Source organism: Lygodium microphyllum, chromosome 5 (assembly GCF_053477565.2).
Source record: "Lygodium microphyllum isolate KBCC chromosome 5, Lygodium_microphyllum_v1.1.10, whole genome shotgun sequence".
Classification (NCBI taxonomy): Eukaryota; Viridiplantae; Streptophyta; class Polypodiopsida; order Schizaeales; family Lygodiaceae; genus Lygodium; species Lygodium microphyllum.
This window is the reverse complement of record NC_141139.1, coordinates 18956481-19017428: the sequence shown is the minus strand read 5'-3', so window position 1 is coordinate 19017428 and position 60948 is coordinate 18956481. Positions and strand designations below refer to the sequence as shown.

Sequence of the window (60948 nt, the reverse complement as noted above, 5' to 3'; positions counted from 1 at the left end):
ATTTCCATGGTAAATACATAGTAAATTATAGCAAGACGTTCTCTAATCATCCATCATCTAAAACACTCACAAACAATCTAGTGAAAGACCACCATTGACTAGCTAGTCACCAACTAACTAGTCTCTATGCAACCTCTTTGTGCACATAAATGAAAATTCAAAAATTTCAAAGTTTTCTCAAAGATTTAACAATAAATTTTCAGCAAACCATGTCCCACAATTAATTCAAACAAACAAGTGATTAATCTTAATGAATCTTAATGAAGTCTCTATTGTATCTCAATGATGTTCAAGGCCCAAGGATGAATTTCGTCTTCCACTACCTTTGTCATCCATAAACTCTTAATTGTCGTGGAAGCTTCATGTGTAATAAGATGAGGTTCCAAGTGTTGTCATGGAAGCTTTATGAGTGATAAGATGAGGTTCCAAGTGTCAATGTACCTCCTAGCTATCATTGTTGGGTAAACATCACCAAATTCAAGGGGTCAAATAGGTCCCCCCATAGGATGTTACATCAAGCTTAATTATGGATTTTGTTTGTAGGAGAATATGATTGGCAAACAACATACACCATGCATGTGTTGGAATGGAATATCCAAATCTCATCGATCAATATACCTTGCTGCCATAGATCAATATATCATGCTACCATAAATCTGGTAGTCTATTTAGCAAGCATTGTCATCATAGCATTCCACTACGTGTCAAAACCTTGTTCATTGGGTTGTGAATGAAGGGTTGTCTACTCATTGAATGCTAGGCAAGGGCACCCACTAAAAGCCTTTATTAGCATGGTCTGAGCACACTAAGACTATCATGTCTCTAGTTTTGTTAAGGGACTCTTCGCATATGACAATGTGCATTCCCTACACAAGCTAATGTCCTCGACATTCATGTTGTGTTGTAAATACAAAATTAAAATGCCCTGTTTAATTGCTTTGCATGGTAACACCTTTGTCACAATCAAAAGCATGCATTTCACGATCGAAATGAAAGCTTTTGGTGAGCGGCAATGCAAAAATCCTTATTTAAGAAAGCTCAAGGGGCCGATGCCATGTTGTCTATTTACAGGTAGATTGGTTGTTCATTGGAAAAAGGTGACTAAAAAAGCTACTTCAAAACTGACAATACCAAACAAGGTAACTACAGGAGCCCATAGACATAAAACCAAAAATCTTTGGAGTATGCCCAGGGGGCCCCTTTTGTTGCAAACGAGATTTTATGTTATGATAGATTGGAGCCTTTGAAAACGTGAACCAGGTTTTACTTAAAATCTCTTTCACTAAAATTTTTGTCAGTTAAGACTCTTAAGTGTGCCAACTTATCGACCAAATTTCTTTCTAGCTTTTTGGATGTGGCATCGTGGTGAAATGGATGAATATGCATATTTTCTACCTTGTCTGCGTTAATGAGTAATCTCCGACGTTTGTAGTATTTTGACTTCTGTCCATCATTTTATATATGATCGTGAAAAAGAGGATCAATCTTAAGGTACATTCCCTGGTCTTGAGAACCTATACAAATTAATGGAACAGTGGTTTTTACAAACAATGTGTTTTCAAATCAAGAAATCGTAACTCAAATTGGTTGATCTTTTGAAGTGGTGGATGTCTCAGGTCAACTGTTCCAGGCCAAAGCTTGTAAGAGAGTCTGCTCCAATCTTCTATTCAGCCGTGACAAATAGCATATCATGCCAAGGACAAAAATATGTTGATTGCAGATACAGTATCTCCATTTACACTAGTATAATATCAACAACGAGAGCATGACAGCAAAACTCGAAACAGCAGCAGACAGCAGTGTGCACGAAGGGCTGACTTTCAGTTTCACTAGTAAAAGTTGTTGCACTTGTTCCTTGAGTGACGAATCCGACTGTATAACCTCCTTAATTTGAAAAATGAGTGTACATGGTGCCCAACATATGATTTGGCATTCACTCTAGCACTTAGCTTCTGCACCAAAGCCTCAAGTACCAACTTGATGTGCCAAGGGTCCTGGTGCAGGGCATCAAAGAGCAATGCAATTTGTATAAAGTTACAGTAAATAAAAATCACTCATCAGCTACTGTACAAAACCTATATCCATCATACCCAGCCTGAACAAACTGACCAAAGATCTGGAGGCTGCAACACCCAAAACTTTCAGGGTAGCCAAATAAAGTAGATCTCGGTCACAAACATGAAGCAGCATCTAGCTAATAAAGAATCTTCCTTTACCCCAGGTTTATTTTATTTGACATCTTCCCAGGTTTCAGTCCCAAAGAACTCTTCCATCATCTTCTTTGTGGACAGTAGCTTATCAACATCTGTTTGAGAGGAAAGAAGAGGAGGACTTTCCCAGACCTTCCTTTCAAGGGTGTCTAATCCAGAATGTGAGACCACAATGCCTTCCTTGACAGCCGCTGGACTGCCAAAATTCTGTTTATCAGATGTATAGCAGCTGATAGAGGTCAATTCAGGTTTACTCTCTTCATGATTCAAGCGCAGAAGTTTTGGATGGTTGGCTAGAAAGGTGGTTTCAGCACCATTAACCTGATTCCTTACATCATGGTTGCAATCTAAGGAATGTGAATGTGCCTCACATGACCTTAGTGACCCCTGCATGGAAGTAGCCCTTGGAGATGCTTTTGCAGGTATCTGTTCTACCTGATTCAAATTCACTTTGCACATAGGTCCACCGAGACCAGAATAACTTTCACAATTTTCTTCCCCCGACTCTTCTCCACAGTGACTCATTAGATCATCTTCATTGTCTTCGTTGTCTGCATCATCGACCTGTGATTCATTGGCTTCTTCATCAAACTCATACATACTTTCACTATCCTCATCATCACTGTCTAAAATCATCTCATCATCATCACTGTCAACATTCCTTGGATCAAACCTATTCTGGATGGCCCTTCTCCTAAGCACAAATACATTGAAATAGTAACTCACAAGGTCCCTTCTGCATCTTGAGGGAAAAACTTCAGGAAGCTTATACCAGAAAGATGATGGATTTTTTCTTACAACTTCCTGGAATATCAACTCCTCTTCATGTGTCCACTGGTCTGCAACTGTTTCCCCCATTTCATTGAAACCCCATGCATAAAAAGCATTTCCCAGTTCCCTGTTCAAAATTTCCCTCTTTTCTTTTATATGCAAGCGGACACACTCCATAGAATTCCGAACAACACATGAACATGAAACAGTTGAACTACCCCTGGGGATGTTATTCTCTGGAGATGTGCATACTTTGATACCCTGATTTGGCCAAACAGCTTCGTCCAACCTTGCAGGACTATCTGCTTCATGATTAGAAGAATTCAGCTCTCTCTCTCCAGGGAGGAGTGGAGGTACCTCAGCTTGATAATCTAGTCCAACCGGGACCCGTTTACGAGGTGTGTCAAATATGTTTTGACCCCTGAATTCAACCTCCTCAAACGCATTTGTTGCAGGACTCACTGAACCAGGCCCACTCTGTTCAGTTGCATAAGAATTGGAAGAGGTTTGAGCACACCACAAAGCATGTGTGCCCATTTTCCCAGTAATGTTAACTGTTGCCCTGACAACAACATTATCAGGGTATCAGCACAATATAGTTGACTTTTCTTCCTTACATACGCTTGCAAAATATGCAGAGAAATAAATCTGTTGACGAAGTAAACACATCAACTTTAGTTCTCATAGAAAAAGCATGGCTAACAAACAATCTATGAATCACTGTCACAGCCTACCGCAATCTGGTAATAGATTAGCCATTTACAACACACACACACCTAGGGAAAACCAGAAACAGACACTGGCCATTACAAAGGCCTTCCCATTCTTGGGGGAGAAAAAAAAGACCTTTCCATGTGACCCAAGATTCACACATACACTTAAAAATGTCTCAACTTCCATGTTCTGGATGGAATATGCAAGACAAATTAAATATAATTGGCCTAAGTGGTAGAAGAACCAGAATATTTAAAAAATCAATGCAATGTCATAAAAGAATCTAAAGACTAAGATACAGCCTCACAACATTTACATTTATTTACGATCCAAACATGTGTAACTCTTGCAAAATTGATGTTATATTCTGACTTTTCTTTCATAGGACTGCTGGTAGATCTAATGTTCCTAATACTGTAATAAGTAAGTTTGCTATTTGCGACCTTGCTTTGATGTTTTGCTTGATACGCTTGTAAGAGGTCTGATTGAAATGTGTCCATGCATATATCTTCGGATGCCATATCTAGATATCTATCCACTCCCCATCCTTTAAACCATTTTCGCATATCCAACACCCATCCTATTGAAAGCACTTTACTTTTCCAGGTTTTCTGTAGGCGTGTGTTAGTATCCCATGCTCGTTTGGGGAGCCTACTGTCATCCATTTGACGTACTCGGGTGGCATATCTCAGTTCTCAGATCATAGCATGTACCTCAATTGACTGACGGCCAGTTTCCAAAAGCACAAGTACATATGGTGTGGTGCTTTTGATGCCCAAATGTCTACGATCCACACCGAGCCTATGTCAGAGTGCTGCACTGTGGATGCTTGGACTGATCAGAAAGTGGAATGTAGAAGAAAGAGTGAGGGGGGAGGGAGAAACTCTCAAGATGAACGCTGATTACTGAATAATCAAGGCAGAACATATGAGAGAGAGAGAGAGAGTGTGTGTGTGTGTGTGTGTGTGTGTGAGTGTGTGTGTCTCACTTAGAGAACCTTGGGCCGTCCTGCTGTCCATAAACATGAATATAATAAAATAATCATGAAATTCTGTGCATGCATGAAAGTGTCAACCCTGCTGTCCACTGGTCGACTGCTCCCCTCTAGAATCTTGAATGGGTCATGAGATTGAGGGATCTGGATTTGCGATGAAGAACGGCCTATGTAAGAGCCTTGGTGAAAAAATCCACCAGATTGTCTTTAGTCTTGCAATACTCCATTGTAAATGGACTATTCAATATCTTCTCCCTCATATGATTATATTGAATCTCTATGTGCTTGGTCTGTGCATTAGCCATACAACTTTTGCTGTCACATAGGATGGTAGTAGCATGACTCTTAAAAACAGCCAAGCTCACCTAGCAATCTGCAAATGGTCCATGCAATAGCCATACAGCTTTGGTTATCACATAGGAATGGCATGGCTCTGAGAACAGCCAAGCTCACCTAGCAGTCTGCAAAGCCAAACTGCCCAAAAGGACCACCATGGGTTGCTTCTTCATGCTCTATGAAATAGCACACAACCCCAACATGAAACAGTAACCCCATTCTCAACCTTCAAGAGTTGACATCTCCTACCAATCAGAATCAGTCCATCCATGCAAGATGAATTCTGGATTGCCTATAATTCTCTAAAGAACAAAACTCTATTTGATGCGCTCTTGAGGAAACACAAAATCCTCATAGGTGCATGCCAGAGTTTTCCTAGGCTCACTCACAAACCCTACAAGAATGCCAACCAAAAATCATACATCTAGCTTCGTGTTAAGAAGCCAAATTAGTGAGCCCGCCAACCTCTAGCGATTAGAAGCATCCACAACCTCTGAATCTCCAAAAGCTGTCACGTTCCAATTATGATCCATCGAGGAAGAAATCGATCAATTGTTGTCATTCCAAAAGCTGCCGGTAACTCTTTAACATTACACTAATGAGAAAAGAAAATCCCCCTCTTAGTCTACCATCTCTCATTGCCAAAAAAGAAACATAATAGCCCCATGTTGGTCATCTCAAACTCATTATTGAGTGAATCCTTGGTCACAAGCACCATCTGTGTGTGATCTCGTCACAATGAAGTCGTCCACATATAGCATGAATGCTGCTATGTGGCCACCTAAGATGTGAACATATGGATTGAGATCGGAGTTTGATCTCTGATATCCCAACCTTTCCATGACAAAGGCATCAATCACCTTCCCCACCTAGAGAATCTCCTATTGCAACCGTTGCAGCTTGTTGTCAATTGATGTGATCTTTCGTGAATGCAAACTTTGGTCAAGAGTTTGCATTTGCACCTCCAAAGACACCCATTTCCTGGGTGATGTCGTATTGTATAGCTGCTCCAAATGCAGCCATAGATGATAGTAGTTTGGCACCCACCATATGCTTGACATAAGCAATGACTACCCATGTGCATGAGAGAAAAATGAAGGAGCAAACAAAAGCATAAGAGAAACATGAAGGAACAAATAAAAGCATTGAATTTATCCCTATGTGCCTAGGCCTTCTCCAGACTGGTTTCCTAATGAAGAAAGACAATTGGGATCATTGACCATCTAAAGGCCACTCTTTTCGGACTCTAGGATGACCTCCATCACAACCTTCCATATGCTGAAGTTGTTGCAATAGAGATCAATGGTCAATCTTCTCAAACTCTAGGATGGCATCCATCACAACCTTCCATACGCTGAAGTTGTCATCATCTAGCTTCTACTCCTAGGGAAATGCAAGCAAGATGAGGACCTTATGGTACATCACAGGCTGGAAATCCACATCCACTTTGCTAGACATCCTCCTCTACCTATAGAATGCAATACTTCACCAATACCCTCTGCACTCCTATTGACAATTTATTGAAGAAATCTCCATGTCCATGAGCCTCCTCCTAATGTAAGTAATGGCCTTTTTATTCATTTTAGCCCAATCCTCATCTGACAAAGCAACAAGTTTATGTTCTTCTAAAGGATCATCACAATTCTTTATAACGAGTATAGTATACCCTGCATACGATCTTTCCAAAGATCAAAACCATTTCCGTCAAATTTACGAATCTCAAAGAGATTCTTTGTGTTAGATGTAGATGCACTGCCAACCATTTTCAGCAATACACAACTACAATAACGGGCTGAATGCTTTCAGCCAATAGCAATGTGCACGAATCAAATCCAATACATTTGCATTAAGGATAGCTCCCACTTCAGTAGTACATCACCAAAATTCCCAAATGCAATGACCCAAATGTTGTATTTGCCACTGTTTCACTGCATAATGAGTATTCAGCAATACATGTACCAAGAGAAATTGCCCTTTTTTTTTATATTTGAAGCGTCCAAAACTATAAAGACTCCCACTTAGCAATGAATCTCCTGTAAATTTCATTGTCCAGTCTCAACACGACTCAAAAATACATCACCAATGTGAAAAGCCCCAAAATTTCTGCAGTGAATCTGCTCCAATTGCATAAATACATCATCTCAAGCATCAACTGCAGGCTAATGTTGCAGAAATTTCACGATTTCTGCAAAAGCCCCAAATTTCAGGGTCCAACAGGGCACAATTTCCAAGAAATTGGTTCATCCATGCAAAAATTTCACTTGCATTTGAGAATCCCCAAAAAATTTCTGAGGCATGTGCACTCAATGTCTGCAATTTATGGTCCAGAGATCACTGCAATATGGGTCAGGCACCAAATTTGGGAAAAGCCCCAAATTTTGAGACACAGACTTGCACAAATTTGCACTCTATGCTTATAGGTGTGAACACCTGGTAGAAGGGGGAAAAATAAAATGAAGAAAAATTAAAAGAAAATGTCGTTGACCTTCAGCCCGTCATTCGTGCAGCCCTGTGCATCCCGTTCGTCGTGTCGCATGCCTCTCACGCAATCTTGTCCAGTCCCATCGCACAGTTCTGCCAGTCACCAGTTGCCTGCACACGACCAGTCGCCTGGCCCGACTGTTGATGCCTGGCATGTTCGGCCTACACCCGATTGTTGACACTTGGCACGTTAGCTGCATCCGACCAGTCACCCGACCAATCAGTCGCATGATACCTACTCATCTACTCCTCAACAGCCTTACAACCTGATTGCTTGCTTGCGTGAGCCATTGGCTCTGATACTAGTTTGCTAAGCCGAAGCGGAAGCAAATCAAGAAAGAGAGCTTAGAGCAGGCACAGTAATCGAGGAGTTCAAGGGACTCAGAGCTGAATAGTGTTTGCTAGGGATAGAGAGTGAGTCGTCGAATGGGTGTGTACCAATGTGGTACACATAAAGAATGAAATAATATATTTATACTTAGGGTACGGTACAAATAGACCCGTTAGGATGGGTTCACATGTGTGAAGTAATATATACACGGGAGAGCGCGTAAAGGGCCTTTACACCCAACACCAACATCTAGTTGACAAGGCACCACATTGGCTAGGTTGACCCCACATGGCTGCCTAGAGAGCATGAATAACACACACATTGCAAATTAACAACACAGATTACAATTTGCATTGTCACATTGTCATGTGTCGATTACATCATTTTGATCATTGCTAGTTGAATCCCTCCTCGATTTCAATGTTTCATTTTACTATTACGCTTTCAATTGTTCTTGTTTATTTGCTTTAATTTTTATGCACAATTTTGATATGATATTAAAGTTGTCTAGGTTTCTACCTTGAAAAGTTATCTTCTATAGTGGCAAATCCGAAAACTAAAAATGCAAATGTTACCACTTTATCTTGAACAATGGATAGCCTATTAGCACCAAAACTGGCATCGCTTGCGGTATTTCTTTAACTTTTATTGCAAATGGATGGAAAACAAATGAGATCCTTTGACCCCTCGGAAAGGATGGTAAATAACCGGATTTAACACTAATTACAACAAGCATAAAATTCACATAAACTAAAAATGCAAATGTTACCACTTTATCTTAAACAATGGATAGCCTATTAACACCAAAACTGGCACCCCTTGCAGTATTTCTTTAACTTTTATTGCAAATGGATGGAAAACAATTGAGATCCTTTGACCTTCTTTGCTAATCCAAGTACCACTTGCTGTCAAAACTGACCAACAAGCCTCCAAACCAATTTGCCCCTTGGTTTGCTTAGGATTTGGCCTTTATCCTGCTCCTTGAAAAACAAATTCAGCCCCAAATCTGATATTGGCTAACTGGACTCTTGAATCTCCCTGAAATTCTTCAATTTCAACTGTTCGAATTCAAATCTTAGGCTCTCAATTCTAAGCACGCATCCCGAGGTGGCTGTCAAACCCTAACTTCTCTTATAAATTAGGGTTTACATTACAAATTTTCCAATATCTCCACCTGTAATGACGTAAACGGCTGGATTTTATTGAGATAACTTGAGAGATGGCTCAGGATATGAGAAAATGCTGTGCATAAAAAAATTTAAGAGTTTCATCACAAGAAAGGCCGAAAAACTGTTACTGCCCTACTCAAACAGCCATAGAAGCTGTCATCTACAACTTAGGACTGCTAGAAAGATTGTTGCCTCCTCCTCTATGTTGCCACTTGTGCCAAAAGGACCTTGGGCTGTTGTCACTTGCACCTAGAGGGCTCAAAACTGCTCTCACTTGTTGCAAGAAGAGTCTCTCATGGCTGCAAATCAAATCAGCAATATCTCCTTGTTCTCTAACAGCCTCCTCTCTCATAATGGTTGAAATAGACTTCCAACCAGCCCCTAGAAACGTTTTTCCACTTACATGGGCAAGTTTTGCCAAGTGGAACCCTTCTAATCCCATTTTTCAACACTATCCAATTTAATCAATTAATTTTCAAAAGATTAATTCTAAAAATTTATTTAATAATTATTCTAGTGCTCAAAAAAATCATTCCACCAACCAATAATTAAATTGGCTAGGCCAATTTGTCTTCCAAGTATCCCTTAGCAATTATTGACTCTTAGACTGACATTAGTTAATTAATTAACGCCTAGTTTCTAATGTCACCACTGACATTAATGGCCAATAAATTGGTCTAGGCCCAAATCTAACATTGGATACCACCTAGTATTTGTCATGGACATAACTTATTACAACTTTTGCCTTTGGCAACCAACCAATATCTTGGGATCCTGGGTTCCACACTATAAAATTATTAACTTGCACCTCACACGTTCAAGTCACATTACCACATTTGATTACATTTTAATTAAATGCTAAGCAAAGCAATTAAATTTCACATTCTCCTAACAAACATAGCACCTTGTACATATTGGCTAGGTTCAACATGGATATCTACCAAAAATGCCCATGTAGATCTCCAACTTGCATACATAACATGACACAAGTCATACTAGCATATAAAGAACATAAAGTAATGGAAATCAAGCTGTTCTCCCAACCATAAAGTTGAATGGACTCACTGCCAAGTCTAGGGCTAGTGATATATCAACCCAAACCCATATCCTATATCAAGCTCGGATATTAGCTTTATTGCTAGGAAGTGAGTTGAATGTCCATTCCTAATGTTTATTTCCACACTTGCATGGCTTTTATCATGTCATGCATGTAGGTTGCATAGTACAGGCGAGTTTCGAAAACGGAGAAACGGAAACATCAAAAAATGGAGATTCGATTAGGTTTGGAAACAAGGGGAAGAATTTTGGATTTTTGCATTAAATCCAAACATAGGTACTTTAATGTATCAATGCACACAACAACGCTTACTTAAATGTTACATAAAACTCCAAGCCTTCATGTCACATGAACTTGTCTTCATCTTCTCTTTGTCTCTTTTATACCTCTATCTCTTATATCAAATAAACTATGAAAAATGGAGGATTTCAAGCCTTCAAGTCGCTATTTAATATAGCTATAGGTTGTTAGCAAGAGTTGGGAGTTAGTAATACCTTCTTAGTTATGCAAATCTTTGTGTGACCACTTCCATCCTCTCACTAGATGACTTTATTGAAGAGAAATATGCATGTTAACACATGCAATAGAAGTAAAATTTAAAAGCTAGAATTAAGTCTAAGAACTAAAACACTTTGTGTATCAGCCAAAAATTGAAATATAAGTGGGTAGACTTTAAGGCCAAAAAAATGGTTGTTCTTGAAATGCACTTCGGAGTTTTGGAAACATTCTCGAATCAAGGATCCAAAACGATGTTTCAAGGTACTATGTTAGGTTGGATCCATGCGAGTATTGTTAAGCCTTGAACTAATTAGTCATAAGAACAACTATCTTAACATAATCCCAAATGAATTGACAATAAAATCCAGATAAAACCTAGTAAGATTTGTAGCTCTTCCAAGTTCCTCGGAGGTGACTACTCCATCGAATCCATCTTGATTTCTCTTTCGAAATAATATGGCCTAAATACTTGACCTCTACAATAAAGAATCCACAAAATCTTTGGCAAAGAGAAATGGGCTCTTTACAATCAACACACTTTACGCAAATGCTCCAAATGTTCTTTCTTAGCTTATGATAGATTAGGATAACATCAAGAATATCAATTGCACCAAAGTTGAGCCACTAAAATTAGGATTTGCACTAATTAATCATTACAATGCATTAGTCCCTATTATACTCTCTCAAAAACATCCCCAAAAAGCATTAATTACATAATACCAAAAATAAATGGCCAGTTGGTGGACAAATGCACCAATACAATCTATACAAAGAATTAGTTGTGAGCATTCACTCGTCCTAGATATATTCCACACTCTGACCTTTAGCCGCTAGCCTTCAACCCTCAAAACGGTTGTCCATGCCCCTACTGAGAAACCGCTTCTTCAGGTTACACACTTCATTTAGGGTTTCACATTGACAGCCCCAAAAAGGATTGGTGTTCATACTTTGGCCACTTTTTTCGAGACAGCTTATGCCTATAAATAAGCAATAAGTTCATTCATTCTTGACCACTTACTCTTCAGTCATTCTTCACCACCTTCTTTGGTCACCACCACTTCCCTTCTCTCACCAACCCCTTCCACTACCCTCACACCCCTTCACAAGGACATTACAGTTCGTGGCTCGTGGCTGCCTTTACCCTTCCTCTTCTACTTCAAGTGCCCTGTTCCATCATCACACCTTGCATTTGGGGCATCTTCCACCTGGCATCACCATCATCTGCTTGGCGTCAACACCCTTCTCCTTTAGGCTCTACCTTCACCTACGATTTTCAGTCTAGAGGTCTTATCCTTGCCTAGCATCATCATCTCCAACTAGGCGTCAGCATCCTAGCCTCAGGTGACAAATCTCCATCACCAAGTGTCAGTGATTTCATCATTCATCTATCATAGGGGCTGTTGGGACCTGCATCTTTGCAGCTTGGCTTCTCCTCCATCACCTAGCATCACTCATCTATCACAAAGGCTGTTGGGACCTGCGTTTTTTGCCGCTCGGCTCGTCCTCCATCATTTGGTGTCATCATTATTCACCTATTGTCAACATCTGGGCTGCTCTCCCTATGTTTCATAACTCTAACACTTTGGGATTTGCATTTTGCTGCCCAGGTCACTCCTCGACATCAAAGGACTGCGGTTCGCTCCCTCAACAGCTGGTGATCATCTTCCACATCTCCGATGGCATCAAAGGACTACGGTCTGCTCCCTCAACACCTATCTTTTACCTTCCAATGATTACTTCGATAGCCCATTGCCCAAAAAACTATGTTTCGCTCCTTTCACTACGTAGATTTCCCATAGGTGATGCCACCTAATTCTGACATGACAATGCAATTGTCTTTTGGGCTTCAGCTCCGTTGTATCAGCTTTTCTTCTCATAGTACGATTCACTGCATCATCATTGTATTCTTCTTGTTTCAGAGTTTCTCTTCTCTATCAGTGTTTGTCGTACACACTATGTCACTCCTCACAAACTCTCTACATTGTCGCTTATTTTGACACGGTATCACAACATACTTATTATTTTGACATGGTATCAAAGCATACATGTTATTTTTTTACATGGTATCAGAGCACAGGAGCTCAAAGAGCTAAAGACCTTGCTCATCACAGAAGGCAAAGACAAGTTGCGGATTTGACATCATTTACTGATTTTCCCCTTCATTTCCGTTGCATCACTAGGAGATGAAGATACCTCTCTCTTCCTCTCCCACCCAGCCACCTACCCTTTTACAGGTTGATACTCCAATGCTCCTCATCTAGCATCACTGAAACCCCCCACCAATGCTTGCCGACATGGACCTTTGCTCCCTACCTTGCGGGAGTACATTTGTCTATTCTCGGGCACTCGTTGTGCCATCTCTCCCTTTTGGGCCACAGAGTTTATTCTGCACCCGATTTTAGACTTTTATGCTCAAGGCAATAAGATGCATCTGACGTGCACTAAGCCCTTTCAAGCCACAGGAGGATCGACTCATACCATGGCCTCCTTGCAATCATCACAGTGCACTACGAAAGTTGCTTTTACTTCTTCTAAGGTTTCAAGAATGCCACCTCGACAACCCACGGGTCTGCACTCCGCTTTCTCGTGAGACAATGATTATTAGCTACCATCCTCTCGGTAGTCTACTCCTTCGAGAGAGAGTGATTCTTCGACACGTTCTATTACTTCAACTCCGCAATCCGCTCCATTGAGGGATAGTTATTGTTGCCCACCCTTGGCTCAACTTGAGCCTCCCTTTTCCCCACCCTTGACTACTCAGGTTCGAGAGGCTACCTCTAGAAGTTCTTCAATATCTTCGATACCCCACATACCTTCTTCTCAGTATGACCGACGGCACTTCCTTTGTCATCAAATGATTCAAAGTGTGATCCATGAGTTTTTAAATTTCCTCTCTCTCGTAGAGGGGATTCAAAGGGAGCTACACTCTCTTTGCCCCCAAAGGGGGCTTCTACTTCTTCAGCTTCATAGGGGGTCCCTACGTCTCCACCCTCTAGAGGGGACACCTCCTCATCCTGAAGTTCGTCACCTTTCATTTACTCTTTGAGGATGGCTATCTTCGAGTAGTCATTTCTCCTGTTGATACCTAGGATCTTTAGAGATTGCCTAGATCGAGGCCTTGGAGCTCCAGCCGCGACTTGGTGACGAGGCCTTCAAATTCCTTCCCGCATGGAGTTGCTGAGCTTGTGGCTTCTCTCCCAAAGGTCAAGTCAAGTTCTACACTTCATCCCGCCTATTATTCCTTACTACAGGTTACCTTTCAGGTGGAAATCTTGGATCTCGAGATCCTCCTCTTCTTCATCGTATCTCTCTTTGCTCCTCTTTCTTCGTCTCTTTTTGGGCCAGAGAGAGGGTATTGAGAAACCACTTCTTCAAGTTCCACTTGTTGGTGTTCACATTTTGACCACTTTTTTAGTAGGCGCCCACACAATGGTGCACTATCCTAGACAACTTATGCCTATAAATAGACTGTCACTTCATTCATTCTTGATCACTCTCTCTTTAGTCGTTCTTCACCACCTACTTCGGTCACCAACACCTCCCTTCTCTCACCAACTCCTTTCACTGCCCTCACACCCCTTCGAGAACATTGCAGTTCGTGGCTCATGCCTACCTTCACCCTTCCTCTTCTACTTCAGACGCCCTGTTCCATCATCATGCCTTGTGTTTGAGGCATCTTCCACCTAGCGTCACCATTATCTGCTTGGCGTCAACACCGTTCTCCTTCGAGCTCCACCTTCACTTGCAGTTTTTAGTCTAGAGGTCTTCTCCTTGCCTGTGTCATCATCTCCAGCTTGGCATCAACATCCTAGCCTCTGACAACAGTCTCCATCATTGAGCATCACTGGTTTCATCATTCATCTATCATAAGGGCTGTTGAGACTTGCATTTTTACAGCTTGGCTTCTCCTCCATCACCTGGCATCAATCCTCTGTTGAAGAGACTCTTGGGACCTGCGTTTTTGCAGCCTGACTCATCCTCCATCATTTGGTATCATCATTATCCACTTGGTGTCACCCTTTGGGCTGCTCTCCCTGCATTTGACAACTTTGACACTCTAGGATTTGCATTTTGCCACCCATGTCCCTCCCCGACATCAAAGGATTGCGGTTTGCTCCCTCGACAGTTGGTGATCATCTTCCACATCTTCGACAACATCAAAGGACTGCAGTTCGCTCCCTCAACAGCTATCTTTTACCTTCCAATGATTACTTCAATAGCCCACTACTCAGAGGACTGCATTTCACTCCCTTCACTATGTAGATTTCCCACAAGTGTTGCTACTTGATTCAAACAAGACAATACAGTTATCTTTTGAGGTTTAACTCCGCTATATCAACTTTTCTTCTCATAGTATGGTTTGGTGCATTATCACCGTGTTATTTTTGTCTTTGAGCTTCTCTTCTCTCTCAATGTTTGCTATACACACTTAGTGTCACTCCCCGCAAACCCTTTTGTCTCTTTGCACAGTCGCTTATTTTGACACGGTATCACAGCATACCTATTATTTTGAGATGGTATCAAATCATACCTGTTTGACAACTTTGACACTCTAGGATTTGCATTTTGCTACCCACGTCACTCCTTGGCATCAGAGGACTACAGTTTGCTCCCTCAACAGCTAGTGATCATCTTCCACATCTTTGATAGCATCAGAGGACTGCAATCCGCGCCCTCAATAGCTGTCTTTTACATTCTAGTGATTACTTCGATAACCCACCACTCAGAGGACTGCGTTTCGCTCCCTTCACTATGTAGATTTCCCACTAGTGCTGCCACTTGATTCAGACAAGACAATGCAGTTATCTTTTGAGGTTCAACTCCGCTATATTAACTTTTCTTCTCATAGTATGATTTGGTGCATTATCACCGTGTTATTTTTATTTTTGAGTTTCTCTTCTCTCGCAATGTTTGCCATACACACTTAGTGTCACTCCCCGTAAACCCTATTGTCTCTTTGCACAATCACTTATTTTGACATGGTATCGCAACATACCTATTATTTTGAAATGGTATCAAAGCATACCTATTATTTTTTACAACCCCATCCAAAGATATTACTAGTCATAGTTTAGCTACCACCATTATTTCTACCTACTACCGCCTAGTTGGAGGACACAGCCATTATTGGAAAGCTTTGCCACCTACTGCCCAATGTATCCCGCCCCGCAAAGACTCCGCATGTTGTTTCCATCATTATCTTCCACATCATCAAAGCTGCATTTTCAGCAACCTGCCATGCACTTTATTGCTGCCTATCATACCGACATTCAATTGACTATAGACGATTGTGTTGTGCTCCCTCTACTACCATCTACATCATCACACACACAGTGGACTGATGCTACGGCATTCCAAGATCCATCATCAATACAACACATCCTCAACGTTGTTCCCAGTATCTCCAGCATCACTCTCAGCTCACCTCACATACCATCAGAGCTAGGCATTCATAATAACACCTAAGCCTTGACAAAAAATCTTGGCATTGAAGAACAAGTGAGAATGCAAGAAAAAATTCTCTGTCGTCATCAGTAAAGCAATCCTCCTCACAGCCTCCCACTTTAACACCAAAGTTTGCCCCTGTGGAGGCTTTGAATCATCAGTACAAAACATCTCCATCCCAAACACAAGATTCTCTTAAGGTTATTGGAGGAATCTCCTACAAATCCCTGCATCTTCTCACTAGAGATGAATACATTTAATTCTTGAGAAGGACAAAAGAGAGAGAGGTACTCAAGGAATGGATATACCTCAAAACATGCCTAGCATTACTCCTATCCCTTCAACATACCACCTAGTGTCCATATATACAACTTGGAGGAAGGCACACAGCACTTGGACTACTACACTCATGAGGATATAGACCTCCTAGTCCAAACAAGACACACCAACACAAGGACCATGCTATATCCAATCTATCCAAACCCATCACAATTGGTGAACGATAAGCAAATATTAGATTCAATTGGTCAATCTTTATGAACTCCTCTTGAGACATAGGCTACGGAATTAAACACTCATGATAACCTGCTAATGCTTTCCTTAGCATTTGATTAATTTATTAATCAAATGTGCAATATGTAAAATGCATGTGTGATGTGCAAGCAAGTTATTTCATAGTAGTGAGCCAAGGACCCCAAAATATAAGCCAATACCAAACAAAAGTTGTAACAAGTTATATTTGTTAGGTTCTAGGTGGCTTTTGGTGTCAAATATTGGCCTAGAATAATTTAATTACCTATCGGTGTCCATAATGACACTAGAGACTTGGCATCAATGAACTAATTAATGTCAGTCTAAGGCTAATAAGTGCTCCGAGATACTTGGGAGAAAGATTGGGCTAGCCAGTTCTAGTTAGATTATTTTTCTAGGCATAGAAATAATCATTAGACTAATTTTCAGAATTCACATTCTAAAATTTTATTTAATGGGCTGGATAATGCTGAAAATTCAATTTAGAGGGCTGCCATTTGGCAAAAACTTGCCCATGCAAATTTGGAAAAGCTGAATTGGAGTTGAAAGGAGAAGGAAATCTCTTTTTTGCATTTTCGAGCTGTTGAGAAGAGAGGTGTTGGATTGTTGCTGTCTACTTTTGGGGTCATTTCCTTGCCATTGGAGACTGTTTTGGTGAAGGTGATTGCATATTCTTGACCAAGGGAAATTGTGATTGTGGCTGTTGCACTTTCTCCTAAAGATTATAGCCTCTGATGATCCCTTTTCTATTGGTGAATCCACTTGGGCTGGAAAACTTGGTCAGCAACTCAATTTCACCAAATTCTCACAACAAATCTCTAAATTTACTCTCTCTACAGCATTCTCTCTTTTTCTCCAACCTCCCAACTTTGCTCCAAAGTTTTATAGCAATCCAACCATTGGGGTAGAGATTTTGATGAATCTCTATTGTAAACCCTAATTTAGGGCAAATTTTAGGGTCTAACAACTACCTCAAAAAGCGTGCCCAAATTTAAGGCTTCAAACGTGAAGTGAGTGATGCGCTGCGGAGATGCAATGTCCGGCGATGAAATGTCAGGTAAAGAGCAAAACACATGAGCAACAGCAGCGAGTGAGAGCGAGAGATGCAAGATGTTATTGGGTACAATTGGAGTATGTACCACTTTAGGTTTTTAGATAGATATATATGAAAGTACAAGTGTGCTAAGGGTGCGTTCACACCCGTGCACATATAAAAGGCACGATGGCCCTTTATTCCCAACAACCTCCCACCTAAAGGCAACGTGCCTTAAGAGGAGAAAAGAATCAGCTAAGTCTAAGTATGTACAAAGCTGAAATACATATATCTATCCAACTCCCATCATCTGTCGGCAATGAGCAAACCGCTTTGCTGGAAGACCCTTCGTGAGAAGATCTGCATGATTATCATCTGTATGCACTTTGACAAGCCCAATGCTCTTGCTGTCAAGCACATCTCTGATGAAGTGATACTTCACCTGTATGTGCTTCGTCTTTGCATAAAAGACGGGATTCCGTGCTAGCATGATAGCACTCTGACTATCACAATGAAGAACGGGTAACTCTGTAATGCCAAGATCTCCCACCAGACGTGAAAGCCATAAAGCCTCCTTGCATGCCTCAGTAGCAGCCACATATTCTGCCTCTGTAGTAGACAATGCAACACACTTCTGTAGCCTGGAGATCCAAGAGACTGCTCCTCCTGTGAAGGTAAACACATACCCAGAAGTGGACTTTCTACAGTCCGCATGACCAGCATAGTTTGCATCCGTAAAGCCAACGACAGATGCTTTCTGCTTTCCAAAGCAGATGCACAAATCACTTGTGCCTTTGAGGTATCTCATAATACCTTTCACTGCTTTCCAATGCTTTTTGCCAGGGTTTGCCATATATCTGCTAACCACTCCCACTGCAAAGGCAATGTCAGGACGTGTAGCAACCATAGCATACATCAAGCTGCCAACAGCTGAAGCATATGGAATCTTGGCCATTTCAGCCTTCTCATCATCAGATGTAGGGCTGTCCTCTGCACTGAGTTTCACATATGGAGGCAATGGAACACCAATTGGTTTCCCCCCCTCCATATTGAAACGTTGCAAAACCTTAGAGACATACTCCTGTTGAGATAGAAAGAGTAATCCTTTGGACCTATCTCTGAGTATTCGCATGCCAAGAATGTGATTTGCATCACCAAGATCCTTCATGTCAAAGCTGCCATGAAGACTTTGCTTCAACGAATCCAAGGCATGAGTATCCCTGCCAGCAATCAGCATGTCATCAACATACAGAACCAAGATAATTAGGCTGCCATCTGCGGCCTTCTTGGTGTACAAGCAGTGATCCACTTGACTTCTTTGAAAACCTTGAGACTGCATAAATGTATCAAACTTATGATACCATTCTCTTGGTGCTTGCTTCAGCCCATACAAACTCCGTTTGAGCTTACATACCATCTTCTCTTTGCCTTTAGCCACAAACCCTTCAGGCTGCTGCATATATATGTCTTCATGCAGATCACCATGTAAAAATGCAGTCTTTACATCCATCTGTATGAGCTCCATATCTTCAGCTGCAACCAAGCCCAAAATGGTTCTCAATGTAGTCATTTTGACTACAGGAGAGAAGATCTCATCAAAATCAACTCCATGTTCCTGCTTGTACCCCTTAGCAACCAATCTGGCTTTGTACTTTGGCGAGGAACCAGAAGTGACCTTCATCTTATAAACCCATTTGCATGGAAGTGTTTTCTGCCCTTTAGGCAACTGCACCAAGTCCCAAGTGTCGTTTTTCTCAAGAGATTCCATCTCTGACAGCATGGCTTTATACCATTTCTTGCTGTCCTGTCTGTCCATTGCTTCCTTGAAGCATGACGGCTCACCACAGTCAGTGATCATGACATAATCAGCCACATTATTTGCACCAGGAACAAATCTGTCGGGCTGTCTAGTAGCCCTAGACGATCTCCTAACCCAATGATCATTGTTTGCTGGCTGTTCAGCCTGCATATTATCATTTACAGCTTGCTGTCCTGGCATTTCAGCCTGCAAATCAACATTAACAGCTTGCTGTCCTGGCTGTTCCTGCACATTTAGTGGCTCATCATTATGGGCAATGGCTGGCTGATCATTTCCAGCATCATTTTCTGCATTTGCAGGTTCATTTACAGCAGGTATTTGCTGCTGTACAGCGGGCACATTTTGCTGTCCAAAAGGTACTTCTTCCCGGAATACAACCCTACGAACCTCCTCAGTCTTTTCGGGCTGTTTATGCATGCGACCTTCCCGGAAGATAACATCATTGCTGCGCACTGTTTTCCTTTTCACGGGATCCCACAATCTATACCCCATTTCACCCTCGTCACCATATCCTAGGAATATGCATTTACAGGACTTTGGCTCAAGTTTGCTGCGGTCTTCCTTACGAATGTGCACAAAAGCCTCGCAGCCAAACACTCGTAAATGAGCATAAGAAGGTGGCTTGCCCGACCACGCTTCCTGAGGGACTCCCCCCCCCAAAGACCTGTTTGGTGACCGATTGATCAAGTGAACGACTGTCATAACAGCCTCTGCCCAAAAACCATGGGGTAATGCAGCATGAGACAGCATAGTACGGACTTTATCCTATATAGTCCTATTCATGCGCTCTGCAACTCCATTCTGGGGTGGATTATGAGGGGCAGTGAGCTCCCTTTTTATCCCTTTGCTGTCACAAAATGCCTGAAAGGCCTTGGACACATATTCCCCACCATTGTCAGAGCGAAGACACTTAAGTGTCTTATCAGTCTGATTTTCAACCAATGCCAAGAAGTTTTTAACTTGTCAAGTACTTCATCCTTGCTACGAATGGGGTAAACCCATACCTTCCGTGTAGCATCATCGACAAAGGTGACAAAGTACTTCTTCCCTCCCAAAGACAATCCTAGCATCTGACATACATCTGAATGTACTAACTCTAGAGGTGAAGATTTCAAAGAAAGAGATTTCTTATGAGATGTCTGCGCATGCTTACCATAGACACAATGATCACAATGCTCAAAATCAGCATAACGGAGACAAGGCAAGTAACCCAAACGAGAAAGAACTTTCATTCCTGTTTGACTCATGTGTCCTAACCGGCCATGCCACAAAGAAACACTTGGCTACTCGGTTACTGCGACAGCATGGTCACGCACACTAGATACATGAAGAGGATACAGAGTATCACTCTTTGAACCCCTGGCAATGACTCTAGATCCTGTACTGATCTTCCATTTTCCATCGCCAAATGTGGTATGATAACCATCATCATCTAGCTGCCCAGTACTGATTAAGCTCTTCTTGAGCTCAGGTACATGACGAACATTCTGAAGAGTAAAGACAGAACCATGCTGAAACTGAAGCTGCACACTGCCAATGCCTGCAATATCACATGCTGAGTTGTCCCCGAGATGGACAACACCATGTCGACCGCCTGTATAATCGGAAAACCAATCTCTGTAAGGGGTGACATGAAAGAACCATGCTAAAACTGAAGCCGCACACTGCCAATGCCTGCAATATCACATGCTGAGTTGTCCCCGAGATGGACAACACCATGTCGACCGCCTGTATAATCGGAAAACCAATCTCTGTAAGGGGTGACATGAAAGGAGGCACCCGAATCTAAAATCCAGGTATGCATGTCATCAGCCGAATCCGCAACCAATGCATGGGCATCAAAACATGAAGACACGAAGAGTACATCGTTCCCACTGTCACTGTCCTGAGTGACTACATTCACCTCTTCGATCTTGACGCTGCTCTTCTTGGGCTGGCTCTCTTTCTTCTCTTCCTTGCTGTCCTCTGTCTTCTTGCCTTTCCCTTTCTCTTTCTTCCACTTGTAACAGTCACGTTTGAAGTGACCTTTCTTGCCACAGTGGTGGCATTCCACATTCTTGCCGCGAGACATGCTGCGACCCTTGCCATCAGATTTCCCTTCTGCTGTGATCTGCCCCTGGTATGCAAGGCACTAGACGACTTACTTGATGCATTATTTTGCCTATTCATCTCTTCCATAAGCAAAGAGCTTTCCACGTCAGAATACATAAGCATAGCATTCGAGTTACTCAAGGCAGTCCTGAATGTGTCCCAACTCTCTGGTAGAGTGCAAAGCAGAAAGGTAGCTTTAAACTCTTCATCAATGACAAACTTCAAAGCAACCAGCTGGCTGAAAATTGAGTTGAATTCACTCAGATGATTTGACATAGCAGTTCCTTCTTTCATCCGCAAATCCATAAGCTTTTTTAGCCAATACACCTTACTAGCTGCACTCTTCTGAGTATACAATTCCTCCAGTCTAGTCCAAATAGCATAGGCAGTGTCCAAACCCTCTATGTTAAACAGCAGAGCATCAGAGACAGATAGCTCAATGGTCGAGCGTGCAAGCTCGTTCAACTCATCCCAGTCATCTTGTTCCACATCTGCGGGCTTTACCCCTTTGGCCTTGATCGGCTTAGCCTGCTTCTTCTACAACAGGATATTGTAGCATTGCTTTTGCCACACTGCAAAATTATGTGCACCCTCAAGTTTCTTGATGTGCATAAGATGGCTGCTATCGCTGCTGCCAGACATGATTTTCAGTCCAAAATATGACTACAAATTCAGCAAATGCAGGCCCAAACTGTCAAACAAGTGACCAAGGTACAAACAAGTACCAACCAGCAATAAGTACCAGTTAAAAGCAGAAATTTCAGATCTGCAAATCAATTTTCAGAAGCACCAAATGTTGTGCTACAGCACTCCACAACTGATGACAGCTGTTCCAAGGACAAACACATCACATTACATGAGAAGTCCCAAATTTTAGCTGCAATTTCTGCTGTACATGCACCCACGGGCATAAAATTTGACCCGCACGGTCAAAAGCCCCAAAGTTTTGTGCTCAAAACATCAACCATACATCTGCACTGTCTCTGACATGCATAGAATAGACCAATTTTGCCAAAATGAAGCAATTTCAGCAAAACCCCCAAATTTTTCAAGTGTCGGGCGTCCAAATTGCATGAAATTAAACCCGCATGTACATAAAATGACCAAGTTACGCACAAATTTTGCTCAAACAGCAAAAGCCCCAAATTGCACGGGGTCCAATGTGCATCAATGTCAAGAAATTGGGTCAATTTCAGCCCAATTTTAACATGTACATGAAAAGCCACAAATTGCACGGGGTCCAATGTGCATCAATGTCAAGAAATTGGGTCAATTTCAGCCCAATTTTAACATGTACATGAAAAGCCCCAAATTTCGGAGGCAAAATGTCACAAATTCCTGTAATTTCTGAGACAGAATCTCACTGTGTGTCTTGCTCGTGTCAAATCCGGACAAATCCCCAAATTTGTGGCTCAAATCTGCCCAAAACACAGAACTGTGCTTACACGCGCGAACTCCCGTCAGTGGGCAAAGGGGGCGGCTTGCAGTAAACCTTTGAAAATTAAAAAATTTTGCAAGAGAAATTTGACGAAAACTGTCCCGTAACGTGACGACTGCTGCGTTTTGACCTGCCGCCAGCGTTTTGACCTGCCGCCAGCTGCACGTGGCCTGGAAAGTCACAAACTGACCTGGCGTGACCTGCGTGACCAGCGCCTGTGCAAAACACGTCACTTCTGACCTGCGCCTGACCTGCACGCTGCCTGGAACTGCATGCCTGACTGCACACTGTCCAAGAACAGTGACGAGCTGACCAGAAAATGACTGACTGACCTGCGCGCAACCTGGGAAATGTCGCCTGGCTGAAAAACGTGACATGTGGACTGCGAGAAGCACGAACACCTTAACCGAAGCTCTGCACGGACTGCGAGAAGCGCGAACACCTTAGCCGAAGCTCTGATACCAGTTTGAAGTGAGTGATGCGCTGCGGAGATGCAATGTCCGGCGATGAAATGTCAGGTAAAGAGCAAAACACGTGAGCAACAGCAGCGAGTGAGAGCGAGAGATGCAAGATGTTCTTGGGTACAATTGGAGTATGTACCACTTTAGGTTTTTAGATAGATATATATGAAAGTACAAGTGTGCTAAGGGTGCGTTCACACCCGTGCACATATAAAAGGCACGATGGCCCTTTATTCCCAACAAAACGTGAATTTTCAAAGCTAAAATCAATGTATTTAAAGAGTTCAAAAGGCCAGTTAACTAGCATTGAATTTCGGGCTAATTTATTTTCCAAGGAGCATAAGAGAAGGGGATTTCTCCTAGCAAAACAGGGGACAAATTGAGTTGAAGGCTTGCTCATCATTTATGATAACAAGAGGTACTTGGATTAGTGGAGGAGGTTGAAGAATCTCAATTTTACTCCATCCATTTGCAATACAAGTTAAAGAAATACTGTAAGGGGTGCCAAGTTTTAGGACCAATTAGGTTCTGGCTGCCCGAGATTAAGTGGTGAACTGTGTGTTTCATTTTATGTGAATTTGCTTTTAGTTATAATTAAGTGTTAAACACGTCATTACCACCCTTTCGAAGGAAAGGCTGGTTTCAAGGCTCCATCCCACGACTAGCTGGTGGAGATGCACCCATAGTTACATTCGTACAACATATTGTATTGTTCATATTGTATCATCCACTACATATTCGTACGGATCCATACGATAAGACTCCGCACTTTTCTAGGTGGCATAAACATGTTTTGAGTCATTCTAGATGCACGTTGGATGCTTCGTGTTGTCTTGCATGGCACTTTAAGGGGGTGGGGAAGCCTTGAATACTTCAGCCCACCCTCTTTTCTAGCTATATGCTCCTCCCTAGCCCACCCACCTTCTAACTATGTACTCCTCTCCCAACCCCCTTGTCAAAAAAAAATAGGTATGCTCTGATACCATGTAAGCAACTATGCAAAGAGAATCGAGCTTGCCGGGAGTAACATTGAGAGAGAAGAGACACTCAAAAACACAAGAAAAACACAACGATGATGCACTGAATCATGGTATGAGAAGAAAAGTTGATGCAACAGAGGCGAAGCTCGAAAGATAACCGCAGTGTCATGTCTAAATCAAGAGGTAACACCTATGGGAATCTGCACATTGAAGGGAGCAAAACGCAATCCTCCAAGCTATGGGCTATTGAAGTAATCACCGGAAGGTGAAAGATAGTTGTCGAGGGAGGGGACCGCAATCCTTTGATGCCATCGAAGATGTGGAAGTTAATCACCAGTTGTCAAGGGAGAGAACCGCAATCCTTCGATACCGAGGAGTGACTTGGGCAACAAAACACAAATCCCAAAGTGTCGGAGCTATCAAACGCAAGGAGAGCAGCCCAGATGCTGACGCTAGGTGGATAATGATGACGCAAGATGATGGAGGATGAGCTGAGCTGCAAAAAACGCAGGCCCTAGCAGTCCCTGTGACAAACAAGTGACACTAGATGATGGAGAAGGAGCTAGGATGCAAAAACCCAAGCGCAACAGCCCCTGTGATAGACGAGTGATAAAATCATTGATGCTCCGCGATGTAGACTATTGCCAAAGGCTAGGATGCAAATGCCAAGCTAGAGATGATGACACTAGGTAAGGAGAAAACCTCCAAAGTGAAAAACGTATGTGAAGGTGGAGCCTAAAGAAGAAGGGTGCTGACGCCAAGCAAATGATGGTGACGCCAAGTGAAAAATGCTCCAAACGCAAGGCCTAATGATGGAACAGGGCGCTTGAAGTGAAAGAGGGAGGGTGAAGGCAACCACGAGCCACGAAGCGCAATGTCCTCCTAAAGGGATATGAGGGCAATAGAAGGGGTTGGTGAGAGAAGGGAAGTGGTAGTGGTGACTAAAGAAGGTGGTGAAGAATGACTGAGGAGGATAGGTAGAATGAATGAAGTGATTGTCTATTTATAGGCATAAGCTATCTAGGGTGGTACACCACTATGCCGTCACCCACTAAAAAAGTGGCCAAAATATGGACACAAACCCTTTTTAGGGCTGTAAGTGTGAAACCCTAAATGAAGTATGTAAACTGAAGAAGTGGTTTCTCAACACCCCTTGGATTCCATCCACCTCTCTTTGACTATTTGACCCTTCTTAGATCCCCATTTTCTCCCACACTCTTCTCTCATCTACAACAGTTGCTCCTCTCCTCCATGCTTCCACACCAATTCAACAAGCATTTACCATTTTTATCTCCCTCTCTTCGATCTTGATTCTTGGTGGTGAAGCTCTCACTCTCTCCTCTTCCCCGCACCCCCTCCCTCTTCAAGCATCAATCTATCAAGGCTCAAAGCTCAAGACTCTCCCATCCCCTCTCTCTCACTCTTGTTGTTTTAAGTTTACCCCAACTCTCTCCCTCTCTTTCAACTTTCAAGAGTCGAGCATCTCACACACACACACACACACTCTCTCTCTCTCTCTCTCTCTCTCTCTCTCTCTCTCTCTCTCTAGCCTCCATTGGCATCATGACTCCTAAGAAGTAGGAACCTTTAATTTGCACACCATCCATGTGGAGAGGGACACAAAGAAGTCCAACTCCCACCATTGGACATGGAAGTATTGTAGGAAGCGCTACACAAGCCGTGCAACCCAACTTCTCCAACATCTTTCCCAAGGTTTTTCTTCTTCTTCTTCTTCTTCTTCTCCTTTTTGGGGGGGGGGGGTTGCCAAGGCAAGTTGCTCCATGCAACAAAATCCCTCAAAACATCACAAACAAGATTCTCACCAAGATGAGGAGGAGATCCACTAGAGGAGGACTAAGCAAGGTCTACCTTTGAACATATCACACAACTAGGAAGGTCAAGGGTTCTTATTAATTATGCATTTGTATGAATGCACATAATGAAAGATTATTGAAAGTATAACTATTTGAAAGTAAAATACTACATTGAAATTTCTTGTGAAATTCTAAGTTGATATTGACAAATGATATGTTCTCCATTCAAAATTGCAAAGCACACTAGTCTTTCCCAATGGAGGTTGCTACAAGTGCAAGTGAAGTCTTGAGCGTGAATATCAAGTTTGAAATCATGAAGGATGCTAGTTCCGATATGAAAGTCTCCATATTGCTAAAGTTGCTAATGAAGAAAATCCTAATGAGTACAGTACAAGAAATCTAACAAGCCTATTTTGATACTAGTTGCTAGGCTCCACTAACTTGGAGGCTTTTGCAACCACATGGATGGGTTGCTTACGATGCCACATGAAATTGGAGAAAAGTAGAACGAGTCCCAATGACCTTGCCTTTTATCAGTTGTTTTTAAAGCCATATGAAGTTGGAGAATAGTAGGAAATTGAATCTTGCTTTGGTTAGCTTGAATGAAATTCAAGATGTACAGGTTGCAATTGCTGAAAGAAAGAGCTACAATGACCCTATAAACCAAGAAGACTCAATATGATGCACTCTAAAGATTAAATCATCCACCAAATCTAAAATAGTGCATGGGTCAAAATATTAACATTGGAAGCTATGCTGAATATGAGGGCCTTCCGCAAGTGAGAGACGAGATCCTCTGATTGGGTCATTGAATTTGTGAGTGTGCGTAGTAGAAAAGAACACGAACATAGATCGAGAAGAGAAGACGGAGACAAGATGAACGCAGTTTAAACCAAATAGCAAATCTGTCTGAATATAGAATACACAAGGCTGCACCTTGTCAGGCCCTTCACACAACTCAGACATGTCAATGAGGGTGCTAGATGGGAGTAGGAGATGACGACAAAAAATGAGGCAGGCTGGAACGAGTGAAGGCAAGACATATGGTGGAGTGGATATTGGCAATAAATAGGCCACCATGAGAAGCAAATGTGCTCAAAATTTATTAGCTTCATTTGACTATAAGTGCTCTTCAGCCAACAAGCACCTCAAAATACATAAAATTTGTGTCTACTAATTAATACAAGCATAGTGATATAATGTAAACTCAAGTGAAGTATTCAAGAGTTGAGTATCAAAGGATATAGATACAATTTATTTAAGAGTGAAATATTTTAGAACAAGTATTTGAGAATATGAATACAATTTTTTAAAAGACACTTATTTGTATGTTGATGTTGGTTTAGTGTTGGTATAGATTAACAAGCTTTCTTTTGTGAATGAAAATCGACATACGAATAAGCAATCTATGGACAACTTAAGCACTAAATATCTAGGTAAGTTTATTGTTGTTTATCTTGGTTTCCCCCACAATCCTAAATAGAACAATACAATACTATTGCTTTGTGGGGGAAGGGCATACTCCCCCATAATTATGAATTCCTGGAGAGAACTGTGCCAAATCTTTGCCATGCTAGCACTGGTTCTATGTTTCATTTCATATTTATTAAGCACTTGTGCCTAGTCTAAACCCTAAACCCTAAACACAAGCAAAGCAAAAGAGTGCAAAGAAAAGAAGAACACTACAAAGAGAACTCGAAGGAAGAATGCTCAAGAAATGGAATCCATATACCAAGACAAGACAATACAAGTCAACAATGAGTCACTGGCCGAGTGGGCACTAGCATTGGCTATCTCTCTCCAATATAACCCATAGATGTCAAAGTATGCTGACAACAATAATTGAGGAGAAAGTTGAGCCTATAAATAGCCTATCAACCTACAAAGTCGACCAGCATCCAAAGCACACCATAAATTGGACCAGCCAGCAGCAAATATCTAGTCAACCAAAAACAAGCACCACTAAATCAGGCGACTACTGCATGACTAATAAAAATAAGATATCCAACCTACTCTCACATGCGTAGACTCACACATGAACTACCTAATCTACTAACATACTCTCTTAGATCATGGGTGATCTGGTATAATACAATATACAATGAGGACAACTCATCATAGTACATACATAATGACACTCAAGTAGGACCATGGGTACCTAAGCAGTGGGTGTGCAAGCCACCATCAAGGTGCCTCAGAGAGAACCTGATGTCAATCTCAATCATACCTAGTCTTGAAAACAGAAAGTAGTTATAGCAACTCTCTATATCTCAACAATGCCTCTCTAGTAGCATACGTAACCATCCTATCAGCAATGCCTCTAAGCATATGTAACCATGAATTCCCCGCCTTTAGCCAAACGCCAAAGTGTCTCCTCGTATGAACTTTGACCAATCGCAAATCCTGCTCCAGTCTGACAAAACAGCCCATCATGAACCTAGATGTCAATCCTAGCTCCATGACTTGAAAATATGCTAGACTTCAATTGATGCATAGGGGAAAACCCCTCTTTGGGTTCTTTGCACCTATATAAATGTATAGATAAGGCTCAACTACCCCACCTCACCACCCTCTCACATTTCCCCTTTGGCACTAGAGAGTTGTGAGAGATGACATCACCAATACTAGAAAGCAGCAGGAAGGGGCAGCCATGCCCTTCCTTTTCTCTAAAGAAGACGGACCATATAAATGTGTAGATGAGGCTCAACTACCCCACCTCACCACCCTCTCTCACTTCCTCTCTGGCACTAGAGAGTCGTGAAAGATGACACCACCAATACTAGAAGCAACTGAGGGAGGGGCAGCCATGCCCTTCCTCTTCTCTAAAGAAGATGAACCCTACTACACATTGGCCTATGCCTTGGCTAAAGGATCAGAATCCGAGTTGGAGAAGGATAAGGATGATTATCAATCAAAAAAGACTATATCCTTCTTCTTCTTCTTCCCCTTTTGCAATGCCACTAGTTCCTTGCAATCCTTGCGTAAATGTCCCTTCTTCCCACACCCTTCTTCCCACAGTGATAACACTAGACCTTAGTCTTCTTCTTCCAATCACCCCTCTCACAAGTGGCAAAAGCCTCCTCGTGGCCACCATACCAAGACAGAAGCATCCCTATGACCTTGAGGATGCCTCATGCTCAAGCAACATGGAAGATATGTATGTAAAGCTAACTAATGTTGATGATGTCTAGGCCCATAGAGCACTAGCTACTCCATCAAACTCCAAAGGGTACAATCCCCACAAGATGAGCCTTTGTAAGGGTGGAGTACATGTATCAAAGCTGATCCTGCACCTACATAACACGAAGTAGAAAAGGCCGAATCGTATCCTTCAGCTCAAACCAAGGTAACCACAAAACAGTTCACCCCCGAAACATTTCACCCTTGAAACGTTGTGTTTCACTACGAAACATTTCACCTTTGGGGACAAGTCCCAAGCGAAACACCAAGTAAAACAGTTGAACAATATATATGATATAGTTTTCTTTAAAATAATGAGTTGTAACTTACACATTTACCATGCAAAGCCTTTCGTGTCAATAAATAATGTCTATCACGTATGCAAAGTGTTGTAAAAACTCTCAAAAAAACACCAAAATACAATTGTTTTCATTTAAAAATCTTGTTTTGGTTAGCCATTTCACTACGGGCATTTCATGTTTTAGTGAAACATTTCAGTTGTTTCGCGTTTCAATACCAACAAAATGTGTTTTGCGGTTACCATGGCTTAAACTTCATTTGCTAGAGCTAACTATAGAGGATCACAACTCACATGGTTGATGGAACCTTGTACAGCATTTTTAACTTCTCGCACACCTCCAAAATTGCCCTGCAAGGGGTAACCACTAGAAGGACCTCTTTAGAATTGAGAAGAGCAAAATAAGCACGGGCATCATATGACCTATATCCCGAGTAAGAACAACTTCCTCGTAATTGTCACAATCCCAATCATCTAGAAGAGGGGGTGCAATCCAAGGATGCACAATAGCTCCTAAAACTACATATCACTAGGGCTTCTACACAAACCAAGCTTTCATGATGACAAGGTAATCAAGACCATGAAGCTTATCATCAATTGAACAGCACAGAAGTGCCATTAGAGAGGATAAGAAATGAAAATGAAGAAATGAATAGATGTAGAGAGAGAGTACAGCCAAGACACAACACAAACTACACTAGTCAAGAGTTTACACGTAGTCGAGAGGATAGCTGAACATTAAAAAACTGCTAGACAACAATAGATTTGGAAAGGCTGATCAGCAATGGAACAGCGTGGGTGCAGACTGCCAACAGCAGAAGACAACACCAAGATCCCAAACACGGACATTTGATACCATGTCAAACGTGGGTGCAGCAATGGAAGCATGTGAAACTACTGTAATAGACTGCACAACACAAGTGAGAAAAGAAAAAGACTGCAAAGAAAAGAACACTGCAAAGAGAACTAAAAGGAAGAATGCTCGGCAAATGGAATCCATATCAACATGCAACAGTACAAGACAACAGTGAGTCTCCCCAACTGAGTGGACACTAGCACTAGCTCCATCTCTCCAATAGGACCTACAAATGTCTGAGTATGCCAACAATGATAATTGAGGAGGAAGTCCGTCCTATAAATAGGCCAGCAGCCTAAAAAAGTTGGCCAGCATCAAGAGCACACCATAAATCAAGTTGACCAGCAATAAATGCCCAATCAGCCAAAAAGACACACCACTAAATCAGCCTTCAGGGGACTACAGCATGACTGGTAAAAATAATGTACCCAGCCCACTCTCACATGCACAAACTCACACATGAACTGACTACCTACTAACAACATCTTTCTTATCATTTTGCCATTTTCTTTTAACATGTCTTTATTTGTTCCTTTCTTGTGTGAGGTGCTATGGACATTGATTGTGCCTCTTGTTGATGTAGTCAACCATGATGTTATATTCTTTTATCAATATAGAGTAAGTTTACATTTCCATGTCTCTCCATGTTATGTTTAAAAAAATTTAGGTTACTTGTAACATAATAAGTAGCACTATGCAAATATTCAAGGATATTATAAGATGATGACAAGTGTGATGAAAGCAACCTATCACCGTCACGTATATGTAGCATACTTTATACTTTTTGGGTAATGTAATTTTTAAGGAAAATTTATCTTGGGTTGAGGCCCTACACTTCTGATTTCTCTCTCACACCACCTTCGACGTGTCATTCCACTAACAAACTCTACAAGCGAGAGGAGCATGCACGTTAGTTGGAGATCTATGTTGGTGCAGAACGAGAACCCTCAACTGAAAGAGGACACAACAATTCAAGGAATATGAGCTATCCAAAGTCATCCTATTCATCAAATATAGTGCAAGATATTTATAATACAAACTTTGCAAGCCCTATTTTTCTCCTACGGAAGCATAGGTAATGGGTGTGCGTAAACATGAAGACACAAATCCATACCCGTATGTGGACACAAGAAGAGGTGACTATAGAAACAAAAGGTTAAGTAATACATCTCACATGCTCATCCCAATGATTTTGCTTTTGGTGCTTCATCTTAACTTAATCAAAATCATCATTCACAATTTCAATTCCCACCCATCCAATCATTTCATAAATTACATCTTCTTTTGTTGCATGCACACTCACCCATTCCACAATTCACCACACCCAGGGATACCACACCATTAGACACATATCCCATAGGTCTAAATCCTATCCCTCATCCTAATGGCAGCACTGTAACAATGGTGGAAGTTCCACTACTAAACCAAGCACCAATGGGGACCTACACACAGAGATATCCAACCCACAAGTATGAAACCCCTCCAATCCCTCAAATGGCCACATAGTTTGCCAACATGTCAACACCTAGTGGCCCATCCTACACCTATTTGGCCAATGCACTGTTAGTGATTAGAGTCCCTGGCCGAGCAGGCGCCACGTGGCAGTCTGGTCGGACTGACCAGTCAGCCAGCCACGTGGCAGTCCGACCTGTACTGTACCAACCTGCCATTTCTGGGCGCATTCTTTCTGGCTATTTATAGCCGATTTTCTGCACATACTCACACACTTCTGATTACAGATCTCAGGCTGGAGATTAGTGCAGATTACAGGCTGGAGACCGTGCAGACTACAGCGTACTTCAAGGTGGACAGCAGGTTGCATCGTTGAGGTGGAGATGCGCAGTCCCGCTCACTGCGCCCGTGTACATATCTGCATATCTTTGTATACAGCACACTTTATACAGCAGATCATCTTCCACTGTCTCTTTCTCTCTCCTCTCTGCGTTCACTCACTCTCTTAGTCTTGGTCTCACGCTTCCGCATCGCTGCACTCTGACATGGTATCAGAGCAGAGAAGAAGGGCTAACTGAGTGAAGAACCTTCCTGAAGAGGAGATTCCATCGCGACACAAGGCTGCGTTTCCAGCATTCGAGGGCGAGCGGGAGGGCTGCGCATCGGAACAAGGCTGAAGCGAGCATGGGCGCGCGGGAAAGGAGTCTAGTTGGTGGATTTGCTGCTGTTTGAAGAGGAGGAAGGTTGTGTTTTCAGTTTTCAAGTGCAGGTTTTACTTTTTCATCGCCTCTGGCGGGTGAAAAAGGCTCGGGACGCGGCAGAAAGAGCCCTAGCAGGCTGCGTGTTCACAGTCAGAGGGGGCTGCTTTTGCGTTTTTTCAGGCATTACAGGTGAATATGTCTACAAAGATTGACTTGGAGTTCCAGATGATCATGGATCGGAAGGTGCCTGTCTTACCGGCTCTTCCCGCAGATCAAAAGCTCGATGGCGACAATTACCGCATCTGGCACGTGATGATGTTGGCCATCCTTGAGTCTTATGATTTGGCAGAGCTTGTACAGGAGGAGATCGACCGGCCCTCAATGAGAGATGAGTCCAAACTCTCTTCCGATGCTCGTGCAGAGTTGGCCAAGGCACAGTCTCACTGGGACAAACCGAATGCTCGGATTCGTTCTTTTCTTTTTCTGTCTTGTACTGCAGCCGTGATAGCCCACATCGAGCACTTGACGGTGGCTCGAGAGATATGGCTGGAGCTTGACCGGATGTATAACCGGATGACCCTTATGAAGAGGGTTTCTTTGGAGGTGCAGATGCGGACCTTGTCCGTGAACAAGTCTTCTTCGTTGCGAAAGCACATCAACAAGCTTAGACAGCTTCAGATGCAGGTTCAGAATGCGGAGAAGCCGATTTCCTCCAAAGACATGGCGATCACACTCTTGTCCCAGTTGCCGCCACGATTCGGTGCTTTTTACTCCACCCTTATTGCTTCCGGGCAAGAGTCTACTCTTCGGTGGGAAGAGCTGGTTCCTATGGTCTTGGACCAAGAGGAACAACTGAAGGGACAGCATGCTTCCAAATCGGAAGCTTTGACAGGTCAAGCCTCTCAGAAGAAGGAAAAGGACCAAAAGAAGAAGGAGGACAACAAGTCAAAGAAGGACAAGGAAAAAGAATCCACATGCCATATTTGTGGTAAGACCGGCCATTGGAAGAAGGATTGCCCCGACAAAGACAAGAAGGACTCGAAGGATTCTAGAGCGGTGGCTGCACCCTTATCAGTTGCGTTTCTTCATCTAGCCATCATTGAGGACTCTACACTGAAGGCTTCTGATGCTGCGATGACAGCCCCCCCGGCTCGAGAGTGGATCGATGACAGTGGTGCCTCCTGGCACATGACTCCTTCATCAGTTGGCGTTGCCCAATTGCGACCTTCACTTGGGCAAATTCTCATCGGAGATAGCTCTTCAGTGTCTATTGCAGGACAGGGTGAGATGCAGCTTATTCCAAATGGATGTGGTGGTACCCATACCTCAAAGGTCTTGCATGTGCCAGGTTTAGGGTATCATCTACTTTCGGTTCATAAGATTTGTTCACTTGGACTTTTGGTGGAGTTTGACAGTGATTCGGTGCGCGTCCTTGATCGTGGGTCAAGGAAGGTTCTCTCATCAGGATATGAGGAGAACGGCATCTACAAATTGACGTCTTCTACCGCTCTTCCTACTCTTCTTCTTACCACTCAGACACAGTCAGAGCTGTGGCATGCTCGGTTTGGTCACCTTAACTATGACTATCTTCGGCGGGCATCACATGGACAGCTTGTTCGTGGGTTGCCGGACATAGTGGTGAGCCAACAGCCATGCGTCTCCTACATTCGTGGGAAGCAGCATAGGGATGCGATTCCCAACAAAGCTTCGCGGCGGTCTACTTCACCAATGGAGCTTGTATCTACGGATCTTTGTGGCCCTATGAGGAACGAGTCCTTGAAAGGAAGCTCGTACTTCATGTTGATCGTAGATGACTACAGCAGGATGACTTGGGCTTATTTCTTGGCGTTGAAGTCGGAGGCTTTCTCCCACTTCAAGGATAGGCTTCTCTTTGAGGAGAACCGATCGGGCCGGCGATTGAAGACCTTGCGATCCGACAAGGGTGGTGAATTTGTTTCTAATGAGTTTGCTCGTTTTTGTGCAGATAAAGGCATTCACCAGGAGTTTGCTAACACCAACACTCCTCAAGAAAACGGCATTCTTGAACGGAAGAACCGCAGTGTGATCGAGATGGCGCACACCATAATGGAGCACCGACAGACACCTCAGTTTCTGTGGGCCGAGGCTGTGGCTACTGCAGTCCACATCCTTAACCGATCCCCCACTTCGGCCGTTGATGGGATGACACCTTTTGAGGCTTACTTTGGGACTAAGCCCGATGTTTCTTATTTCAGGGTTTTTGGGTGTGATGCCTATGTTCACATTCCCAAGACTCATCGTGATAAATTTGAAGCGGCTTCCCGAAGACAGGTGTTTGTTGGCTACAGCTCTCAGTCCCAAGGCTATCGTTTGTATGATCCCGTCAAGTAGGATATGTACACCAGTCGAGATGTGCGGTTCGTGGAGGTTTCGGCCATAGCAGCGGGTGAGAAGCAACCCGTTCTTGGAGATCCAGGGGAGAGTTGGGCTCCCAATACAGTTCCTTTGGAGCCAGCACCTTTTGATTCCAATTCTGCTTCCGATACAGAGTCTACTGTTCCACCGGTCACCCCTGAGGAGTTACCACCGGTGGATATCCCAGAGTCTTCAGCTGATGGAGAGAGACGAGGAGAGGTCCGGCCTCCTCCTCGTTGGGCCCGTGACACACTCCAAGATTCAGGGATCGAGGGGGTCCCTGAGGAGTGGGGACCGCAAAATGGTCCGCAGCGGTCACGGAGGCACCAGGCACATTCTACGGAGCTTGTTTGCTCTAGCTATTGTTTGATGACCCGTGTTATGCAGGATCGAGAGCCCACCTCCGTGAAGGAGACTTTACAGTCCGCACCATGGAAGAAAGCTATGGAAGCCGAGTTGGAGGCTATTGAGAGGAATGGCACTTGGTACCTCGTGCCTCGCCCCTCGCATAAGAAGGTGATTGGCATCAAATGGGTCTTCAAGACCAAGTACCTTAGCGATGGTTCTTTGGACAAGCACAAGGCTCACCTTGTTGCTAAAGGTTTTGCACAGTGCCCAGGGATTGATTGTCATGACACTTTTGCCCCCACTACTCGTATGGCGACTATTCGAGCTGTTCTTGCCTTGGCTGGCCATAGGAGATGGCCTGTCTACCAATTGGATGTGAAGTCGGCCTTCCTCAATGGTGATTTGAAGGAGGAGATCTATGTCGAGCAGCCTCCTGGCTTTGGATCTTCCGATGGGCAAGTCTACAGGTTAAAGAAGGCCTTGTATGGCCTCAAGCAAGCTCCGCATGCCTGGAACAAGAAGATTGACTCGTTCCTTCAGTGATCACAGTTAGGATATCGGCGCTCCCAAGCCGATCCGCAACTTTATGTACACACTTCCGAGGCTGGTTGTGTGCTTTTTGTGTTGTATGTTGACAATTTGATTGTCACAGGTGATCATGCACTTAAGGTCAAAGAGACGAAGGCAGCTTTATATCAGGCGTTCGAGATGATGGACTTGGGTCTACTCCACTTCTTCTTGGGCCATGAGATTTATCAGTCTCAGAGGGGGATTTTTATCTCTCAACATATATATGTACAGGAGCTCTTGGTTTCTTTTGCGATGGAGGATTGTCGAACCATTTCTACTCCTATGGATCCGAACTGGAAGGCCACTTCACATTCAGCTTCTCCCTTGGTGGATGCTTCCCGCTATCGTCAATTGATTGGATCATTGATTTGGCTCCTCAACACTCGTGTTGATCTTTGTTTTGCTGTTGGTCTCTTGGCGGGGTTCGTGAGTGAACCTCAGACGGTGCATTGGCAGGCTGCCCAGAGGATACTTCAGTATTTGAGAGGGACATTTGACTTAGGAATTCATTATCCAACAGGCACAGGTGGTTCAGCTCTTGTACTTGCCGGTTGGAGCAACTCGGATTGGGCTAGCGATGTGGACCACAGGCGGTCTACTACAGACTACTGTTTTACCTTGGGTGCAGGTGTTATCTCATGAAGTAGCAAGAAGCAGCCCACAGTTGCCCTTTCGTCTACTGAGGCGGAGTATCGGGCCGCGTCTTCCACCACATATGAGGCTGTGTGGCTTCGGAGATTGTTGGAGGAGCTTGGTTGTCCCCAGACTCGTCCTACTTTGCTGCAATGCGACAATGAGAGTTGCATTGCCTTGGCACGGAATCCTGTTTTCCATGCCCGGACGAAGCACATAGAGATCCAGTACTCCTTCATTAGAGAGAAGCTTCTGGATGAGACCATCGCTGTGGAGTACTGCAAGACGGAGGACAATCTTGCAGATTTGTTTACGAAGGCGCTTCCCCAGGCTCTACTTCGGAGACATGCTAGATCCCTCAGGCTTCTGCCCCGTCCAGGCTCTGAGAGGGGGTGTTAGCGATCAAAGACCCTGGCTGAGCAGCCGCCATGTGGCAGTCTAGTCGGACTGACCAGTTGGCCAGCCACATGGCAATCCGACCTGTACTCTACCAGTCGACTGCATTTAATGCAGCCAACTTGCCATTTCTAGGCGCATTCTTTCTAGCTATTTATAGCCGATTTTCTGCACGTCCTCACACACTTCTGATTACAGATCTCAGGCTGGAGATTAGTGCAAATTACAGGCTGGAGATTTTGCAGACTGCAGCGTACTTCGAGGTGGACAGCAGGTTGCATTGTCGAGGTGGAGACACACAGTCCCGCGCACTGCGCCCGTGTACATATCTGCATATCTTTGTATACAGCAGATCTTCATCTTCCATTGTCTCTCTCTCTCTCTTCTCTCTGCGTTCACTCTCTCTCATTCTTGGTCTCACGCTTCTGCATCGCTACACTCTGACATGCACCACGCATTAGTTAGAAAACTTTGGGGCAAATAATTAAAGTCACCATGTCACGCACTTCAATGCCACTTGTACCACCTAGTCAACCACATGTCAAAGCCACCAACTTATCCAACGCCTCAAACCATCTTTCATGCATCTACTGTAGCCAAGCATGCATGTATGGACAATACCCCTTTCACAGCTCAAACTACAAAACTTAGTCAAACTTAATGCAACATGTTTTGGACTCCTAGGACTTGTGGGACCTTATTCAGGGGTTGGAACTCCAACATGACCCATTGGTCCTTGTATAAGATTGTCCACCCTTAGGAAAGAAAAAGCGCTATAGCTATTGTCAAGCCAAGGTAAGGTTTCATGCTCCAACTTCACTCACACTTACTCAACATTTCGACCTTGCATTTGATCATTAGGCGCATTTAGTCAATTGTTATGCAACTTGCGATTGTACTCAATGTATCAATTTCGACCCCTTGAGGATAGGTAAGATGTGATCTTAACTTCTACTTTTGAGTTGCCATCTACCTCTTAGTGCATAGCCAAAAGCAACTGAGTCCACTTTCCCAAGAGACTCTCCAATCTAGAGGATCATGTAACATCATGCCTCGCTATGGTTCAAATGTTCACACTTATAGATCTTACGCCTCTTCCCACTTGCACAGCTTTATATCCTAACAAGACATGCATTCTTACTTTTACTATCTTACATCTTTAGCTTAACTATCTTTTTTTAATTGCTTGATGATCTTGCTTGTAAAAGAGTGCTTAGGCAAGTAATACCACTATGAGGGCACTATTCAAGTGGTACCATTTTCTTGTACATAGCAAATGTTTGCACATAAGACTTTGCGTTACCCCTTCCATTACCCGTGCATTAGCATTGTGTTAATATGAATTGGAGCAATTTGGATACTGAAAACTTGTGAAAGTAAAGCCCTACCCAATATGAAAACTCCTTGCACTATGTAAGCATGTTTCATCAAGCAATCTACTATGGCAAATACCACCACAATATTACCTCATCATTTTACTTTTTCTACACTTCATCACCCCATCCTTGCCTTGCAACAATTCTATTTATGGAGGATGTTAAAAATCTTAAGTCTTATTGTTTATTTTCTAGCAATCAAAAGAAACGAAAAAGAATAAAATAAAAATAAGAGACTCGTTTAAATGGGCTACTTGAAAGAAGATATCCATCACCCCTATGATCATGATAGACCCTTGGGCAACCCATCAAGGCACCATTGTCCAATGCCTTAGTTTCTTTGGGATGGGACATTTTCGAGTATGAAAGAGGGTGGAAACATGACTTACCATCTTGGGCATAGCTCTTTTGGGCCTAAGAGAGACGTTAAGCCAATAATATTAGGGTACATGCAAATCATTAATTACAATGCATTGATCCCTAACTACTTCTCCTTAGCGTAGCCCCAACAAGCATTTAATGCTAATTACAAAATATAAATGGTTCTAGTTTTTAATAGTAGGAGAAATACACGTCCTTGGGCAGCCCGTCGTAGCACCCTTGGTCCAATGCCTTGGTTTATTTGTGGTTGGGATCTTTCAAGTATGAAAGAGTGCGGAGCCATGACTTATTTACCATCTCAGGCACACTTTTTTGGGTCTAAGAGGAGATGGCTAGAAACTAAATTTAGGGTCCTCACTAATTAGTAAGTAAAGCACATTTATCCAACTTTATTCTCCTTAAAACAGCCCCCAAAAGCATTCATCGCAAAGTACATTTCTTTAGTTTTGAGCAGTAGGACAAGTGTCCCAAAATCCTCTACAGATAGAATCAATTGTGGACATCCACTCATCCTTGATTTATTCCACACTCCAGCCTTCGAACATATCCTTCAACCCTCACACTATTACCCACACCCCATTTGGAGCTATTACTGGTCATTTCAGATGTCCCTATCATTCCTACTTGTTGTCACCTGCTTGAAGAACATCACCATCAATGGAAAGCTGCTGCCAATTGCTGCCCAACCTGTTGCCACCCTCCAGCAACCTATTGCACGACATCACAAACTGTTCCATCCTGCATTTTCAACTGCATGTACTGCATTTTCAGTTGTACATGTAGCATTTACAACCCAAACAAGCTGCCCAGATAATCATCATCATCTGCTCTTGCTATACGACATGTTGATGTCATCATCCACATCATCAAAGCTGATTTTCAGACACTACCCTACATTTTGCTGGTACATATTATTCCGACATCCAATTGACTATAGAGGACTATGTTTCGCTCTCTGCTCCATCAATGTCATCATCTAGCCTCATGGACTGATCCATCACAAGTACAATACAATCTCAAAGTTGTTCTCGACATCTCCAACACTATTCTCAGCTCACCTCATACCTGGTCTCTGAGGCATGGACATTTGAGGCCCCTTGTATCATTTACTCATCCTCTTCATTCATTTATTCATTACCATTCATTCATTCATTACTTTCTTGTTACTTTTGCATTCTTGTTTGTGTTCAATATGTTTTACTAGTGCCAATACACTGAGTGTTTTTCCCATGCAAACCCTAGCACATCTTCACGTTCGTTCTTCTAAAAGGTACTTGCCATGTCAAAAACATAATTACCAACCTTCCACATGAAGACTCTTGCATATCTAACAACATTTTTCCTTTTACTACCCCTCCTCTGGGTGGGGTGGTACTACCTCATGGCAACATTCCCTCATCATTCAAGTCCCTTCTTTACTCCTTGCTCCCTTAAACTCAGCAAGCAAAAGGACCAAGGGGGAGCTACCACACTTAATCCATTTCAATCCCCAAACAATGATCTTCAATGCCACATCTTTTTCAATTGATGTCCAGCCTGTATGCATAGCTTCCCTTGCCCACCATTGTTGTTGTGACATCATCAATCTTCTCTAACTACCTATTGAAAAGGTTTGCAATTTGCTTCACTTTATTTTTTAATCCCTCCATCAAGTCTTCCCAAATTAAAACAAGATTAACTCATCTCCTCTATATTTCATTTGAATCTTGATTCACATCTCTTTTTGTCTTTTATGTTTCAATAGGAACTTCTCACTAGGAATAGGTTCCAACAATACAATCTTACAACCTTCCTCAACTCACTTCTTGAGACACCTTACTAGGAATAGGTTCCAATGGTACAATCTTACGACCTTTCTCAACTCACTTCTCGAAACACCTTACTAGAAATAGGAAGGTGATTGTGATCCCAACAATCCAACCCTTGGATTTTCAAAGTAAGAATGTTTCTAGTGCTTTCTAGTCCACCAAAATAAGCTTGCAAGGATTTGGACTTTGGCTAGCACAATAGATCACGTGATCTATGGTTGACTTTGCCCTTTCCTTTGTGACCACTACAATCACTCAACATCAACTCATATGACATTTACTACTTGTTGAAACTCAAATGCTTCAAGCATGAGGATAATGAGTGTCACAATGTCACAATAAATCATAACTATGTACTAACTATAACAAATAATTGCATGCTCTTGTTATCCTAAGCCCTTTGAATATTCCAAGTGGCATCTTCTCTATACCAAATTCTCTCTCAGGACTCGTATGTTTTTAGCATGTCCTCTTTTTCCAAACGATCACGATAGCTTGAATGAGAGAGTGATGACTATCTTCATGACTAGAACCATATGTGATAACTATTTGACACCAACCCGATATAGGAGAGCCTAATGTGGTATAATTTATTGGTCGGTTGGGCTTCATCACAACTTCATCGTTCGAGCCGTAGTGATTATCATCGTTGGACCCTAGTAATTGGTGTATTATCGTTGTTGGACAAGTCCAATCGCCAATTAACGACACTCGTCGCTTCCCTATTCCATCTGTCAGGCAAAAAGGCAGGTCACAAAAAAGAGCCCCTGCGGATCTACTCGCGAGGCCAAGCCCGTAGGCTTGATAAATCGTATCCGTAACAGGGTGAATCGGAATGAACTGCAGAAGGCAAGTCTCTGTCATTTTGCGCCAGATCTGGAAATCTTTGCGATGCTCTAGGCCTAGCGGAAAAGGAAACAGAGGAAAAAAGAACCACATACCCGGCCGGTCTGGGGGACCCCTAATGGATGACAGACAAGCGCGCAGAAGTTTGGAAGCGCATGATCAGAGCGCGGGTACACAGATCGCGCTCGCAGAGGAGCAACCTTCGGCGTTCTTCCTATGTCGGTCTCTCTGTGTGTTCTGTGGATTAGGGTAGCAGGGCCAGCAGCGGTGGAACGCCTTCGCTTTTTTGCACAGATGATGTGCTACGGCATCTTATTCACCGGGCAAATATTGTTGTTTTTGTTGTTATTTCGCTTAACTTGATGTGAAAGGTCTGATTTCTGGTCGGAAATCCGATTAATTTTTGCACTCTCGCGAAAGTTTGCCACGTCACCAAAACAAGGTACGATAGATGTGAGAGGATCACCTTGAGATGGTGCCAACCAAACAAGGCTATCACAACGATTACCAATTCTAAGGTCTGTGCCAAAATTTTAGAGGAGCGAGTCAAGCCAATCAACGTGGAGAAAACTACCTTCCTGGCCAAAAGTTTAGAGGAGGGAAGCAAGCCAATCAACATGTAGAAAACCACCTTCCTGGTATTCACAAAAGTTTGAACCGACAAAGCCCCTGAATCTCATGCGGAACACAAATATTTATCTCGGCCCACCAAAATCTAGGGCGGTTGTGACCTCTCGCCCCGATTTCTTCCTTATTGCACTAAAGTAGGAGACAAGAATTGAACCTCCCTCCTAGCCATTCCAAAGCATATGTGCTATCACCAAATCCATCCGCACTTATGTGAAACTATGTAGACAAAACACAATTTAGCCTAGTGGACAACATGCCTTAAAGGCCAACTATTCACCACCCTAGTGTTAAACTAGCCTAAGAAGTGCACAAATATTAACTATAAAGGATTCAAGAAAGTCTTGGTGTTGCTTGATGTTGAAATTTCCCTAGACAAGTACGGCTCCATTTGAGTGAGTGGTAAAGTTGAGCAATCCAATGGTGCCATCTTGCAGCATGCAATAGTTATTGGAAGAATTCTTAATAGGGAATTGTCACTAATGTTTGAAATTTTGACAAGTAGTTGGTACTATGAAGACTAGTTATGAGGTATGTAAATGAAAAGAATGCCACTTATGTAGATCCAACTTACTCAAAAAGTATAAAGAGAATCGAGCTAACATAGATCCATCGTAGTACTAGATCACTCAAAAACTAAAAGAGGCTTCAATTCATCACTTAAAAGTATCAATCCTATCTACATATCCCTCACTGAAGAGACCAAATCATTATCTTTTAGACCTCTAATAGGCCCATTATGTCATGTACTCCACTAGTTTTACATTAACATAGAAATTGACAAGGTGAATCAAAAACAGAGTTCCAAACTCATGTTATTCATATAATAAGCTAGCATTAACTCATGTTTGATCCTTAAGATCTTACACAACTATGTACCAAGCAAGTTGGTTCCCATGTATGAAATCTTGCGCCTTTGAAATTGAGTGAATAGTACTAATAGGTAAGAGTTCTGAACATTTTGCCCAAAATTTTACTTTAAGTTTCAATGAGATTCTAGCCTTTAAGCTTTTGGTAAAACTTAAAGTCATTGATGTAAACTATGTTCGATAAAAAAATTTAAGTTTCTTTTAACACATTAGAAGCATATGATGCTAATCAAACCATCTCATCATACCAATGTGCTAAAACAATTTTAAGAAGTTTGTTAATTAACAACCAATGAGACTTTTATGCGCTATTGCCAAACTAGTATTAATTAGTCATTGTTCAACTAGTATTTGCTATATTGCATTTTTATAATAGCATGTTTATTGCAATTTTTAATTAGTTCTTATGTGAGATTGGAAAGCATTAGAACTATGTTTACACAAGATGTTATCTTCTATATTTCTCATTAGACGGAGGGTTGATAAAGATTAATATAGAAATAAGACAATGGGTATTCAATGTGAAGAGAGGGAATGATGTATGATATAGATTATGTGCAGTCTTTTGTTTTGGTGTTTGCAACTTATCAACTTATCACATGTACCAAATTACTACAAAACATGGCAAATTTGTTGGGTTCCTTATTTTCATAGCACAAAAATGTAAGTTTGTTTCCTTGTAGCTTATATCTATATGGTAATGGCGCGTCCTCTATTTCGAATCCCAATTTTGATCTTCCTGATGTAGGACTTTCCACTCCATCGAGTCAAATGAACATGTGAAAATTAAAGAGGGTTCACAAGGTCTCTATCTAGTTATCACTTTCCTTCGTGGTGTCATTTACAAGGGTACGAGGTATGCACTTGCACATCTTGAAATTGAGCTTAATGTGTTGGGCTCAAACTCAATAAACTCAATGGAGATGGAACATGGATGAATGTTTTCTCTTCAAGAGGTTTCACTCTCTCCATGGGTTTCCCATCTATAACCTGGTAACTCATACCCTTCTCTTTCACTCCATCTTACCTACAAGCCGACAAGCATAAGAAAAGAGATCCTAATGCTGAAAGATAGACTCATCATTGCTTCAAGCTCTAACATTGTAGTCTTGAACAATGTGCGGGACCAACGGTCCTCTCAATCCTTAGTGTGCACGCTAATGGCTCCTCTTGATTTCAAGATTAGTCTATGCTCCCATACCCTCACAAGCAAGGAAGAGAGACTGTACTAACTCTCAAGAGAGTAAGAGAAGATAAAGTCTCACACTCTAAATTTCAATAAGGCTCTCACAAGCTCAATATCTCATGCTTTCTCAAGCTTAAGCAATGGTAGTACAAAATAGAGAAGAAGATAGGGAGATAGAGCTCCACAAGTTTGCACACACAAGAATGAAGCTCTTTCCATTCGATTTTAAGCTTTATAAGCATAGGGTTTTGAATTGGCCTTCACCCTTATTCTTCACCTTTTGTCCCTTTGCAATGTTCGTCTATTGGCCTAGGCCTTCTTAGTGCTCACATGATATTAGAATTTGCACAAGAGTAAGCCTAATTATCAAACTTCATAAAGATTTATTCCATGACTTGCAAGACTTAAGATTTATTAAAAAATTTAATCTCTTGTGATGGCCCTTTCAATAGCTTATTCTTGCTACAATATAGACTTTGACAGCTCTACACCAATTTATTCTCTTTTGACTTCTCGCATCATCATCTTTTTTGCACTTTTTACCATCTCCTATTGTTTTCTTTTCCGCCTTGGCTCCTACATGGTTAACATTATCCCCCTTGCTAATTTGCAATTGTATCTCGTCATCTTACATGGGAGGAAGTGTTGTTGCAACATGTGCCAAAGACACTCAATGCTAGGGCTACGAGGTGTTTAAGGAGAGTTGTAGTTGAGATAGAGGGGTATAGCTTGTGAGCATACGTGGATTGGATGAAAGCAAGTAAAGTAGAGTTGATGATGAGAGAAATTTGTAGGGATTGAGAGGTTGTAGGTAAAGGAGAGTGATGAACTCTTTAGCGAGAATAGGGTTAAAGAGTTGAAATCCTACAATCACCTAAATACATGCAATTGTAAACTTCACATGCATCCACTCCCTATTGGAATGTGCTAGTCTTCTCATGCATATGACATATGTCATTGGGTCGAGAGATGGGTCTAATGCCAAGTACCTTTTATCCTCTTAGGTAATGTCCAACACTCGAGTACTCAATCTGTGTGTAGTTCAGAGTGCAATTAATATGTGAGTATGCATGTTTACATACATTCATTAGAGAAGATTTACCAGACTAAGCATGACCTAGAGTAAAATTAGGTATATATACAAAGTTGGGGGAAAAGAATCTCCTAGACAAGGTAAAAAGGGTGCCATGTGGTCATAAATGTGTCCCCACACATCACTATTGAAACATGGTAGCAAAGAAGACCCACAAAGAAGTAGTCTTCTAGTTATGAATTGAAACTAATCGTACATTTATTATGTTCTCTCAAGCTTCTTCTTCTTCTCGAGTTGTGCATGTGCATTCTCATATTCTTAAATCCAATAATTGATATTAGAGCAATCTTCAACCTCTTGAGCAAAGTTGTCAACGCCCTACGCTTGATTTTCTCCAATTGGGATGAGATATTTGATTTGGGTTGTTTTGGCCTCCTTTCACACTATTGCCAATATTGCATAGGCTATTTCATCCTTGGATATCTCTTCTATTGGCAGCTCCTTGTTGTCTAGTTGTGGGTGGAAATTCCCACTTGACAATAGGAAGTGGCTAGTCCAAAGACCCATGTTCTTAAGATCATCATCATCGTACCCTTTTGTGTGCAAATGGTCTTCCAACTTCCCTCTAGCTAGTTCATAAATTATTATTCTTATTGAGTTATTTCTAGGTTATGCAAAAGCGGGCTCTTAACTCTTCTAACTCCACATTCTTCTCCTCTATTTATCAATTTTTCTCTTCCACTTGCTTTCTCTTCTCTTTTATTTCCCTAATCTTCTATTCAACTTCCTTACTCCTTTCTTTTAGATGTTTGCTCTTTTCTTCCAACTCACCATCTCTTGTTTCCACTTCTTCATTTTTCTCCTCTAGCTTCCTACTCTTATTCTCTATCACTTTGTCCCTAGCTTCTGTTGTCTTATCTTCATCTTTCAACTCCATACTTTTGGTCCTAAGCCCTTGGATATCAATATGTTGGGATATTCTATTATCTTCTCCTTACCATTACTTGATCTTTCCACCCTTTTTTTCTCAATTATATCCCCAACCTCCTCATCCACTCTTATTCTCTTCTTATATCCTCTATAAGGGACACTATTCAATGCCTTGGAGGAGGTTCTTATGATCTCTCATGCGCTCCTTTTACTCCTTGTGTAGATTTATAAGTGTCTTTGTAAGAGTTTAGTTGAGGTCTTCCTTGTACTTAGACTTCTTTTTCTTCTTATAGACCCTTTCCTCCTCATTGGCATTCTCTAGGTTTTTATTCCCTTCTTTGTCTCTCTTCTTCTTGTTTCCCTACTCACATTAACCTCATTTGGGCTATTTGAAGCTTCCTATTCTCCCTCTCAGTCTCATGTTTATTTAGTCTTGTAAGTTGCTATCACTTGTCTATTGGGATTCAATCATTGTTATGTCCATGGAATTGATGGTAGCACCCACCGGGGCCTAAAGAGTAGTCTCATGATCAGCTTAGTGAGCATGCACTATTGACCTTGTTATCTATGCTGGATTATTTCCATGACAATTGTTTTAGGATGGCTTGGGATTTGGTGATTGATTCAACTATGAGCTCAAGCTAGAGGTTGTTGAAATTTTGTTTTGCAGTGACTCCTATCATTAGATCTTCCACGAGGCTCTTTAAAATCTTCTTGGGCTAAGGCATTGAGTTGGGTGTATGTAAACATGGTGTGGAAAATCAGAGCTATGATCCTGATATCTTTGTTGGCGATGGCGAAGAAGAGTAGGCCATCATTATCTAGATCCTTTCTATCTCCTAGGTGGCCATCACAACAATCTTAATTGTTTTTGTGCAATTACTTTGGTTTATTTGTTTTTCCTTAAATGGTTTCTATTATATAATTATGCCCCCCCAACAACAATTTGGATAACTTCCTAGTAGTAGCTAGAGTTGGTATCTAGAATTTTGTGTGTGTGTGTGTGTGTGTGTGTGTGTGTGTGTGTGTGTGTGTGTGTGTGCGTGTGCGTGTGCGTGTGCGTGTGCGTGTGTGTGCGTGCGCGCGCGTGCGCGCGTGTGTGCATGCGCGTGTGGCATGTGCATGCGTGTGTTGATGAAGCAAGATTTTATTGTGTATGTACATAAGGGAGGTGGGTTTATTGTTTCATGAGCTAGTGTTGTGGCATTGTTGGGGAGCCATCACTCATAAAATTTAGGGTTGTACTAGAGGTTGGCAAGAAAATTCAAGTCCAAGGGATGTCAAGGTAGCTTGCAAAGATAGATTATGATATCGATCAAGAAGGATGGGCCCTCAAGTTAGATTGTGACATGGAGTTCATCTTCGAGAAGGATCTGATTTAAGAGGGGGTGTTGCTTCAACTATAAAAGATAGTCCAAGTTGCACGAGATTAGAATTGCCTTAGTGAGATGCCACTACAATGGGGATTCATACTACAACAACTCATTTCTACTCTATGTTGGTCGCACTCTTGGAGAAGACATGTTCATGTTCTTCCCACATGCTCTTCCAAGAGACAAGCTCACCATTCCTAGCTAACATTTCAAACATGGTATCTAATTGCACAAAGCACTCGATGATAGGGAGGTTCATTTGCTCGGCCAACTATGAAGTAGACCATTTGAGTAGAGTTGTTAGCTACTAGTAGTCATGGCTTGGTCATGCAAGTTAGGGGTGGGTAACCATTCAAATATTTACTACCTTGAGGTCCAATCTCATGTGAGTTTTGAGAGTGTGCTTTGTGAGTCTATGTCATGGTTTTGATTCCTTAATTACAAGCTCTAGCCCTTTAGTATGATTTGATGGTTGGTTGCACCCTGCTTGGATTGATGTGGGCGTGGGTCACTAGAGGCACACAAGATTGTCTCTAGCTTGGATAGGGATTGGGTTGATTTGGGCCTATACAACCAAATGGCTTGCTTGTGCTAGGGTTTCTTTGTTTGGAAGCCTAGGCTATTAGGCAAAAGTGGTACCTTTTATACAAAGCCTTGCATTGTGTTTTACAAGGCACTAGTTGGGGGCTTGGATGACCTAAGAGACATGCTTTGGATATCCATATGTAACAATTTCCTAGGTAGTATCCTCATGCCATAATATGGTATGAGGCACACATGTCAAGGTGACACATCTTCTTATGCGTCTCTTCTCGGGCTTTCTATGTTGCATGCATGGTCTAGATAGGATTTTTGTGAGTTCTACATACTTCTTTAGGTCCCATGAAGTTTGATTTGTGCTTGACATTTGTGATTGACCGTTTGCATGTTGCTAACTAGGGCTAATTTCATAACTTGGCCACTAGTAGTTGTTGTACTAAGGCATCACTTGGTTTCCCAAGCAAGGGCTTCATGGTTAGTTTGGTCAATTATGGGTGCTTCTCAACCAAATCCCCTATTTTGAAAGTGGAGATCACCTTGGCTTGGGGAGGCATTAGGTGGATATGATTTCCACATAATCAACATGGTAGTTGATTTGAAATTTAGAGGGTCATCCTAATAGAAGTCTATGCCCTAGATCTTCTCTATTTGGGAGAACATAGAAGAATTTTGGGACGCTTTCAAATTTCATGGTTAACATAAGCCTACATCTGTCTAGCAATGAGTAGGCTTGGCCTTTCTATAGATAAAGTTTGGTGTTGGTTGGTACAAGTGGTGGTTGACCTACTTGATCCAGAAAGAAACAGGGCAAGGTGTTATAGTTTGAGCCATTGTTCATGATAGGCATCAGCTAGGACTTCCCTAGAGGCTATGACTTTAATCCAAGGTAGGTTGTTGGCACAACTAGTTCCTCCTCACCATCCAAGTTGTTGCTGGACCCAACCCACTTGGGCACACCCTTCACACACAGAAGAATGCCTTTTTTGTATGTTTAGGCATCTAACAAAAATCATATTGGGCATATAGAAACCTGTCACACCCTAGACTAGCCTACAAAGGCATAAACATGCACTCTAGCAAATATCTTAGGCTTAAGGCACATTCACATATTTAGGAGCATTGTGCCTTGGGCAGTATAGGGCATTTAGAACTTCTCTTTCCCTAGGGTATTAATTATTTGTATTTTGCATCTCAAAACCCTTGTCTAGGTGCAATGACTTTGCTAGGGCACCAATCTTGGATTTCAAAGGCATAAGTCTCCTTGTAGTATAAGCTACAAAAGTAAGACCCTTATTGCACTCTTGCATTGCATCAACTTGTCATCCCTTATACCACCATATGGTGTGCACATTATCTACCTCACATTTCGAGCATTGTGACCTAATAAGGAGTATCTAATACTTTGTTGTATGCCATAGGAATCCCACCTATAGGCTAGGCAAGAGCTATTGAAAATGATTGAAATAGTTAAGTAGACCCATCCTTACAATTAAAATGTGCAATGCATACATTATGATGGTGATCACTTGAATGCTCTAGACTAAGCCAAACTTGCACTAACTACGGACATTGTGGGCATGATGTATCATTCTGTAGAGTTGCTAGAGGGCTTCCTTATCCTATCCCATATGCTAATATCAATACAAAGCCACTCAATTGTGGACTGCCATATCCTTGATAGCAAGCAGATGCCTTTACTTGCTCAACTAATAGTAGCTCCTTGAGTTGACATCAACCCATCATGCATCCCATGACCTCTTGGCCCACCAATCATAACTCACCCTCCTAGTGGTGCCCCAGTTCACTATGTTGAAGAGCTAGTCAAGGATAAGGATTTTACGAATCCATATAGATGTTATGATGAGGAAGAGAATGTGGTTCTCATGAACTATCAGCCATTACCAATCATGATGCTAGGAAGAGGCAGAGGGCAAGGCATCATTCAATCGCAAGAAAGTATTGCATGTTCATCTTGCAACCAACCTAGTCATATATCCACACAATGCCTTCAAAAATAGGATCAAGCTAAGGAAAATAAAGATGACTAAAGTTGTCTCGAATGTTGAAGCACCCACGTGTATTCAAATAGTCTAAAAAGGAATGCTAGTGCTAGTAAGATCATGATGCCCTCAATGGCTTTGAGCCTCTTTGTGGTGGAAATGTTGAAGGGCAAAGGTACGATTCCATTCCCATCACTGCCATTACTAGAGCTTAGGCTAAGCAAAGAGGAGTTGCTATTCCTAGACCATAATTAGCAAATGGCTTTGTCATGGGAAATAAGAATTCAAAGTGAAGGATTAACCTCAGTTCCAATAGTTGCTTCTAGTATTGAACATGTTGCTTTTGCTCCTCATATATAAATGGCCACCTCCACCAAAGTAGATCAGTATCTAGATTGAGAGCATCAACTGAACCTGATTAGTAAGATCAAGGATTGGGCCACAAAGGCAAAACAAGAATACTAGTTGAGAAAGCCATGGATGACTTTGGGAAGCACGGTGAAGCTAGTCTAACTCCCTTGTCTTCTTCCATCTCTTTGATAGACCCAATATAGAATCTGAAGGACTTTAAGTACCACTAGCCATGTCGTGTCCCGTTGGTTTGCCATGGCCTGTTGCCACAATCCCGTTGGTCTGTTGCGTGTGCCTGCACGCTAGTCCCTGTCTCCTGGTCATCACGAGCCATCGTCTCACCCGCGCTAGTCTTCTTATGACTTGTTCATTTGTTGCTTGTGTGTCGCCTGTTAGCTACGCCTACATGTCTTTTGCTCAACTCTGGTCTTTCGCACGCGACTTGTTGAGCTACAACCCACCTATTGGTCACATGCTACCTAATGGTCTCAAGAAGCGTGCACAACCTGTGCTTTGATACCAGTTATTAAGAGTGTGTTGTAGTAGAAGTGTGCAGGTGAGTGAGAGAGATAGAGACAGAGTACGATCTGATTTGGGTGTACCAATCTAACCAATTGTTGAGAGTGTGCTACAACAAAAGTGTGCAGGTGAGTGAGAGTGACAGAGAGAGAGAGTATGATTCGATTCAGGTGTATCGACAATGTGTTGGTACACATATAGTAAAATGTATTTATACTTAGGGAACATAAAGGTGCATTCACATGTACAACATAATAATACACATGTACAACAATGTGTTGGTACACAAAGAATAAAATGTATTTATACTTAGGGCTCGTAAAGGTGCATTCACATGTACAACATAATAATACACGTTGGTACACCGAAATTAGATCGTACTCTCTCTGTCACTCTCACTCACCGGCACACTTATCCTACTACAGTGCACTCTCATCAACTGGTCAGATTGGTACACCCAAATCGGATTGTATGCTATCTCTATCTCTCTCACTCACCTGCACACTTCTGTTGTAGTACACTCTCAAACAATTGGTATCAGAGCACAGGTTGTGCACACTTCACGAGAGCAGCAGGTAGCAGGTGACCTAGCAGGTGACCTGTATGTATGGTGCAGCTCAACAAGTCGTATGTGGAAGACCAACGGGAGCGAGTAGTCAAGTGAAAGACATCCAGGTGCAGCTCTGACACAAGCGACACACAAGCAGCAAACGAACAGGTCATAAGAAGACCAACGTGGGTGAGATGAGCAAAAGAGTGCTCGCGATGACCAAGCGATGGGGATTAGCGTGCAAGCGCATGCGGCAGACCAATGGGACGTGATGGGACGGTGGCGACAATCCACGACAGACCGACGGGATGCAACGAGACGAGACACGACGGGACGATGGCGACGATAGGCCCTGACAGACCAACAGGACGTGATGGGACGGTGGTGACAGGCCACGTCGTGTGACTGACGCGACGGGATGGCGGGTCAACGTATAATACACATGTACAATGTACAACAATGTATCGGTACAAAAATAATAAATTGTATTTGTAATTAAGGCACATAAAGGTGCATTCACATGTATAACATAATAATACACGTTGGTACACCCATATCAGATCATCTCTCTCCGTCACTCTCACTCACTTGCACACCTCTACTACGGCGCACTCTCAACAACTAGTCCGATTGGTACACCCAAATCGGATCGTACGCTCTTTTTGTCTCTCTCACTCACCTACACACTTCTGTTGCAGTATATTCTCAAACAACTAGTATTAGAGCATAAGTTGTGCATGCTTCACAAGATCAACAGGTAGCATGCAATCAGTAGGTATGTTGCAGCTCAACAAGTCACATGTGGAAGACTAGCGGGGTGGGCAGTCAAGCAAAAGAGACGCAATCGCAACTGATAGGCGACACACAAGCAACAAAACAAGCAGGTCATAAGAAGACCAGCGTGGGTGAGATGAGCAGAAGACTACTTGCGATGACCAAGCAAAAGGGACCAACGTGTAGGCGCATGCGACATACCAATGGGACGGTGGCAACAAGCCATGTCAAACCAATGCGATGTGACGATGTCGACAAGCCACAACAAACCAACGGGACGCGATGAGACAGTGTGGCAACACGCCACGTTGTGTGACTAGTGCGATGGGATGGCGGGTCAACATCCCCTCCCTCTATTTGTTTAAATAAAAATGTTCTTTTCAATCTTTCTTATCCCCTTGCTCTGACGGCAAGGGTTTACGTGTGGAAGCAAAGTTTTCAAATCTGTGCAAATCTGCTTTAGGAAATTTGGGCCTTTTCCTAGATTTGATGTTGTTTATGCTTAACAGTGACCTTTGTGTCAAAAATTGTAGACATTATGCACGTTGACCTCAGTTAAATTGGAGATTTTGCCAAATTTGTTGGAATTTTTCTCATCAGAGTAAAATTTTCTAAAATTGAACCTGAAAAAATTGGGGCTTTTGATGTATTGATGAAATTTTGCTCAGTTAGGTCAATTTGGCTAACATTTATGCATTGTTCGACCTAGAAATTTGGGATGTTGTGCAATTTTGGTAAATTTCTGCAGTATTTGCTTGTGTGGTGGCTGGTTTATGCACAAACAACATAGGTTTATTATTGGTTGGGCAAGAGCAATAGTGTATTTGCTGGTTCAACTTGTGCTATTGTAGTTCAGTGCATTTACATGTGAGGTAAAAATAGCTGCAACTTCTTCGATGGAAATCAAACAATTTGATGGTTAGGGGTTTGACCTTTGGAAAGACTATATGTAGGGCATATTATTCTTAAAGGATTGTGAGGATGCTAAAATCGCACAAATGTCTAATGCAGATTGGGCCAGAGTCAACAAAAAGGCTATGGCCTATATAAAGATGGGTGTCACTGATGATATTTTGATAGACATTAAGGGCTTAGATACCTACCGGTCATGCAGTATGGGAGAAGTTGAAAACTACCTATGAGATCATCACAATTGTTAATCAAGTGCATTTAATGCGCAAGTTGGCAAATATGCGGCTGGATGAGTGCAAGCGTGCAACTGAGCACTTGAGTGCATTTACTGGTATTTTAAATCAGCTCAAGGATGCTAATTTGGATTTTGATGTGATAAGTTGAGGGTGATCTTTCTTATCATGACATTGCTTGATTCCAGGGATACCTTGGTAGTTTTTCTTTGTAATAACCCCAATCTCTCATATGATGGTGTGAGGGGTTCAATCTTGAATGAAGAATTAGACACAAGTCTAGTGGAGAAGGTAGCAACTCAGGTTACAATGTTAGAGATAGGGCTGAAAAGAAAAATGCAAATGCTGGACAGAGAAGTAGAAGCAAGAGCAAAGGAAAGGAAAAGAGTGATGTTACTTACTATCAGTGTGGTCAGAAGGGCCACAAGAAGCGTGATTGCAGAGGTACTACAAGAAGGAACAAGAGAGAGGAAGAAGAATGCAAGAGACAAAAATAAAAAAGAGGATAAGACAGATGTATCTTAAATAGCCAAAGGTAAGGAAAAGGCCAATGTGGCCTCCAATGTAGTCATTGAGGAGCTCTTGGATGCAAAGGGCTGATGTACTATATGTAGTAGATTATGATGCCCTTGCAAATTACTAAGGCTGATGTGATTGATGCACTTTTGTTAGATGATTATGGTGTCACTCAGACTTGGATTGTAGACTTTGGTGCCTCTTTCCATGTAACTCCTTGATTGGAGTGTTTTGCTATGTTCAATGCACGTAGTTATGGAAAAGTATATATTGGAAATAATCGTGCTTGCAGCATTGATGGGATTGGCACTGTACACTTGTTTTTGGATAATGGGCAAGAGCTTGTGTTGAAAGATGTCTGATATATGCGTGGCATCAAGAAGAGTTTACTATCTATTGGTCAGTTTGACTTGCATGGTTACACTACATTGTTTGGTGGTGGTTTGTGGAAATTGAAAAAGGGTTCCATGCTGATTTCTAAAGAAACCAAGAAGGGCACTTTGTATTGTTTGCATTGTAAAGCTTTGAATGGAAAGTTTCTTATAGTTGCTAAAATTGGTTGTCATTTGGAGTTGTGGCACAAGAGATTAGGCCATATGAGCCAAAAAGGAATTGATGTCCTTACCTCTTTGAAGAGGGTTGATGGAAAAGGCTCTAAACTCGATTGTGGTAATGATTGTCAGTTTGGAAAGCAAATGAAATTTTCCTTTTACTTTGGTGTCTCCTGTAAGTCCAATGTCTTGGGCTTAGTGCATTCTGATGTATGTAGTATGTCCCTGAAATCGTTGGGTGGTGTTGTATATTTTGTCTCTTTTATTGATAATTGTTCTAGGAAGATTTGGGTTTATTTGTTGAAAAAGAAAAGTGAAGTGTTTGTTGTTTTTAAAACTTTTCATGCATTTGTGACCACTTAGACAAGTAGAAAGCTGAAATGCTTGAGAGTTGATAATGGGGGTAAGTTCACATCTCCTGAGTTTAAGTTTTTTTGTGACTTGCATGGAATCAAGAGGGATCTTATAACTCCTTACAGCCCTTCATCAAATGGGGTGGCTGAAAGATACAATAGGACTTTATGAGTGTTGTGCATGTTGTCCACTAGTAATCTCCCTCATGAATTTAGGGGAGAGGCACTTAAAACCGCGGTTCACATTTGCAACTGCTCTCCAAACATGCCCTTAAATAATGGCATCCTTGAGGAGGTTTGGTCTGGCAAATCGGCCTCACATGACCATTTATGGATATTTGACTATGATGCTTTTATGCATGTTAGAGATGAGTTGAGGAGCAAACTTGACCCGAAATCCACCAAAGGCATTTTCATGGGCTATGGTGATGAGGGTGAATTTGGCTACAAAGTGTGGTTACCACAGTCCAAGAAAATTGTTCGCAGCCGTAATGTTGTGCTTAATGAGCCAAAGTTGTTGAAAAGTACTTTAGCCTCTAATGAAGACATGTAAAAGGTCGAATTTCAAAATTTGTAGCCACCTACTACTTCAAATGATGAGCCTCATGATGTTGTATCACAACCTGAAACTGATGATCAGCTGATTATTTTTGAGCCAGATGATGATGGACAACTAATAAAAGTACAAGGAGTTCATGGACATCAAGATAGACTTGTTGATTATGAAAATGTAGGTGTTGGTAATGAAAATGAAGGTGATGTATAGCATGAACAACATGTTGAAAATGGCTTACAGTAGCCAATAAATGCTAAAAATAACATATCTCCTAATGTAGACTTGATTCTTGAGAATGTAGATCATTGGGTACGCAGGTCTACACGCGTAAGAAGGTAGCTACATAGGTATGACCCTTCTTTGCACTGTTAACCCCAAGTCGAGATGGCGGAGAAATGAAGGAAAAAACGAAAAAAAGATGGAAAAAGAGCAAAGACATGCAGGCGGCCTCTAAAGCTAAGCTAGGGCAAAAAGCACAATTTTAAATGAAAGGTGTCTCAGAAAGCTCTAAAAACTCTTGTAAAAGAGCACCAGGCTCCCTCCTGTGCCAATTGTAAAATATTAAATGAGTGTAGGCTAGAGGCATAAGGCTAGAAGAGGGAAATAGAGAAAGGACCTTGCCACAATGGCCAATCATGTAAAAAAGGGATGGGCGCCCATGGGATTTTAGGGCTTGTATATAAAGTTCAAAAAGTGAATGGAAGCTTATTCTTGTGGTGTGTGGCTAACAAGAGCTCTATTATTATTCTCTTATTCTCTTCTCCTTGCTTGTGTGTGCTCTTGAGAGAGGGAGTGTGAGAGTGCGAGGGAGTGCGTATATGGGAGTGAGGGATCAAGAGGGTGAAGCTCTTCACCATCTCCTCTTCTCTTCTTCTCTTCTTCTCTTCTCTTCTCTTTTCTCGCGCGCGCGGCTATGGTGGATGGAGCTTGGAGATGGAGGAGGCTTGAGAATGCTTGAGCTAGCATCTAGGATCGTGGAGCTACCAGCATGTGCGAGAGAGGAGGCAACTCATTTTGGCATCAAGGCAAGCTCACTACACTCGTAGGATCAACGACGTGTCGGCTAGGTGAGATTGCTATTAGAGCTCGCTTGAAACGCTTGAAACAATAAGCGGTCCGTGGGTCTTGGCGGTTGAGCGTGAGCTCCCTCTACATTTTGATTTCATTGCCGGGACCAACGGATTCAAGAGTAAGGGATTCATCCTCGAACCGAAGCTTGAGATAGATAGGAAGTTGGGTTTTTTTATCTTCGCAAAACTCGGCCCTCGACCCGTGTGCCTCGACCCATCTGAGTGACCCCGTCCTAGTGGACCTTTTTGGCCCGTCCAAGTCAGCACCCCAGCCCATCCGAGTCCACCCTATCCAAGTCATCCATTTGGCCCTCGGCCCGTTTGAGTCACCCACTCGGCCCCTGCAATTCGGACAAGTTGGGCCGAGTGTAGACTTTTTCAAAATTTTCAAAAATTTGACCAAACCCAGCTAGAGCTTAGCTGCACAACCTATCGTAAGTCCTCCTGATGCTCATAACTTGATTTTGATGCAAGGAATAGGCAAAATCGTAAGTGCAGCCGCTTAGCAGCTTACGTAGGCTGTCGCGAGACCTAGAGTCCTAGAGACAACTTGCTGAGCCATAAACCCTGACCGAACCAAGAACGAGCAAGGCAACGTAGCAGGAAAACCCGAAACCCTGTCAAGATGGCCAGAGAATTGATCGGCAAGCCTATCAAGCCCAAAATGATGAGAGTGCGTAAGACGCTTAGATATTGTTTGCCGCACTCACCTTGAATTTCCGCACTTGAAGTACACTTAAGGAAAACTGAAAGCTTGATTGAGCACAAGTGCAAGGGGAAGGAACACACACACTGAGAGGATATAAATTGAGGATTGTATTCAATAAGTCAAGGAACTCACTCAGATAAATAACTCAAGGAACCCACCAATAGGAGAAGACCCAAAGACATAGACAGACTATCAACACACGAAGTAGGACCAAGCAAGTAGTGCCAAAGAGGTGGATTTGACAAACTTACTCAACATGATCGATAGCTTGGTGGAGCACGAGAACATGACGATAGAGTAGAAGAAAACCTAGACCGCAGGCCGAACGAGGAACTCAACTTAGGAGTCTTCCCAGAGGTGATTCAACAACTAGTTAGTAGCTACGATGCGCACGCCTGGTATGAGCACCTTGGTCGTAGACTAGGAGAAAAAGCTAGCCCACAAGGCACTGCAAAGCATAGTAGAGTACAATAGAGACCAATAGGCTAGGAGCCAAAGGCAAAGCACAGAATTGCAAAAGGTACAGCGGGTGCTAAACCTAGCCGGTAGAAACCGAACTGATTACGAGAGAACCCTGGAAGGAGACTTAACGCGAAGCGAGCTTCTCATGAAGCGACTGCTAGACAACACAGAAGCAGAGCAAAGTGCTGCAGCACTAGCGACATCACTGCTAGCAGGATTAGGAGCAAACAAAGGCTCCAAGAGCCAGTCCAAAATCCCAATCGTTGCAAAGTAACTCGACAAGTACCAGCCCCACGACGATCCATACAGTTTTGTAGAGCAATTCGAGTAGGTTTGCAAAGCCAATGGCCTCACTGATGTGACTCAGTGCTCTCAAGCGTCCGGGCTATGCTTAGGTGACAAGGGTAGGACTTAGTATACGAGTTTAGATGTTGTAGAGCGAACTAACTTCAACAGCCTCAAGAATCTCTTCATCAACAGATTTGCCGAGCCTGGATACTCCGACATTCTGCTAGTGCGACTGATGAATGTTAAGCAGAAGGAGAAGGAGGACATTCGCAATTACGTGACCCACATGAGGAGTCTCGTCAAGAGAATCCCTACGGAATTGAAAGAGCAGTGTCAACTATATTCATTAGTGGAATTCAAAATGAGGAACTGTAGAAGGCTTTGGCAGGCAACTCAATCTTGCAGTGAGACGCGCTAGCTAGGGTTTTTGAGGAAGCCATCAGAGTTGACGACCAGGTGAAAGAGAGAAGCTCCAGGAGCTTAAACTAAGAAGAAACCAACTTGCCGAGCCCAGAGAGAGCTTCAACCTTTAGCGAACGATCACGCCCAACCACCCAAGACAAGGGGAAAGCCACCGAGACAAACCAGGACTTGGTTGATGTAAAGATGGAGATAGCCAAGCTACAAGACATGTTGAGATGACCAACGCACCCACGCGTCCAATGCGTGTACTATGGAGGAAACCACTTGCCACCCGAGTGTCAAGACCCTAGGTCAAGACCTTGCGCTAACTGTGGTAGGTTCGGTCATGATGATCCACCGAGTGACGCTCCACTCCACTATGTGGAAGAGCTGAATGAGGAAGAGACTTATGTATACCCTTACATCTTGCAAGATGACGAGGGCAATGCAGTCCTTATGGACTATCTACCAATACCGGTGATGGCATTAGGAAGAGGATGAGATAGAGGCCTAGGAGGGCAGATGCAAGATTCAATCATCTGTTGGACTTGTGGTCACCCAGGGCATGTCTCATCATGCTGCCCTGAGAGGGAGCAGTAGAACAGAGACAAAGCTGACCTAAGGTGCATTGAGTGCGGGATCACTCATCTCTTTGTCGATTGCCCAAAGCGAAAACCACCTTTGAGTTCAGCCAATGTGCCATCTGTCCCATTAGGACTGTTTGGTGTCGAGAACCTCGATGGGGAGGCCACACCTATCCCATTGTGGGTCATGACTCATGCCTAAATGAAGCAGGCGGCATATCACTACCAAGGCCTAGCAACCTCGATGTAGCATCGATAGGGAAGAAGAGCCGTAGGCGGAGAAAGAAGGGGCCTGAAGCTAAGGTTGCACTGAAAACTGAGAGTGCTACTACTCTACCTGTTGAAAAGAAGGTCACTGATGCAGAGGCAGAAACTTCAACCCCTAAGACGGTCGAAAAGGGAAGTGCTAAGATAGGGGAATACCTGTATCCGAAGCGCCAACTAGAGGCTATAGAGAAAGTGAAGGAATGGGTAAAAGAGGCCCAAGAGCACCTAAAGGACATTTAGCCCATCTTAGAGGACGAGATCGATGATCTCTCCAGCATAAGCATGCCAATCTCACCCCTCAACCAAAGTCAAGGGATGCGACGACCATACCACAAGCAGTACCGCTTAGGCCAAATCTTGATACTGTAGGCCCGCAAATCAGTCACGGCCATTGGCTAAGACAATTTGGATTAGGAGAGAGACAAGCAGCCAACGACCTCCTTACCACGTTGGTGACCACCCCTGTGACACTAAGTCTGGGAGACCTGCTTAAGCAGCATCCCACCCTATGGCAAGACCTGAAACAGTGGGTTGAAGGATCACGTGAGCAAGATGTTGATCTGCACGACCATGATGCAGAGACATAAATACTGACTCTGACGCAGCACTCTATGCCAAAGTCCTTACACGTTAATGCTTTTTGGGAGGGCACCGAGATGCATGTAGTCTTACTGATCTTAGCCCTAGGCAACACAACAAGAAAGGGGCTCATAGACACGGGAGCTGGGGTTAGTGTGCTTAGCCACGCAATGCTTCAGACATGGGAAAACCCACCTATTAAGACTACTAAGTTCAATGTCACACTAGCAAATAGTATGAGAGTGAAACCATTCGGGGTGCTAAAAAACTGGCCAGTGAAAATCGCAGGTGTCTAGTTCTCGGTTGAATTTATAGTCATGAAAGGTGTGGACTACGATATCATATTAGGCCAACCCTGGATGCGCAATGCAAGAGTCATCGAAGATTGGGGTAACGGCTTAATCTTCCTTGGCAATAGAATGGACGCCGTGAGTGTAGAGATGGACACCTGGAAGACCTCACCAGTCGACTTGGATGCCATCTCCACGATGCTTAAAGGAAACACTCAAGTCAAGAAGTTCTATGGACCCTTGACCAAGTATAGTCCATGCCTAGGGGACGAGTGAGATTGGATGCATGTCCTTGCTACAATCGACCTGCCATTCTCGGATCATGAGGCATACAAGCAAGCCATCAAGACAATCGGTAAGTCTAAAGATGCACCCTCCATACCAGTTTGCATGATGGCAGGAACCCTTCAGGGGAGACCTAAACCTGTCACCTTTCAAGTGCCAAATAACAAGAGGGAACCCCAGGAGATTCTGGAATATTTAACCGGCAAGCTAGCTGGCAATCCAGAAGCAAACTTCAAACCACTCCAGGATCTCTTAAATGAATCCGAGTGGCAATGGACTAGGGTACATGACTTGAACCTCATGTACAATTGGGCCCTAATCCCCGATCAAAGACAAGAGATATACCAAGACCTTGGAGATGATGAGTAATCTGACGAAGAGGACTCCAACAATGAATACGAAGACTGCCGATCTTTTAATGACAAAAGCGAGGGTGAGATGGATACCGTAGAATACGACACTGAGGGATGGGAAATAGAACAAATACGGGCAGACTCCAAGCCACAAAAAAAAGAGTGCCTTTAGGATAGAGCAAGGGGTCATGCGCATCGATTGTGATCGCACCTAGTTGGAACATGTAGGAGCCATAGATTTCGATCAAGCAGGCCTAGCCCGATTCGATACGACACCAGTGCTTAGGACAGAGTCACCATCTGAGTTGTGACCACCAAGGGAGACCACCTCTTCTAGCGAAGATGGGGAGTTCAACTTTGAGTCGGAGGTAAGT

General features: G+C 42.6%; 1 protein-coding gene across 3 annotated transcripts; it reads right to left on the bottom strand.

Annotated features, from left to right (window-relative positions):
* Positions 1-1460: 1460 nt before the first annotated feature.
* On the bottom strand, positions 1461-41739 carry LOC148035565 (uncharacterized). 3 transcript variants are annotated; one of them, XM_087677525.1, is made up of 2 exons: positions 41508-41739; positions 1461-3535 (listed from the first exon to the last, which is right to left on the bottom strand). In XM_087677525.1, the coding sequence occupies exon 2, from the start codon at positions 3516-3518 to the stop codon at positions 2229-2231; it is 1290 nt and encodes a 429-aa protein (XP_087533651.1). In that variant the 5' UTR covers positions 3519-3535; positions 41508-41739; the 3' UTR covers positions 1461-2228. The 3 variants fall into 3 exon arrangements, with proteins under 3 accessions (XP_087533651.1, XP_087533650.1, XP_087533649.1); XM_087677524.1 differs by having other exon boundaries at positions 1461-3629; positions 41508-41738; XM_087677523.1 differs by having other exon boundaries at positions 1462-3543; positions 41508-41737.
* Between the last annotated feature and the right edge of the window lie 19209 nt (positions 41740-60948).

What these genes read in the sequence shown, in the direction of transcription:
- LOC148035565 (XM_087677525.1), bottom strand. Translation starts at nt 3,518, where the DNA reads ATGGGCACACATGCTTTGTGGTGTGCTCAAACCTCTTCCAATTCTTAT.